The 70,756-nt window shown below is 45.9% G+C and overlaps 2 protein-coding genes across 5 annotated transcripts in view; one reads left to right on the forward strand and one right to left on the reverse strand.

The window, feature by feature from the left end:
* The first annotated feature begins 10,559 nt into the window (after nucleotides 1-10,559).
* Nucleotides 10,560-52,745, forward strand: PRDM11 (PR/SET domain 11). Of its 2 annotated transcripts, XM_066552603.1 has the most exons (8): nucleotides 10,560-10,664; nucleotides 28,129-28,247; nucleotides 28,626-28,729; nucleotides 29,612-29,874; nucleotides 30,678-30,745; nucleotides 44,979-45,166; nucleotides 48,255-48,905; nucleotides 49,739-52,745. In XM_066552603.1, the coding sequence occupies exons 2-8, from the start codon at nucleotides 28,132-28,134 to the stop codon at nucleotides 51,901-51,903; spliced, it is 3,555 nt and encodes a 1,184-aa protein (XP_066408700.1). In that variant the 5' UTR covers nucleotides 10,560-10,664; nucleotides 28,129-28,131; the 3' UTR covers nucleotides 51,904-52,745. The 2 variants fall into 2 exon arrangements, with proteins under 2 accessions (XP_066408700.1, XP_066408699.1); XM_066552602.1 differs by lacking the exons at nucleotides 44,979-45,166; nucleotides 48,255-48,905; nucleotides 49,739-52,745 and adding exons at nucleotides 35,988-36,403; nucleotides 38,007-41,102.
* Nucleotides 52,746-62,993: 10,248 nt separating this feature from the next.
* Nucleotides 62,994-70,756, reverse strand: part of SYT13 (synaptotagmin 13) — a 20,694-nt gene continuing 12,931 nt past the window's right edge. For 2 of the 3 annotated variants that reach the window (XM_066551532.1, XM_066551531.1), the window contains exons 5-6: nucleotides 69,646-69,775; nucleotides 62,994-68,919 (exon numbers count right to left, since the gene is read on the reverse strand). In XM_066551532.1, the coding sequence (XP_066407629.1) occupies nucleotides 68,615-68,919; nucleotides 69,646-69,775 (435 nt within the window). In that variant the 3' untranslated portion in view covers nucleotides 62,994-68,614. The remainder of the gene's footprint in view (nucleotides 68,920-69,645; nucleotides 69,776-70,756) is intronic. The other variant, XR_010783778.1, reaches the window with a different exon arrangement.

Consider the following 70,756-nt stretch of genomic DNA (forward strand, 5'->3'; position numbering starts at 1 on the left):
TGATCCTCTGGACTTAAAAAGAGAAGTGATTTTGGATTGCTTCAGTTATGTAGAAAAGGTTAATGCTGTATTAACAAGAGCTGTATGCCCATCTAGGCAGTTTAAGCTCTGAGACTGCCACCCAGAAGACTTTGAGGTTGTTTGAGAGATTGGCAGTGCTGGGTGCACAGGGGTTTCACAGCATTCAACATTACTGTGACATGTGGTATTGGTATTTCCACATCCCACAGCTTCCTGTCAGGGCTTTGCTTTCCCCACTCCTTCACTCCACATTGTTCTCTCTCTGATACAGGCTGTGCCAGTCCCAAAATACCTTCCCAACAATTCCATGTTGCTCTGGCTTGGTTTTGATACTCAGGGAGCTATCTTCCTTAAAAATTATCTTTGGTATGAAAAATACGGAAAATTCCACATTTAGAGGCACAGCTTTATTCAGAAATCAATTTACACTTACTGATTCATGAAAGGTAAAAGAAACAATGCTGTCCTTTTTGGGTGGAATACTACAATTTGCTTGCTTTACTTACAGATGAAGAAGGAGCTTAATGGAAAGACTTGTAACATTCCCTCTCTTAAGCTCCTGTTCTGCCTGCATAGTTTCCATGAAAGCTGAAGAAAGATCAGTTTCAGAAAACCTGAAGAAAATAGCTTTTTGAAAAAATATTGGTATTTTTAAATTATTTGGCAAACATTTAATGTGTTTCTAATGGAGCATAAAGTGAGTGGACTCATCTTCTAACACTTCATTACCTCCTTTATGCTTTGTTTATTGGTAGTGATGGCAACTGAGTGGCCTAGAGGGAATTGGCATTTAAATTTATGTAGCAGCCCAAAACAAAATTGGTTTTAATCTAGGTTGTGTATAAATGAATTGCTGATTTTCATAGAAACACGGAATCATAGAATGGCTTGGGTTGGAAGAGACCTTAAAGATCATTTAGCTCCAATCCCATGGCCATGGGTGGGACACTTTCCTCTAGACCAGGTTGCTTAGAGTTACATCTAACCTGCCTTTGAACACTTCCAGGGATGGGGCATCCACAGCTTGTCTGAGCAACCTGTTCCAGTGTCTCATCTACCTCACAATGAAGAATTTCTTCCTAAGAACTAATCTAAAGCTGCTCTCTTTTCAGTTTAAAGTCATCCCCCCCGTCCTCTGTCACTGCGGGTCCTTCTGAGCAGTCCATGTCCTTGCCCCCAGGCATGGACATGGGGCATCCGGAGGTGGCGATGGGGTGGGGAGCGTCTCTCCCGGCCGCTGTTCGCTCCCCGAGCCCGAGAGCGGGTCGCGGTGTCGCCGCACAGCGCGGGGCCGCCCGGCAGAGGGCGGGGAGCGGCAGGACATCCATCCCGCCCGGGAAAGGCAGGGCGGGCTGGGGAACAGGCACCGCCGCGCCACGGGCAAGCACCTGGGGAGCCGGGGCGGGCTGCGGCGGAGCCGGAGCCGGGGCCGCACCGGGGCTGCCCCGCCGGGAGAGCGGCCCGGGCGGAGCCGGCCCAAAGCGGCCGCACGGCCCGAGGAGAGTGATCCGATTCCTTCCCACCGGACAGCGGGAAAACCTGATCTGATGCCAATAGAGACTTCAAACCTGCTGGGTTTGCGGGGCGGCTTGGGCATTCTCTCAGTTCGCCTTTAAAGTCCCGCACCAACAGGTGAAGGTGCCCATAAAAGCCACCCAAGCAAAGGGAATACGCATACTGCACCAACTCATTCACAAAGGAAATTGAGGGGGAAAAAACATCCTCCAATCTACTTTTTCCTCCTACTGGAAGAGATCATGACACAAATGATATTCCGACAAGTCTGGAGGAAACTGTTAGTGAAAGTTTAAAATAAAAACATTCTTAGCGGGAAAATCCATGGAATCTACTCTATGTTTTAAGGTATTCCTTTGCCCCAAATGTTCTTACAACTGATAAAGATAGGAAAATCCATTCCAGTAAAATTTTTGTAAGTGTTGGATCTGTTTTATTCTTCAGACAGTCGAAAAGAAAAATCCAGAGCTTTTACGGTTTCCTTTTCAGCTTGTATGTATTTTATTGAAATTATTCCCTAAAACAATTTTGACACTTTGTATTAACCAAACGGCCTTTTCTTCGATAAGCTTAAGTCATTAATGATGTTACTAAAGCAAAATCGCATACAACCTTTGGGGGAAACTAAAGCTTCCACTGGGCAAACACATGATGTTTTACCTCTGCCTAAAAGATGAAGCTTTCATCATAAAAGGGAAAAGGCAAAGAAAATGAGAAACTAATCTTTTCTCATTAACAAACAAAAAAAAAGTAGTTTTAAAATCTCTTACCAATGCAAGTTGTACCCACAAAAACATTGATTTCAGCACAGTGGGGCTTTTTTGATGCTTTTCTTCACCTTGAACACTTTTGGTGTTCATGCTTTTCACAAAGTAATTTGTCTGCTTTGAAACTACCCTGCAACATAGTCATTGTTGTCACTTGTATTAGTCCTTTGTATTAATGGAAGATGTAGAGACTGTAAGATTACCCAAGTGCTAATCAAATGCAGAACATTAAAAAAAAAAAAAAAAAAAGTGGTTCTTGACTTAAAAACACCGTGATTAGGCAGGAGACCTGGCAGACTGCAGAGTCCAGGACCAACAACAAAACAAAAAAGGTAGCTAGCCACTAAACAGCCAGAATTAGCTTTACAATCATGACATTCAAAGCAATAATAGAAATGTGGCTGCCTTTTATTTACTTCTATCTTAGGTATCTTCAAATATTTTGTCCAGAAGCCCGGGCTTTCTGCAGCCTCTTAGCCAGAGGACAAGAAAGCACTATTTTTAAAATGAAAGTCGAGAAACCCATGTAATCAGAAACTTTAAAGAAAATACCAAATGTCATTAGAGTAGGCAACACTGTAGTTCCCTACCACAGTTTTTCTTCAGATTCTGTTTTTGATGGAAAATTTAAGGCTCTTTAAGGCTCTTCAATGCTATGGGTAAGTGCAGTATGTTGCCCTTTAAGTGAATGGTCTTTTTACAAAGCAATTTGATTATTTTCAATTATGCTATTATCAACAGCTGAGATTAAGAAAAAAAAATCAAAGATATACAATTATATCCAGTTTTCTTCTCCTAATAGACCAGAAAGTCTAGATAGTCATTTTACTTTTTGTTTATTATTAGCTCCCATTCATAATAATTTTTAGACTCTGATGCATCAGAACAACATTAAATGATTTGGACTGCAACAGAACAAGCAACAAGTTACATGGTATAAAAATATTTTTTTTTTCCCTTCAAGACTTCAAAACCACATGGAAGTATTTATTTGATGTAGATTAATTCAGTTACTTTAATTAAAATTTTGATTCAGAGTTAAATTTAATCTACATGTCTCTAATTTGGAAGAGAGAATCCTGAGATTTATAGATCATGTCCTCATGACGTAGAACTTGTAACATAATATGCCAGTGCAGCAGTGAATGGCGGAGGCTCTGCCTGCGAAAATCTGCTGGAACTACGTGCTTTGGAGCTCTCTGCTCTGGCTGAGCATTTGTGTTGACTTATTTTACAAAATAGCCTGCTAAGGTTATAACATCAGCTAGTGGGGAACTGTTGCACAGATTGTCTGTAGCATACCGTGTTAGTGTTTCTGGAAGAGCAACACTCCTGCCCTTCCAATAAAATGAAATAGTAACAAATGTTGTGTGCAGGAGGCATTCCATATGGCTGTCCTAAAGTTGAACTGGAAGAGCTGCCTGACAAGGGCCACACTCTCGTAATGCAGCAAGCATCATGAGAGCCTACCCTGGCCTTCCCAAGAGCAGCAGGGAGTAGCTCCCTGGTAAGAAGAGTGGGTAGAGAGTTGATGTAGTCAGAGTCAACTGCAAGACTTGGGCTGAAGTGACAACAACCTCTCTCAAATAATGTCCCCTACTCAGGAACTCTGCCTCCAGGTACTGCAATAGATAAACAACTGGCAATAAATGGACTTTCTAAGTATTTACATCTCACCTATGCAGTATTAAACCAGAAGGCTAAATATAAAACTACTGATGATAAAATTCACAGGTGACATCAAGACTAGCAAATGAGGGAAGAGAAGGTGTTATTCTATCTGATCTGAGAGTGCTTGATGTCAGAAACATGGGCCCATTCCCAGAAAGGGATTTTGCAGGCAGTGCCATGCGTGGCACTGCGAGCACAGGCCATTCCCAAGGAGTGATGGAACACCCTCCGGGTAATAGCAGCTCTGGAAAGGGTAAAAGGACAGTTTCATGGGGAACCTGTAGTGTCCTGACACAATCACATACTGTGGTGATCCTGAAAGCACAGCTGTAAAGATACTTGTGTATAAATACATATGGTTATTTTTGGTTAAGTGAATCCTATATTGCCAGGGGCAGTTCAGACAACTGTGTTGAAAAACTGAGTGGAGTTCACAGGAAAAGCAAGAAAATAATCTAGGAACTGATAAAAATATCTTTTGTTCAGAGATTTAAAGAGAAATTTCATTAACTAACTCAGAAGGAAATATTTTGAATTGACTAGAAAATGGCATAGATAATATCTTCCCAGGAAGAAAATATCAAGAATGTATCTAAGCAAAAAGAAAAGCATAAAAAGAACCAGTGGCTAGAAGGTGGATGCTACAGAGAATTCAAGCCCATGTTTATAATGTGGAGAGGACAAAGGGAAAGCTAAATTCTTTATCTCTTGATTTCTGAAGATCAGAACTCAGTGTCTTTCTTAAAGACAACTTTAGAGTTAAGTAAAAGTTATTTGGCTCAAGCCAGGGTAGCTGCTTGTGATATATAGAAGTGCACATTCCTATGGACTGCCAAAACATGTGACGGGTGCCTAGAAACAAACCACCGAGTTTTGAAGTGCTTGTGAGCAGAGACATTCCTCGCTTTCCAGTCTTTGGGCCAACTACAGAGAGACCATTTCATATGGAAAAGCAGTTCTGGTTATTCATTAAAAACATACCAGTGCAAATTCTCAGACCCTAGTGTTTGAAAAAGGCTTTGTATGTATCTCCTCGAGTCCAAACTATTTCAGAATCGGTCTTGGGCAAGTGGTTTAATTTCTGTTTCTGGCTATAGTTTGACTGCTCATTCCTGCTGCCATCCCTGCAGCCTGAGGCATGGGCACCAATCTGGGTAAAAGGCTATCCACATGCATGGACTAATACTACGATAACTAAGCATCTTTCTTCTTTTTTTTTTTTTTTTTTTTTTTTTTTTTTGTGGATTATTTTTAACCCAGTTCAGCTTTGTTCTTCAGCTCATGGCCTATGAACAGCCTTGTCGGCACAGCTGGGACTGGGCGGCCATGGCAGCACGCACTCACCACAGAACAGGAAATCCTAAAGACACCACTGCCTTGGAGGTCCAGATGCCAAGGCTGATTCCCTGGCTCACTGCTGCCAAGGGAAAGGCCTGGCTTTCCTCCTCTCCCCTGACAGCATGGTCCCACCACCACCTCCTTTTGCTGATGTTGGCAATTGCAGTGTTAGGTATGCAGCTAAGGGGGGAGCCCAAGGGACTGTGACTGCGGGAGTGGCTCTAGCTACCTGCAGCATCATGGCATCTCTACCATCAGACCATATTGCCTGTACAGCTCTACAGCATTCCCAGGAAGGGCTCCATACACTATTCTAAACCCCAGACAGGATCATCCCTCCCTCCCCACTGTCCCTAACAGTGCCTTTGCCTGCTTTCTTGTTAGTACCAGAGCTGCTGTGGCCACAGGATGGGCAGGCTCAGCCCTCCAGTCAGTGGCACAACTGCCAAGCCTGGAGAAGAGAGCAAAGGGTAGAAGGTTGCACCCAGAAGTTTCTTGCTTACCACTTGAACTCAGCATTATTCATCAGCCTCCTTGGAGAATTGTCAGGCTTAACCCAGTGAAACCCATAACTTCAAGGAGAGCACTGCATTGCTAAAGGATTCATATTCTTCTACCAATAACAGTGGAAGATCCATATAGTATGATGAGGGAAAACACCCAGCACTACTGGCTGAAGGTCATCACTTCTATTGTACAGCAGAAACAAAAACACAAGCTGCAGCTCTGAACAGTTACATGCCCTTCAAAGAGCTCTTCCCCCGCACCTCGTTCAGGGCCTGTCCCACCCTGCTACAGTAATTTGTAACTATGGGCTTCTGGCCGAGTTTCCTTCTCAGTCATGTAATTTCCTTTTCTTTTGTGGGCCATTCTCAGATTTTCAAAGGGAAAAGTTTGTGTTCTGCTTCACTATCCAATAACATAGGAATGTGGAAATGTCCCTGATTTTGGTGTGGCTTATTAACAGAATTTGTAATGCTAAAAGATGTTTATCAGCTAGCGACACGCTGACTGAGAGCATCAGCACTGTGGTCCTGTAAATTTGAATCTTTTCTGTGTGCGGGAGAAATGTGGCCTGGGTAATAGCAGTAGGATTTTTCTTTCTGCTGGCAACTGAGCAACCTTTCCTGGAGGAAGAGGAAGTTTGGCCCCAAGCAACAAGTTTCTCAGAGCTTGGGAAGCAGTTGCCTCTCGGTATTGATGTGGTTACATATGATGTTGACTATCTTAAATGAGAGAACACTCAGTAATGTCAAGGCTGCTGTGTGCTACAGCTTGCAGAAGAACCCAAACACTTTCTTACCTTTCCTTAGGCACCCTGTTGAAGACAGCCAGGCATCCCCCACTACCCTACCTCCAGCACAGGTCCTGATTTCCACCCTCTTTGCAGTGTTGTGCTTGAGACACTGTTTTTTTTTAGGTAAGCTCTTTCCACAAAATACATCCAGACTCTTCCGGTGCAGGGATCAGATTCTGACAGATGTACCTGCCAGCTCACAGCACCTGGAGCTCTGAAGACCATTTAACTGAAGCTTGATTCAGTTCTACCCACTTTTGCAAGCATTTTTTTTTATACCATTGGCTAAAAGTTCAGTGCCAGCAGAAGAAACTTTTTGTCTCTGCAGGAGAATATCCAGCATTTCATGGAGGAATGGATTTGACAGTATAATACTGGAAAGTCAACACCTAATTAGACATTCATTCTGTCAACACCTAATCAGACAGTCATTCTGAACTGATGTTGCCATTTGTAAAGTTTTATTCTGAGAGCCTGTCAGACAGAGGAGAATTGCTGTGGGTGGTGGAGTGGGGGCTGAATGTACTTATTAGAAAAAAATTAAATCCTACATCTTCTTAATAAGTGAGGAGGCAGCTTGTTGAAGAAGGGAAGCCTTTTCAAGCCCCAAAGGTAATATTTTTGCAGAGAGTACAAATTTGCACTCTCTTCCTTCCATAACTTGTTGCTATATAGAAAAGATACAAAATCTTCTTTATGGGGATTTTATCTCCTGATGGGATGGGTTGACCTTGGCTGGACACCAGGTGTCCACCAGAGCGGTCCTATCACTCCCCTCCTCAACCACAAAATGGAAAGAAAATACAAGAACTAAAAGCTCATGGGTTGAAATAAGACAAGCAAAGATGACTCACCAATTATCATCATGGGCAAAACTGACCCAACTTGATAAAATGAGCTTATTACAAATCACATCAGAGAAGGATAATGGGAAATAAAAACTAAATATTAAAACATCTTCCCCCACCCCTCCCTTCTGGGCTGAATTTTACTCCTGAGTTCTATAACTTCTCCCCTCCAGCAGTTATGGGGGACAGGGAATGGGGGCTGCAGTCAGTTCATCACATATTTTCTCTTCTGCTCCTCCTTCTTAGGGGGAGTACTCCCCACATTCTTCCCCTGATCCTGTGTGGGGTCCCTCCCACAGGCTCCAGTTCTTCACAAACTGCTCTTGTGCAGGTCTCCTGCAGGGTCTCAAGTCCTGCCAGCATACCTGCTCCAGTGTGGATTTTTCTCTCCACAGGTCCACAGGTCTTGCCAGGAGCCTGTTTCCAGCATGGGCTTCCCAAAGAGTCACAGCCTGTTTTGAGCATCCACCCACTCTGGTGTGGCGTCCTTCAGAGGGCAAAAGTAGATATCTGCTACACCATGGACCACCATGGGCTGAAGGGACACACCTTTGCCTCACCATGGTGCTCTCCACAGCCTGCCAGGGAATCTCTGCTCTGGCACCTGGAGCACCTCCTCCCCTCCTTCTTCAACTGACTATGGTGTCTGGAGAGCTGTTTTTCCTTCCCTTTTAAATGTGTTATCACAGTGGTGCTTCCACAGTCGCTGATGGGCTTGGCCTTGGCCAGCAGTGAGTTCAGCTTGGATCTGGCTGGAGTTGGCTCTGTCAGACATAGGGGACATTTCTGGCAGCCTCTCACAGAAGACACCCCTGTAGCCTCCCCACTACCCACACCTTGCCACACAAACCCAACACACCTGACTATTAAACATATAAAAGCGACTGCACACATTAAAACAAGGCAACTCCTTCTCAATAAATTAGCATGCCTGTGTTAACAGGAAGACATAATAGCTGTTATTTATATTGCATTTACATATTTAATTTTCTTTACAAATAAAAGATTTATGCCTCCCTTTGAGCCTCCCCTTCAGCCTTTCAGTACAATAGCTATAACTAAACTATTACTCCAAATTAGCCTGGCATTCAGCATGCATTTATATTAATCACATGATTTTTATTGGTTTTTTAGTTATTATTTTTCCTCTTGGTTCATTCATCAATCATATTTACAAACCCATTGTTGCACTTAATGCCAGTTGAGTGTTCTCACACATTTCAGCACACAGACAGAAACTGCAAACTAGGGCAGCTCTATTAGGATCTCTAATATTTCTGAGGAGTCTGAAGGTGCTGACAGCTTATGGTCTTTCCAAGGCAAGTGCAAGTGCCTCAAAGTCCATCTATCTGCAATTACTGGAAGGGGTAAAATGACACCGCACGCTTTTCCTCTGAGAACGAATCCTCTCCCCAGAGGTTAGAAATGGGGAACAAAAAGCAAATTACAGTGGGAGATCTGAGGACTGATACTCATTTGAACTTCAGAATAATCATCTGTGCCATACTGGCTGCTTTTTCAAAGAGCTTATTTTGAAGCCGAGTTGATTACCTTCCTTGTTGTTTTGCCAATTTAAATTAAGTGATACATCAAGACCTAACCCTGAAGTTCTGCCACCTCACAGCGCTCAGTGAGAGCAGTGGAAGCAGCTCCAAGATGGCAGAAGCAGGCCTCTATTTTGCTTGGGCTATAAACGTTTTTAGGTTTTGTCCTCACTCAATTTTTCTCTTCTTTACAGCAACTTTGTATAGTAGGCAGTTCAGAGTGGAGAGTATCAAGAGAGAATTTATTTCTCAGGACCGCAGAAAACAGTGTTTCTCAGGGCTACAGAAAATGGGAAGTAGTTCCTAGAATCCAATCGGGCACATTTTCACCACAACCCTGTTTGCATTCAAGTCCATTGTCAACTGAAGGAACTGGAAAATTATGGCTATTTATCCATTCCTCTCTTTACCCCCCGTTGTGCCTCTTTTGGCAAAGCAGCTGAAGAGTTTGCATTGTTTCAAATTTAATGCTTGCATATGGTTTTTATTTAGATTTTGTTTTATTGGTGAGACACGCTTCCTCTGTTTATTAAATTGTGCCTAGTTTTTGTCATCCGTGATGTTGCCCGCAATTTCTGCGCAGAGCTCGAGGGTAGGGTTTGTTGTTACTGTTGCTGTTGGGTGGGTTACTTTTTGGGGGGGTAATCTGAAATATGATCGAGCTCCGAGCGCCGGGGAAACAGCGCGTCGTCTCATTCACTTTTTCCCGCGGAAGAGCATGAGGCTCCTGCCGGGCGGGCAGGGGCGCGGGGTGCTGCCGGGGGAACGGACGCCCGCCCCGGGGCAACTCCGCCTCCGGCCCCGGCCGGCGGGGGAGCCCCGGGGCACGGCCGCGGGCGGGGGTCACGTCTGGCCGCCGTGCCCCGGAGGCGGGCGGCCCCGAGGACGCGGGCGGGCGGCCGAGTCTCGCTCCGCGGGGCGCCGCGGCGGCTGCCGGGCGGCGGCAGGTGGTGGCCGCGGCAGCGCCCGGGGGTAGCCCGGCGGCTCCGCCGGGACGGGCCCCCTCGGTCGGCGGCTCCCCCCTCACGGTGCCCGCGGGCCGTCCGGACGGGTTTTGTCCTCCACAGCCCCCCCGAGCCCCCGGCCGGCCGCGGGCGCTGATCGCCGGCGGCTCCGCGCGGAACTCGCAGGCTCCGGAGCAGGAGGTGGGAACCGCGGGCGGCTTGGGCTTGCTCGGCTTCTTCTGCGTTTGTTTTTTGGTGCTTTTCCCCCCCCCTAGCTGTATGCGGCTTTTGGGGTTTGTTTTTTGTTATTTTTTCCCCTCCTCTTTTCCCACCGCGGGTATTTGGAAAGAAAGCGGGAATGCCGCGGCCCCGGGAGGGCCCCGGGAGAGCCTCGGCGGGCCGGGCCGGGCCGGACCGGGCGGGCCGGCGGCGCCTCCCCCCGGTTCGGGGGGTCCCCGGGCTCGGCCCCCGAACGCCCCTCTCTTCCGTTCTCCATGTCATTTCCTGTGCTAATAAGATGGTGGTCACGGCCGGGAGGGAGGGAGCCGCCGCTGCCGCCTCCGCCGAGCCCGGCCCGGCCCCGGGACCCGTCCTCGCCTGGGACTAGCCAGCGGGGCCGGCGGGGTGGGAGGGCGCAGCCAGCCGGGCTCCCCCCGCCCCTCCCGGGCGGAGCGGGCCCCCCGACGCCGAGGCGGGCTCCCCGCGCCCGCAGTGCCGAGGTGAGTCAGCCTCGCTGGTAGCCAAGGTGGCCACGAAAATGGCTGCGGAGCGCGGGGGGAAAACCCGTCCCAGCCCGGGGGGGAGGTCCGGCCGAGGGGTGCCTGCAGCGGGTGGGGCGGTGGCGAAGACCCGCGGGCACAGGTATCGCCCCCCCCTTCCCCGCCCGCCCCGCTTTTCCCCCTCGGGGCGGGCTGCGCGGGGCCCGGCCCGGCCCAGCCCGTCCCCGCCGCTCCCGCCGCGCCGCTCCCGCCCGCGCCGCGGCTGCGCCCGCCCGGCCCCCCCGCCCCGCCCGCGGCCGCTAGCGGGGCCGCGACTGACGCGGCCGGCGGCCAATGGGCGGCGGAGGCGGGCGGGCGCGCGCCACATTGGAACGCGGGGGCGGGGCGCTCCCGGGCGGCGGCGGCCGCGGGGCACGGGCACGGGCACATCCCCGGGGACACGGGCACCCCGACTGCGGGACACGGACACAGCCCCGGGGACACGGGCACCCCGACTGCGGGACACGGACACAGCCCCGGGGACACGGGCACCCCGACTGCGGGGCACGGGCACAGCCCCGGGGACACGGGCACCCCGACTGCGGGACACGGGCACAGCCCCGGGGACACGGGCACCCCGACTGCAGGACACGGGCACAGCCCCGGGGACACGGCTACCCCCGCCGTGGGACACGGGCACGGCCCTTGCGGCATCGCTCGCGCCCCGTGCGCAGAGCTCGGGCAAAGCTGCCCTTACACCGCTCAGCCGGGACGCTCTCTTAACTCGCGCAGAAAAACTCCAGATGCACCTTCTTGAGCCTTCTTCCTTCTGTGGGTTTGGGGTTTTTTTTAAAGTTACAGAATTTCTCAAGTTTCTGCAAATGGTGCTATAGCGCTTATATTTCAGAGGGAAATGGAAGATGCCTCCAGAGTCCCCTTTTCAGATCCTTAAAAAAAAAAAACTGGCCTGTGGGCAAAACTGTTGGCTCACTGTTGCTTCCTCTTTTTCCTGTGATAAATGCCTCTCATTAGTGGGAGGAGAACTGGCAGAACCAGCTTAAAAAAACACCAGCCTAACTGTAAGATAGGATTGTTTTCCAGCACTGGAGGTGTGTGCAGCGGTTTGTTGAGCAGCAAAGGAGCCCCAGCCCGAAATATCCAGCAGCCCCCTGGATCCAGTCCTGCCAGCAAGGTTTAACTCCCTGTGAGACTGGCAGAGCACAAGGTCACTGCCTGGGTTGGGCTTCACAGCCCCTAAATTTCCGTTTGTCTAATGACCCAGATTATAAGCAGTGAAAGTGGAAAGGGAAACCAGTCTCTGGACGTTAATGAATTGTGTATAAACCGCTTTTGCTTTTCAAGTGCAAGCTGCAGTCAGAAACAAAGGTATTGAGATGATGGGTGTTTGCTTCTTGCAAGGGGTGCTTTTGGACCAAAGGTGCTCCTGCTCTAGAAGGAATGGTTTAGCACAGGGCTGAGTGGTGTGGAGCTCTTGAAATACATGCAGCCTGCAAAGAACTCAAATGTTGATGTGGCCAAGGACTGTGTTGGCAAAGGAGGGATTGGCTACTGGAACCACTCACCAGGGAGGATTTGAGGTAGCCATGGGAGAGGCCAAAGTTTGGCTCTTGGCTAAATGCTGAGTTGACTGATCTCACTGTGGCATGGAGCAGTAGGACCAGGACACGTTGTTTTTCTCTCCTGCCCAGGAGTCATGTCAAAGGCTGCTGCTCCTTCCCCAGCTGTTTGTGGAGCATGAAGGAGGTCCTGAGGCTCCTGACTCGGTGCTGGCTTTGGTGCGGACTTTCTGGTTTTGGGATACTGGCCTGTTGTTTCTCTGCCATCTCTGTGGACCATGCATGAAGCATGGTGCGTTCTGGTGCAGTTTGTGGGGGATTCTCAATGTCAGCCTTATTGCTCACTGATACACTGATAGCAATTACTTGCACTTTTTTAACAAGTAAAGGTTATTGTGAGGATAGTACCTGTTTTTAAATAATGGGGGCGAAAGCAAGGACTTCTTTAAAACCTGGTATTTTATGAACTGATACAAGGTCCATCTTACTGGGATGGGCTGGGGGTAGCTTGTTTCTCGTATTCCTTGCTGGAAAGTGATGGAACTGCTTGAAATCAGTAGGAGCGATGTAAAGGTTGTGAACACTGCATGAGGAGCCTGAAGCAGGAGGGCTCCTGCGTTGCAGCAGGCTGGCTTTGTGATCCGGGGGATACAGGCATTGTGGGGAGTGAAGTTGCCACTCTGAGTCAGGAAACAAAGTGTCTATATCAATGAGAAATACAACAAGCCCGGGCAAGAGAGGTGTTTGGTCCTTTTATGGAGAGTGCCATGTACACGTTATCTTTCTGTGGTTTTTTTTTTTTTTTTAATATTCTTTTTTCTTTTCGTTTCTCATGTTGGTTAATTCCCAAATGGAGTGTTGGGTTTTAAGGTTGTTTTTTTTTCACATGTCCATTTATGCAAGAGAAGTATATGCTTTTACCTAACTCTTTATTTTTAAAGTTGCTGTTAGCAGGGCCTGTCCCTTGGTGCTACTAAACTATTCCCAGAGCTCTTAAAATGCTGCCTAATATTTGTGACATTTTGGGATAGCATATTTAAAATCATTACTGCCAATCCAGTGGTGTTGGGTGTGAAGATTTGCATGGAGAAACTAAATGTAGTCCCAAAGAAAGAATGGTTTGCGTTTGTTTTTTTGTTTGATAACAAAATAGTAATGGTATAGTTTAACTTGGGGACTTTCAGAACAAAGAGATAAGGTACTAAAACTTGATCTGAGGACTGGACCAGTAAAAAGTAGTGAGTGTTGTTTCCAGTGGAGTGAGTGCAGGTGGGAACTTCTGATGCTTCCTCTGCACTGGGAATATGTGTCCCTGAGATCTGTGATTTTCCTAAGTAAAGCAAAAACAAGCAAATATCACTTTTATTCTTCAGTTTGCATTGCAGCTTTCTGGCATTTTAAGAAATCTGGAGTCAGCTGGATACGCATCAGGGTTTGCTTGATTGCATCAGTGCTGAGTTGTCTGATCTGTTCTCTCACCTGAGCACAGACCCTTCAGACCCCGGGGCTGGGAGCTGCTTGAGGCACAGGCATAGCCAGTGAAGGGCAGTCAGCATGTGCAGTATCAATCTGCCACTTGCTCAATTCTGCTGGCATTGAGCAAGTGGCAGATTTCCTGCTGGCCTGCAAGTGGGCTGCCCTGGTGTGGGATGCTGGCTTTACTGCTTCACATTTCACCCCTTGTCATGCTCGTGGCGTTTCTCATTGTAATCATGGCTGTACAGCGCTCCTGCCTGAGGCTCACTCGTAGCGGGTGAAGTTTCTAGGAGCAGAGCTCTTGTGCAGCTGCAGACAATTCTAGTGTCTCCTCTTGCACTGATGCCTCTGCAGTAGTGGAGTAAAGAAGGCTTTAATTTCACAGGGTTTTCTGTTCTCCCTGTGACCTCTTCTCTGCTACCAAAGGTGTTTTTAAATAAAGTCTCTAGAGAAATGTTCCTTCTAAAGCTACACAGTAAAATGTGGCTTTTCAGGAATTCCTGCTAGTTAAACTTGTCTGTGCAAGTGGATTCCAATAGCAAGTCCAACCACCCTAAGAAAAGCAGAGGACAAGGTGAGAGGTTCATGCAGTCCTGTATGGCATCTTAGGAAAGAAGATGAGGGAAAAGTGCTTTGGAAGGGGAAAACTTTTGCAGGTACAGGAGGCCAAAGAGCAGTGGAAAATAGAGCAATCCTGTGGTGTATTTGAAAAGTAGAGGTAACCAAGGTGGATGGAGAGGAAACCTGATGAGGAGAGCAGCACAAGTATCCCATGCTGGAGAAGTTTTTCTTTTTAATGCCCACCACATGAGGGACAATACTGATAGAAAATCGGGGAGAATTGAGAGTAAAAAAGCAGAGATTAAGGGGAACATTTTGACTTGGCAACTAGAATGACATTTTCCATTTGGTTTTTTAGATGTCTGGTCACTGTCCTCTGCACCTAGGCTTTGAAGTTCAGCTAGAATTGAAGGTGGTGGTACTGGCACAGGCATTTTTCCAACTTCCATCCCAAGCTCTTCACATAACTGCAAGAACATATGTTTTCGCAGAGACAGTCAAACAATTCCAAATATTGACACTTAAAGCTTTGCTGTTGTGTTTCTTGGTCATGGCTCCATTTGTGGGGGCAGGATAATTGTATCCCTCAGAGCTGTTGCTGAAAGGGCAATTCTCTCTGCAAGGCTGGGAGGCAGTACTCAGGCTCTGAACAGTTCCTCTGCAGTCAGAAGGTAAAAGCATTATAGATATAATTTATGATTTAAGCTGCAGAAACTGGCAGCCTCCAGCAGTCAATCAGTAATGTGTACTGCAGAACTGTTTCAATGCAGTCCCTCGCTCATGGACAGCCGTCAGTAAGGGGCCCATCAGAAGGGTCTGTCATAAGCCAAGTAGTCCAATTTGAGCATGCTCTGATAAATGGATTCCTTTCTCTAGCCCCTTTCTTCTCCCTTCCTCAGGCTTTGGCTTTTCAGCAAGGCTGGTTTTCCTTCACCTGTAGTGACTTGTCCAAGAGGAGCGGCTGCTGTTCTAAAGCCTGGGCATCAAGCCCTGCTGGGGCTGCCACTCCCAGCACTTGCCTTGCTGCCTGTGCTGCTGTCAGCTGGGGCTGGTTTCTGCCCATGGAAACCTGGCTATGGGTAGTGAGCGAGATGTATAAGGACAGAGTGGTAAAAGTTCATGGGAGGTGATGTGGGGGATTAACTCAAGGAGCAGCTCTAGGGTTGCTGTAATTAGCTTCCCTGAGAGCCAGCAGTGCTCCTGCCTTGCGCAGTGGGAGCTGAAGCACTGAGCATCCTGTGCTGGTCCCCCAGCCAGGTCATCTCTGTGGGCTACAGGCACTGGTTCCAGGCTCCTGACTATGGATCAGGGCATCTAGGACACACAACTCCAGTGGTCCTCCACTAACACCCTTTCAGAGTGTTTCAGAGTGTTGAAGGCTGCTAATTGGAGTTGGTATTGGTCAGGACCATCTGTCATTTGCAGGCTGATAATCAATATGAAATATTTTCTAGTGCTTTCCTCTTTTAGTACAATGAAACTTTATTTTAAAAATGTATCATATAAACTGCATCATAATATTCTGGGTGGAGTTAAATGTGTACCTTCAACTGCAGACTTGAAACTAAGTGTTCACAGCCATCTTCCTTGAAAGACATCTCAAGTTTGACCCAGTATGTTCCGCTTTACACCTTTCATTTGTATAAACCTTGATTTCCTCATGTCTATGTATATCAAGGGGATTTGCTGTTGTTTGGGTTTTTTAATTTGTTTTCTTCTGATGCTGCTGGGGTATTTCATGTGGTCTGCTCTTTCTTTGACTTGGAGACTCCTTGCTTGGAAATGCTAATGAGAATGCTAAATACACCACAGTTTGCAGAGTACAGTCCTCTTATCAATTCAGGGGAAATTAATGAAAACACTTGGAAACTGACTGAGGAAAAAATCCATACTGATGACACAGAAGCATGCTTTTATGAGCAATAAAATATATTCTATAGTTGTCATGTTTCACACCTAGGCTTGCCGATTATCTTTTCCAAGATCAAATTAGTTCAATCAGCTTTTGAAGACTAGAAGCTTTTAAATTACTATTTTTCTCTTCCCTTTGTGATTGTAAAGACAACATTATTATGAATGGTATGTTTGTAAGTTGCTTTTTTCCTAGAAAATTCTACCACACGTTACCAGTGGGGCCGGCCACTATGGGGGTGTAGGGGTGCCTGGCCCTCAGCGCAAAGTCCCAGCAGCTAATGCTGCATTGCTTTGTAAAGGTGGTAGCTCCAGAACAGCAGATCCACTTATTGCATCTCCTCGATGTGCTGAGACAGATGCTAATGTGTCCTCTCTAGCTGTAATGGAGTTAACTAGTGATTGGCTGGGTGGTTTTATTAACCAGCTCTCATTACTAGTCAGGTGTTGAGATGTTGCTTTTGAATTCTTGTAGGATAGTTGGTGAATGTTTGTAGTCCCTTAGTGACTTGCACACGTGAAGTCATTCTGACATGCTTCCTCTGCTTTTTGGACTGGAATTGAATGAGTTCTTGGACTCTTTCCGTGCTTCTGCTAATCAGTGTTTTAAAAATGTCTGTAGTGTAAAGGACAGGTATTTCTGTGCAATCCACTACCTTTATGTAGAAGACTGCACGTATAGACCAGAAGGCTTGGCCCCTGCTGAAATGTTTTTCTAGTTAGCTGTGTTAGGATATGCACGGTCTAAACACCCCTCTCTCTGTATGGAAGGGAATGTGCAGATCAAATTGTGGTGGTGGTGAATTCAGCACACGGATATCTGGTTTCTTGGCAGATCTGACGCTGGGAGTATCTGGGCTGCTGCCTGCCCCAAGGAAAAGGGGGTCGGTGTGACCCATGCTCAACCACGGCTCATCCAAGCCATGTAACATGAGTCCCTAACCTGTAGACAGATTTACCAGCTCTGAATAATGTCTGTTGTGCTGTGAGATCTTATCTTCCTAATGGCCTGCAAGAGGGTACAAATGAGGAGAAATAAATACTGCTCTTGCTTTTGCTTCCTCTGCATTTTGTGGAACAGTTGATGTGTTCTCATTTTGCCTGCTGTGTTTGTTAGTGCTCTTAAAGGACTGGGCTAGTTGGTCAGAATTTTGGGAACAAGTGAAAGTAAGATCTGCTCCTACCTTTTCATTTTCTCCCACATACTCTTTCCCTATTTGCTGAACAAGTAAAAAGAAAGGAGCTGCCTGTTGTGTCCTGAAGTCTAAAAAGAGTGAAACCACTGTAACAAGCACAGAAGAACTGTCCTGTAACATCCTTCCACAGAAGCAGGCACCAACTAGATAAATGGTGCCAAAGCAGGATTTTAGCTTCATTTTATATCTGTACTCATAGGTCCCAATGGAATGGGGATTCCCCTGCGCCTGAAACTGCCTGCCTAGAGGTATTGGTGCTCCAGAGGCTTTACAATTTTACCTTTGATTCCTGAAGCTTTTGAGTTGGGTGGTGAGAGGGGGCATTGTCCAATAACCAGCTGCCTTCTGGAAGTCCAGAGGTCTCTTGTAGGAGTGGAAGTTTCTCATCAGCCTTTGGGGTAAAGAGCTTTGGGTTGTGATTTGTAAGTAATAGTATGCTCAAGAAACTTTCTGTCATGTGACTGTATCAAGAGTGAAATCATGTTTTGTGATTCCTGACAGAATTTAGCAGCAGTCTTATAAAAAAATCACTGGTGTATTGTAAAGGCAGACCAGCACTTGGTTGTTGCTGCTGAGTGGGTTGTTGGTTTTGTGCAGGAAAAAGGAGCTCTGGCAAAATGCGCTGAATTTTCTGAGTTGCTGGGACAGTTAGATTTTAGTGGATAGCTTGTCCATGGCTCACAGACGTGTGTGCAAGCCTGTCCATCCATTTGGTCTTCTGACACCACTAAACATTCTACCAGTGGAAGAAAGAGACAGCATACTGCAGGTAATCTTTCTTTCTAAAAGAAAGGAAAAGGAAAAGCTGGAACTTCTGGGAAAGTGTTGAGTGAAAGGCCATCTTGTTAGAAGATGGATGTGCTTTCAGAGGGGCTAATTTCGACACTAAGGAAATATATGTAGAGCTGATTGCTGGCCAGGTGCCAGTGACTGAAGGGCACCAGAGGCTGAAATGCCAGGTAGCGCTGGCACTTCAGCCCATGACGGTTGGGTTGCATGAATTATCCCTCTGCCTTCCAGCTAATTTTATCCTGTTGATTTTTCATGAATCATTTCCCATCTCTGTGGGTTAGAAATTAAAGTGGAAGTTTGCTAGCCAGAATAGCCACATCTGCTATTTAGAAACTAATGTCTGGGGTTTGTTTCCTGCCCACCCCCACACCTTCCCTTTCCCTTTTTACCTCCATCATTGTTGAAATACATGAATCACTAGTGTTGCTCATCTACAACAATTTTTAGGCTGACCAGCCTGCGCAGGTGCAGGGGTCTTCTGGGTGCATGTGACCTCCCTGTGGGCAGTGGGGTGGCAGGCAGATGCTCAGTGCTATGTGGCAGGGTCCCAGGTGCACAGTGATGCTGGCAGGACCTCACCAGGGCATTTTGAATTTCCTACATGTGCTTTATAAAATATTAAAGACACTCCAGTGTCTTTTCCCTCTCCCAGCACAGCAGAAGAGCAGGAGTGTGACAGTGGCCCAGCCTGTTATGTGCCTACCAAACACTTCCTCTCTCCAGCTTTTTTGTCTGTCCATGAATGAGAGTAAAAGGTCGTTTGGGCAGTAAATTCACATCTCTGCTTCCCCTTGTTGAACTGTGTGCCCTTGAGTGACAGCTGGGCCAGCAGCAAGGGAAGGATAAGTTCATTATTCAGAAGTTGAGGGCTACAAGTATTCAGAAGTTGAGGGCTCCACATGGGAGTTGCATTGCATGGGGTCCTGTTGGTGAGCAGTTTTGCTGGCAGCTGTGCTAAGGAAAAAAGCACGTTCCCTTGAAGTACAGTGAGCACTAGATGAGTGAGAGGAGGTCTCTCTCTAGCTTGCTCATGTTCACTTCTAATGAGTCTTGGTGGATCGCAGCAAATACAGGAGACTGAATGAGTGATTGTGTTGGGACAGTTTTGAAAATTGCCAAGTGGATAGCCTAGGAAAATAAAAGCTGGGTAGCATGCACCAATCCTGGGAAAATATAAAGTTATTTATGCCTGAAAATTGGTGTCAGGGAAAGTGTTGTGTACTTCTTAAAAAGGTTTGATTTTGTTCTTGGAGAAGTTTACTGTTGGTTTAAAGATACGTCTCTATGTAATTTTATATGTATGTAATTTATATGTAATTTAAAAAAATCTATGTGATATATATAAAAAAATATATGTGACATATAAAAAAAATGTGATATATATAATTACATATAAAGGGCAGCTAATTCAGTGTGTGAGAACCCAATTAATATCCAATGCCAGAGAATATCAATGAAATATATGTGGCTTAGGAAGTGAAGGTAGTGACTGATAGAGAACCAGCATACAATAAATAAGCTGAAGTGGCAGTATAAACAGTAAGGGGGATGAAGGATACGCTAAGCTAAAGGACAGAACTAACACACTAATAAATCAACTGTTTGAGAATTTACTTTAAGATGAATGTAGAAAATACCTTCTCAACATCAAAAGATCATGGTTCTGGCATTGCCACCTTAGATGAGGGGAGCAAATAATCCAGCTATTTTAAGCTAGAGCTTGATCATTTTACAGAAGAGTCTCTGCAATATGATATGTGGAGGCTGTGTTTTCAAAGAAGTAGAGTTGATGACCCTTCTCTTCAGATAAGGGGAAGGGAGAAGCCAGTTCTGCCTGACACTTACTCAGTGATGCAGAAGACATGACTCATCACTGGCAAACTGGGTAGATGAAACATGTTTGGTGAATTGTAGCTGTTGATAGGGGCAGGACAGTGTAATGCAGTTTGTTTGGTAAATGAGATTATTGAAACCAAGTATTTTCACGCAGACGAGTGGAGATTTATGAACCTGGAAAGGCATGTCCTGAACGTGATCTGTGAAGGGAGGCTGTGTCCTGAGCAGTCCCATGTGAGAACATGAGGGTTAGAATGGGCAGGCGGCCCTGGGGAGCTTTCTGTGCCAGGTACTAGCAGGAAAAGACAGCCATGATTTCAGACACAAGCAGGGTGGTAATGAATCAGAGTAAGGAGGTAGTTTTACATCTGTAAACTTCATATTTACTTCAGAATCAGTATTACATCAGCGTGGCTTTCTAGTGCCAGCATCTTGAAGTAATACAGAGAAAATTGGAAGAGTTACACAGAGGAATGATACAAATTGTTGGAAAGCTAAGAAGATAGTGCATGGCTACATATCCAGGGCTCTGCTCTGTATGTGGTTTTATTCAGTCCTTATCACTATTGCTATCCAAACACCTTTCAGTAGTGCCTTAAGGAAGAAGGCTTACAGCTGCCACTTAGTTGTACTCTTATTCTGTCCTTAGGGAGAAAAATGGTAAAATAACATCTAGTTTTAGTACTGGGGCTTTGTGTCTGTTTGTTTTAACTTTATAAATGTAGGTATATATTTATGTTGAAGCCAGAGGCAAAGAAGTGCAACTGGTGGTTCTGACCAAAGATGGTGAGGTTTATTACAGCCATTAACCTGGGAAGCAATTCTTTCCAGTTGCTCAAAGCAGTGTCCCAGCATGCTGGGTATTTCACCCTTTCCCATCAGGTTCCAGGGCCCTTTGGAAGAACTCTTGCCTGGTGCCCAGAACTAAAAAGAATCACATATGACTTGTCTGTGATGGGGATTAACAACTGAGATAAACTCATGGAACGTTGGCTTCTCTTCCTCTTGCTAGTCTCACATGGAGATTTTGTCCTTTTTGAGGGCTAAAAGGAAAGGAGTGGGACTTAAGGGGTGTCAGTCAGATTGTCCTAATTCTCATTTCTATCCTAAAACTGTGATTCTGTGAGATCAATGCAGGGAGCTGAGTACAGGAAAAATGAGATGTTTCCATGTATTTTAAAAATGCAAGTCACTTATGTATTCTTTCAACTGCAGTGAGTACCTGCCTTGGTTCTGTGGCAGGTTGCACTGTTGCACTGTTTCAGAGGCTTTTAGGCTGCATGGGGGCTTTACATTGTCAGCATCCTGCTTGTTTGAGTCCTTACTCAATACTTAACACGGAGAAGTTGCATCAAGTAATACCTGCTTTGCATAGGCTGTGCTGATCCATGACAGTGCATGGACCAGCTCATGGATCCTTTTCTTACTCTCTCTGAGATAAACAAAGAGCAAATGCTCTGAGACCACAACACAGAATTTTGTGACAAATCTTGTAAAGTTATCAGTATGTTCCATCTTCACTAGAAGCCATCATAAAACAAACTTAAGATTGGTTCAGGGGTTATTTCAGAGGTTTTCTGTCTTCTTCCCCCTCTGAAATGTGTCTGTCATGAAGCAGATCATGGAGGGTTTTGATACCATCTTTTGGCCATGAATCATGTAAGAGCGACAGTGTGAACTCATCTCACATCCATTAGAGACTACAGGAGGAGTTCCAGGTTGGCAAACCAGAATTTCCCTCTTCCCAGCTTATCTGCAGTAAGGATGGCAGTGGGAATTTGGTGTTGTGGCACCCCATTCTGTTTGTCATGTCAGTTGCTGGTCTTGGGCAAGTTAAAACCAGTGGAAATTCTCAACCTTCCCTGCTGTATAGCAGGTTTAGGTTTTGTTGTTTTGAAGCTTACTCTCCAAGCTTCTTCAGAAAGCTGCAGAAAAACTGCTGGCGTTTCCAGGTATCTTTGTTGTAGTCCTGACCTTCTTCAAGTGTTTTCAGAATTTGAAACTCAAACAAAATATTTCATACTTCTGGTAAATTTATGGCTTCTGAGTGTAGTGGAGTAATTGATAATGAGTTAAACAAGTCCTGGTCACAGCCCATGGCTGCTCAAATCCTACATCATGGGTGACCTATAATTTTCACTAATTAAGTTTGAATTTGTGACTGCTTCAGCTTGTTGTCAGATGTGCAGGCTGCATTCAGCCTTGCTCTGTGGCCATCAGAGAAGAGCCCTGGCCTTGCAGCAGGCTGGCGGACAGGTCATGGGGTCTTGCCCTGCTGCCACCAACCTTTGCTGTGCCAGGACACTGCTCCCCTGCACCCCCGGGTGGAGGACAGCCTCACCCACAAAAATGTTGTAATTTTGTGGGGAAAGTGCTGTGGCAATCATCTAGGCAAAACCAATTTTCCCAGTGGAGCATTGGCTTGTATCTGTCTGTGGACAGTGGTCATCCTCTGAGCAAGCTGGTTCTCCCTCTTACTTTGTGGGATCTTTGATCTTTCAGAGTTTGTGCTGGCTGTAAGCATGAACTGCATGGCCAGCTGGTACTTCATAAAGTGACTTGAAGTGGTTGGCATGGCTGAGGACCTTGGTAAGGGCATTCACCTCCAGGAGAACAGTCAGCCGGGTCTTCCGTGGCTGTATGGGGGGCAGCTCAGAGCCTTGAATGCTGTGCTTTATTCCCTGTTCTCAGCTTGTCAGTAGCTGACTGTTCTGGATTACTATTTCTGGCAATAATATGCGACTGTAGAAAAAGCATACGAACTCGTGTCCATTTTTCACCATGGGCCTTTAAAATGTGGTACTAGCTATGCAAGATCTGCCTTAAAAGAAGAGGAGATGACCTCCAGAAGGTCAGCAGTGAGAAGTTGAGTGAAGGAGCTGTGTGCTGAGGAGGGGATGGATTCCTATATGGCTGTTTCACATGAAAGAATGTCCCAGTCTGGGAAACCTGCCAGTAAAATGTAAAATTAAAGCTCTGTTTTGGAGGCTGATCCATGCAGATAAGAGCCTGTGACTGTTAACTAATAACTACAAGAGTGGCAGTGATAAAGGCAGCATACTTGAGGACAGGAATTCACAGGTTTGTTCATGCTTAACCCCATTTGGAGGTTTTGTCCTGCATTGGAGATTAATAGCTCAGATGTTCTTGTGTTTTCTACTTCCCTGATTTTGTGCAATATGGCAGAGCCACTGGAGATCTTAATGTGTGTCATCCAGAAACATGCCTGCTTTGTAAAGAAAACAGGAGGGGTTATGTGGCACTGCCTGTGAACCCAGGGGTGATCCAGGGGTGCCTCTTGGGATTTGTAGCAGTCACACTGGTGTCCTGTATTTGCCAAGGACCACTGTGCACAACTGCCTTTGCTATCCAAAGCACTTGATGTTGTGTGTAGACAGCCCCTGGGTCATCACAGCATCTCTCTGAGCAGGGATTGATTGGCCTTACTGACATGCTGCTAGGATGTTGCTGTAGGCTGTGTGCCCACTGAACGTTGGGAAGGCTAAATGTCCTGGTAGGCACAGGGCCATGCACAGGTGAGGCCAAATACGCCCTGGGAATACCCTCAGCAGTAACCAAGGAGCCTGCTGTTCTTGCGCTTACATGGCGCTTCTCCACATCATCTGAAATCTTCAGAGGCTCTTCACATATAGGTGCTAGAACAAACACAGTTATAAAAAATGCCAAGAAAACCCCAAAACAATGGAGTGGAGGGAGTGAAAACTGCAGAATGTGAACTAGACTCTTACAGCTGTAGAAAGCTAAAGGGGGTGGAGAAATGACAATAAAGATAAACTAATGAGCAGTGAAATTGAGAAAAATTAAACACCACATTGAATACATCAGAAGCTAAGAGTCCTAAAAGCACGGTCATCTGCTGAGGTCTGGAACTGGAGAAATGTCATATTTTTTCTCCTGGAAGAAAAGCTAGAAGGTGTTACCAGTTACAGCAGCAGTGTAATGCTCTGTGTTGTAGCAGTGGCTTGGGAAATTAGCAAATAGCAGCTATTACAGCAGTATATTTTAAAGTTTGCTATTCTGGCTTACTTGCGTCCAGGGATTTTAAAAGGCTTGGCTGAGCAGTGCTTTCTGAGCCATAAATGCTAATTTTAAAATAATTAAAAAAAAATAAATGAAAGCATGTATAATGAGTTAGACTTTAAAAAAATGTTGTCTGTTACTCTTAAGCAAGTAGGCCAATGTTAAGTTTAACTGGGCAAATTAAACTAGGCTAACTGCAGTCTGATGTTCACTTCCAGTAAAATAACGTAACAGCTGATATGGATCAGATTGGTCATGAGTTAAGGGGCATTAATTGTAATAGTCAGTCTGTACAGGTTTTTTTTTAATAGTTCTTTTCTAACCTAATATGATTTTCTGGTGTTGGTATAATTTTAGTAAAGGTAAAACTGTTGGTAAGTCTGGCATGTTTAATGCACTGAAATTGTGCAACGAGTCACGGGAATAAATAGGTGGGATGATTCATTGTGTCACACACGCACTGGAGTGAGGCCAGAGGAGGGAGGGCCATGAAGATGATCGGAGGGCTGGAGCACCCCTCCTGTGAAGACAGGCTTAGAGACTTGGGATTGTTCAGCCTGGAGAAGAGAAGGCTCCAGGGAGACCTGATTGCTGCCTTTCAGTACTTGAAGGGAACTTTTAAGAAAGCTAGGGACAGACTGACTGGGCTTCTGGCAGTAGTACAAGGGGGAATGGAATGGCTTTAAACTGAAAGAGGGTAGATTTAGATTAGATATTAGAAAAAAGTTATTTACTGTCAGGGTGTTGTGGCACTGGAACACAGAGAAGCTGTGGCTGGCCCATCCCTGGAAATGTTCAAGGCCAAATTGGATGATACTTTGAGCAGCTTGGTCTAATGGAAGCTCTCTCTGCAGTGGTATTGGAACTAGATGATCTTTGAGGTCCCTTTCAACCCAAGCCATTCTGTGATTCAGTACATGAAAGGAAACCTGACTAAATAAAGGGTCATAGTGTGACAACAAAAGGAGCCCCATTCCTGGTAGTGTAGTAGTCTCAGCTGGGAATTTTTGGATTTTTGGTTCAACGCTAATCAAGAGGCAGAAATCAGTCTCTTCTCCCTATAAACAAGTGATAGGATGAGAGGAAATGCCTCCAGGTTGCGCCAGGGTAAGTTTAGATTGGAAATTACAAAAGAGTTATCAAGTGTTAAAACAAATTGCCCAGAGAAGTAGTTGAGTCCCCAACTCTGGGACTTATTTAAAAGACATGTAGCTATGGCACGTAGGGATATGGTTTAGTGGTGGACTTGGCAGTGCTAAGTTTATGGTTGGACTTTATGATTTTAAAGGTCGTTTTCAGCCTAAATGATTCTATGATTTAGTAGTGGACTTGGCAGAGCTAGATTTATGTTGGACATGATGATCTTAAAGGTCATTTGCAGCCTAAATGATTCTCTTGGTTCTAAGATTGTTGGTGTCCTGGGAAAAAAAAGCACAAAGTTAATTTGGATTGTGTTTGTGGGCAACATTAAATCTGAGCAAGTTACAAGTAGTGAAAAGAGGTGAGTTAGTGGTGAACTTGGGTTGTGCGTGTGTGCTGGGTGGGACAGCAAGGAGTTGTGTGAAGCAGTCACCTACTCTCAGAGCATGTGGGAGGGCTGGCAGGATGCATGGTGGCCTGGGAGCTCCTGCAGGAGCAAGGGCTCTTACAGCAGCATGGTGGTTCACTGAAAACAGAGCCCCAGCTGAAAACAGAACCCCAGCTGGGCACGGTGACCAGAAAGTAAATGCAGCACTTGGACATGAGCACGGCAATCCTGAGCAGGGGCAGGGAGGGCGTTATCTCAGTGCAAGGTGCTGCTCCTGCCAGTGTGCTGCACAGGAATGTTGCTGATAAGTAGGAGGGAGTCTAGGGAGGACCAGGAGAGGGGAAGGCTGCATAATGTGCTATACAGTAAAACACAGAGCTTCATGTGTGAAGTAAACACAGTGTTTTTTCTTCTTTTTTCCCCTTTATTTGGAGCTATGCAGTAGTTTAACCAGAGCTGAAGGAAGCACGGTGACCTTCCTTGGCAGGAGGTCAGACTGTATCATCATAGGGTTTCTCTCACTCTCTAAGACTCCATGGGGCAAGAGTGGGAAAGGAAAAGTCATTTTATCTTCAGAAACAAATATATGCATCTCTTCCTACTGAATGATTGGGGGATATGGGTGTTTTTAACTTCAGGTGTCCTGTCTGCCAGGCTTCCAACACAGGTGGTTGTTCTGACTGAGAGCATCTGCCCCACAGGCAGCATCCACCTTTCCTGTGACAGTGCCGGCCCCACAGCTAAGCAGCTCTGAGGCAGCACCTATCTCTTCTTGTCTTTAACGTTTTCCCACTCCCCAAGCTTTCTTCCTCTTCAGCTGCTTTACTGCAGACTTTGCAGAAAAGACTTTTTCTTCTCTGAGAAGGCCAGGTAGGCCCTGATTGCAGCACTGGCTGGTGAATAGGTACAGGACTGCAGAGCTTTCCTCTTGCTCCAGAGAGCGCAGACAAGGGACTCAGCCTGCCAAAATAATGAGCCCTTCTTTGGCGTTACTATCGCTTTCCTTCTGAATGGCTGTGGCAATTCTGAAAGAAAATCTGTCTTGTTTTGGACATCCTGTAAAGACTTAAAAGTGCATGTGTTTGCCTGTGTCTAGTTGTACTTATGCTGGGGCTTTGCTTTCAGACCACTGTATGAGTATTAAGTAACGCTCCTCCTTGATAAAGGCTTGATAAATGTCTTTCAGGCTGCACATTGGCATGTGAGAAGTTTGATTGGAAAAATAAATCATTTGTCCCCTGGCACAAAGCAGAGCCAGAGAGGTTGGGAATGGCATTCCTTCTTGTGGTAAATAGGGCAGAAATGCAGACCAGACTTCTGTGGTGTTCAGGCTCATACAAGCATGTGTGGAATAAGAAAAATTCCTGTCTCCAGGGGTTTGTGAACATGAATTTAGAAATGCCCTGAACCAAGCCATGATGGGGATGTGCTCTTCCACCAGATTGCCTGACAGAAGTGTTCTGCTGTGGAGGCCCCTCTGTCAGCACTGCAAGTATGCAGCATAACAGAGCATGTCATTGGGCAGTGGACGTGGAAGGGGCCATCACAGGGGATATTTGGGGAGCAGCTGTGAAATCTGTCCAATCTGGAGTGGTACCTGAGAGCAGACTGTTTGTATGCCTTAGAGGAAGTCTTAAGATGAATGCAAATGAAGAGATGAGCAGCACACTAATTTATTCCTTTTCTCAAGCTGAAATGCTCTTATGCTTAGTGGCCCTTCCAAAAATCTAAATTAAATCCATTCCAAATTATTATCACTTGGCATATGTATATTTTCTCTTCATCACCACACCACAATGGGAGGGGGAGGGAAGTGTTATTGTTTTGGAGCTTGCTGTCCTTAAACATCATTAAGTGATTGATGATTCTGTGAAGTGTCTCCTGGCTCTTGTGTTGAGCAGAGGGAGGCATTTTTACTATGGCAGCTTTGCATGTCAGAAGGGTGGTGGTGGCAGCTCAGCTCTGGCTGCTGTAAAGGAACATCACAAGCATGATTTGTGGAGTCCTAAAGGGTGCTGTAGGCACTTACCTGTTGCTCTGTTCCTCAGAGGTGTCCAGAGCACATAGAAAGCTCTGTCTGCAGGTGTGTAGTACACTGTATTCTGTTCCCAGATGGAGACTGGCATATGTAAGGTCCGTAGGCAGATCCTGTTCAATGCCCCAATCTGCATTCCTCTTTCTTGTCCTTCTGCCCCCAAAGACTTGCTCTGAGGTAGTGGTGCTCCATGTTCCCATAACGTATCACACCCATCACTCATAAATTCCATGTGCATTGGAAATCCCATGTGTGTTTTTCATGGGCTCTGTGAAGCATACTTCAGATTCTCCATGGCTCACGCTCTTCACCTGACCTGCAGGTGAACTGCTCTTCCCTCCCCAGTGCAGGAAGAGGTTTCCACGTGCACGTGTGGGTGCTCTGGTGTGTGATGGCAACTCTTGGTGCCAGGAGGGAGCCTGATCTACTGGCTGCATCCTGGCCTGGGGCAGAAGGCTGTGGTTCCTGGGGGAGCAAGGTTGTCATTTCTCAGCTGCTCATATTTCTATTCCCTTCCTTCATTCTTTTTCAGAACATGAGTGAGAACTTGAAGGACTGTTTGATCCAGACCCAGGCTTCCTTAGGGGAGATGGTGACGATAAAAACAGAGGCCTGCTCTCCACACCGGGACCAGGAGTATGGACAGCCTTGGTATGTGGCCTAGCTTTGGTCTGATGTGCTCTAACCCCTTCTCTCCACCTTCCTCCCAGCTTAAAGGTGTTTTTGAGGAATATACTTGTGCTGCTTGAAGTTATTAAAGCTCTTCCTTATGAGGTCTGCCTTTGGGTGTTTGACAGGGATGGTTGCCTACTCATGTGCACCTGCTGTAGCTGAAGCCATTTCCTGCTGTGGGCTTTAGCCTTAAGGATCTGATACAGCAGCTTTTGGCAGGATGGGTGGCAAGTTTAGTTATTTCTCTGCTACAGTGGTGGGACTGAAGGAGTTGGTCAGGCCCCATTGCTTCAGCTTCTCTCTGTTTGCAGTCCCAGCATCTTGCTAGGTTAACATCATCTGTCGTTCCCTCCTCAGCTCTGGAAGGCCTGACCCACAGTCCATGGAGATGGAACCCAAGAAACTGAAAGGGAAACGGGATGTAATCATGACCAAGAGCTTTCAGCAAGTGGATTTCTGGTGTAAGTGTCTTATGAGTGAGAGAAAAGAACCACTGCTGCTTGTGTAGACTTTGGTCTTCCCTGTCAGTTAGGGGTAGGAAGCAGGGGGAGAAAAAAAGCCAAGGACAAATTTGCATTCCTATCTGAAAAGACTGGCATGGTTGGTAGGGAAATTGTTGCACAGAAGCAGCTTGTCCCTGAAGGGGCTAGGCAGAAGTAGGGAGGTAGGAGGAAACATGAAAGCTGGAAACATTAAAATGGACATTGGAAAACTCTGAGAGTCTGGAAAACACAATGACTTGAATTCAGAAACTGCAAAGGGAGCATTGGGCAGATGACAACTGTTTCCCTCCTATTTTGGAAAGAAAACTGGTGCCATTTATGTTGGCGCACCTACAGATTATCAACTGGCAGACCTGCGTCTATGTCTGGAGACAGGACAGGTGCCTGGAATGCTGTCTCTCTCCCAAGCACAGAATGAAGGCTACATGATGAGGGCATTTGTTTTCAGGGATGCTTGTTTTAGCTGCCCTCTGGTGTGTGGGGAATCAAACCTTTTGGCTGGAGGACTTGCTGCTAAGCAGGGATGTGCAGGGAGCCCTCAGCATCTGTCTCTGCAGGTGGTGATGGGCCTTTCCACGTGTGTTCAGCCATCAGTGGCAAATGCATGCAGGGCACCAGGGCTCAGGCAGGTGCAGGTGTTGGTAGGGGAGGTGTGGGTTGGGGCAGAGCCCATGTTGAGAGGTGTGGCAGAACAAGGGAGCAGGCGGTGAAACATCTGTGTGTGTGTAGGCTGCAGTCTGGGGAGGGGACTCAGCTGGGCCAGGGAGAGGACAGGGAGCTGTCCTGAATGCTGTGCATCGTGTCTGCCATACCTAACCCCTGTTTCCTTCACATCTGCAGTCTGTGAGTCCTGCCAGGAGTACTTTGTGGATGAGTGTCCAAACCACGGCCCCCCGGTGTTTGTGTCTGACACGCCAGTGCCCGTTGGCATTCCGGACCGGGCAGCGCTGACCATCCCGCCTGGAATGGAGGTGGTTAAAGAACCCAGTGGGGAGAACGACGTGCGCTGTATGAACGAGGTGATCCCCAAAGGTCACATCTTTGGGCCCTATGAGGGGCAGATCTCTAGCCAGGACAGGTCTGCAGGATTCTTCTCGTGGCTGGTGAGTGACAAGTTTCCCCAACTAAGTGACCCCTCAGCCATGCAGTTCAGAGCTGGGGGAGTCACGGGCTTGTGGAGCCAAACCTTAGCCATCTTCTCCCTTCTCTGAAGGTCTTTCGCTGGCCACATGGGCACTACATCAGCATCAGCCTGCCATAAATATTAGTAGCTTAAGGGTATAGATAGATGATCTAGAGATTGCAGAGTTCTCTCATGAGCCCCTAGCACTCCCTCCCAGCCTGCCTGAGCAGAGGAGGTGTCCAAGAAGCCAGAAAAAAGATCCAGTCCATCAGGAACTGATCTACATGCAGATTCGAGCACCAAAACTCTTTTCCCCTCATACTACACGACTTGATTAGCATATGAGATAGAGAGATCACTGGATCAACTCATGTTAATTATGAGACTTGCAATGTAGGACTTACTTGAGTTATTAATGGGAAAAAATTGAGACCTGCTGATGTGAAATGCTCCTCACAATTTTCTGTCTGTAAAATAAATGTGTGTCTCAGCCCTGTCCCAAAAGGGAAGTTAGTATTTTTTATCCCAGGATTGTTAATGTTTTTGTCAGCTGCATCCATAGTTACAGATATTTGTACATAGAAAAATGGCTCTCAGTCAGTTCAGAGTAGCCTCCATGCATTTCAGGTCAGCAGCCTGTAGTACTGGGATAGTGGAGATTCACAGTATAGAGTTTCACACCATGACTCAAGGCTAGAACTGAAGCAGTGATTTGAGATTCATAGACCTTCTCCTGCCTGGACAAGCTGGTTGATGTGCTGCATCCATTCTCTTGTTCCACAGATCGTTGATAAGAACAACCGCTACAAATCCATTGATGGGACAGATGAAACCAAAGCAAACTGGATGAGGTGAGTCCAGTTCTCTTCTGTGTTCCCTTTTGGGACTCTGTCCTCCAGAGAGAGGCCATCAAATACTTCTTACTGTTTTGTGTGTTGGAATGCCAAACCAAAATGTCACCATCATTTTGCAAATGGTATGCTTGTACTCTTTCAGTATTTATTGTAATTAGTATCTTTGACATCAGATTCAAAGAAGGGGTCTAAAAAAAGACAAGAATGTGTATATGGAGGATTGCTATTTTCTGGAATGAGAATAAATGTTAAAGATGATCCTATTTATCCACTCTTACAAGCACTGACAGGTCTCACTCCATTTTTTTTACTAATTTTTTTCTGTTATGTTCAAGTATTTGCAAAATGCTTTGCATTGCCCCTGAGGTAACATTTGATTCTGTTTGGGTTTTTTTTCTTTTTGCCCCTACTCATTTGACAGATACTAAAAGAGGTGTTTTTTTATGCTTTCTTTCTGGGCTTCATTTGAAGCAGCTGTCGGTGCTGGCTGTGGGTTGGCAGTGCCAGCTGTCCTGTGCGAGGAGAAGGGCGAGCCGGGCGACTGGAGCTAGAGCTGAGGTGTGCGCTTGCACTCCCTCTGCTGGCGCTGCACCTCGGCAGAGCAGCCAGCAGCTGCAGCAGGGAGGGACAGTGTGTGGCCATGGGACAGCGTTTCTGGGGTTGGCAGAAATCTGCAAAACGTCGGTCACTGAGACCTCGTACGTGTGGCGAGTCACCAGAACGGGGCATTGCTGCACGGTGAGGCCCGTCAGACCAGTGCTGCTTCTGTGGGGAGCTTTGGAAGTGGTTATTATCAGGAAGGCATTTCCTGCAAGAGTAAGGCAGCGTGGGATTACCTGGTTTGTTGGCCTGGGTGTCTAGGATTTCAGTTGTCCCTCATTATGGGAATAAAAAGCATGAAGTACAGGTAAATGCAAGATTGACCTATCTGGTCCTATCTGGTTGCACCACTTTTGGCCATTTCAGTCTTCACGTGGACAGCAGCTGTTCTGACATTTATGTTCATAAAGTTCAGAAAAGGATTTCATTTTTCTGTAAGGATTCCAGCTGTTACAGTTGTTCACTGCTGGATGAGATAAAATACTAGACCAGGGTTGAGGCTGCAGTCATCACTTCAAAAAGAAGCAGTAATACATTGAAGAGGTATAAGTATGCAGACATATATCTTGAAGTAAAGTATGCAAAGTTCAAAAATCTGCATAGATTTGGATCTTTGTGATCTGCATGAGAGTGAAGCTGGGGAAAAACAGTCTTGGAAAGCAAAAATTCTATGATGAGCTCTTCTTCCTACTGCCATGAACATAAGTTTCATGTCTGGATTTAAATAGGCATTACTCGTGATGCTAACACCAAAGAGCAGATTATTCTTGCCTAAACTTGTATTTGCTATGGTTCAGTCTCAGTATGAGTGTGGTCTGGGCCATTGTGTACAGCCTTGAAAGACATGGAGGTTATGGCTTTGTGGAAAGGGGATGTTTGTGACCCCTCATGGGAAGGGTGTATCAAAGGGTCTCTGCAGGCTATACCAGTCTTACTGACCTTCTGATTTTACTCTTGAAAAGTGCTTATAACCAGTAGTATTATATGGAGTCTGACAGTTCAAGTGGCAATGGGAGTCCTCAAAAAGCCTTGATTTTGTTTGTTAGCACCTTTTAGACTAAGGTGTGCTCAATATTCTGTGCTAGAACATCACCTGACACTGAGATCACACACAGAAACCACACTTGACTTCCAGGACGCTGTAGACAGCGCTCTTTTTGTTTTTCAGATGGTGCTCTTTGCTATCACTCACAGATGGAGTGCTTTGCAAAGCAGATCTATTCACCTGCTGGGTAGGTGGGTATGGCATTGGGAGGGCAGCTTGGGCTGACTCCTCTCTCTTCTTGTAGATCTGGCTATTGTTTCTGTTGTTTATATACCACACTTGAGTCCATTTTCATGTTACCTGAGGACAATATATACACTGCAGCACTTGCTGGTTTAATTTCAAGTGCCTGTTTACCCAAGGCAGTGGATGACAGGGAGGAAGGAGTAACAAGTGCAGCAGATGGCATGGCAATGGTAACATCCTCTTGCCCTTTCCCTCATCAGTTAGGAGTTAGTCAAGACACACTCCTGATGCTGGGAGCGTGTTCTCCTAAGCTGGCTGCTGGCACATGGCTAATGCACCCTTCATCTCTATCCAGAGTAAAGCCCTGCTGTTTGCAATACTACAGGAACCTCCAACATATGCAAACATCTTCCTCTTTTTTTTTTTTTTTTTTTTTTTTTCTGGTGGCTGTTTACTGTGGATTGCAGCAAGCAAAATAAATGCTGTCTTGGACACAAACCGTAAATTGCTGCTGATGGCAGTTCTTGGGGATTCTGAAGGGTTGCAGAGGACCATCCATTTTCCTGGTAGCTTCTGAGGAAATTCTCTTACTCAGTTGCTGGTGTCCTCTAAAAATAATGGATCTGATAAAAAACCAGAAGTAATTCAGAAAGTCCAGGAAAGTCCATCTTTCTGTGTATGTATCACTTGGCCCAGAACCAGATGTAGGATAGAAACTGAATCTTCCTGTATCTCCTTGTAATGGAGGCATCTCTGATTTGATTTTCATATAATAATATAGCTTGGAAGGGAGCTCTGGTCAAGTGTTCCAGTAGCCTGCCCAAAGCAAGACCGACTTTGACTAGTAGATCTATTTAGTACAGAGCTGCTGTTTCAACTTTACAGGACCTTTTAAACATAAGCATTTAAACGACAGGCAGGGTTACTGTGACTGCCCTTGTGTTCAGGGTGAGTAAAAGCCACCAGCCTATGAACATCATTTTGTTGAACATCATAAACTGATTTCTGCTACCTTGCAGCAAGTGGAGCAAATGTTCTTATCTATTACAGAGTCAAATTTATGCAGAGCGAAGGAATCCTAAATTACTGCAGGGCTGTGATCCTCACAAAGCCCTGGGAAAAATTACGTGCTTGTTTCTTAGAGGCCAAGAAAAGTGGAGTTGATTGATATATTTGTGGGGTAATCTTAAAGTGCCTACTGTTCAGTGTGTCTTGCACTTTCAGATTAACCTGGGCTGAGGTGTGAATTCACAACCTCACAGCTGGGGCTGCTCTGGAGCTTGCTGAAACCCTCATGGCATCACCAGAGAGGTACTTGTAGATATCAGTGACTGCGTCTAGGGACATACGGCATGCTAGAGGAGAAAAGGATCCCTCTGACAGTAACACTGTCTGCATTTTTATTAGGAGGAGGTTGATGTGCCTCTTAGGAACCTAAGGTTAATTGAATTTGTGATTAAAACTGGCCAGAGCTCATGACTCGATGTGTGGCAAGTTTGCTATTGGAATATGTAAGTAAGACTGTTTTGACCCAAGTTGTGCCAGAGCATATGAGTGGAAACACTAAAATCTGAATATCCAGGCCTACTGTAAGCTGTGCTAAGTGCACTTGGTGGGATATCCTGTCTGGGGAAAACAAACAGGGCTCTAATTCCCCATTGGGGCAGCTTTGCTGGTGGCAGCAGCTGTGAGTTTGGCAGAAAAGAGGGGGCACCAGGTTTTGTGACCCTCTGTCTCCAGAGAGTGCTGTTCTGTTCTGCAAGCTCACCCCTACCCAGAGCACTTTGCAGAATACTGTTACACTTTTTCACCAGAGCAGCTTGTCAGTGGAGGTTTGTTGCCACCTCATGGAGGCACTGATGATACTGTGCAGTCATGCTTACCTGATGAGGGCATACACCAAGCCCAGTTTTGCTGAATGCCATAAAAGTCAAACTGCAAATATCCCCTTGGTCAATATTACATGTAGCCTTTTTCCTTCTTCTTGTGTTCAGCTGGGAGAACTCATTTTTCCTTTTAAGTTTGGCGAGATTTCTGTTGGGGTTTTTTGAGATTCAGGATAACAAGTGCTTTGCTGGCTCTCCATCATTTCATTCCCATCTTCTCTAAATACTCTTTCTTTCTCTCTATAAACGAAACTTCACCAAGAGAGTATCTCAAGCATTCATTTATGTTTGTTCCTGTGAAATGCCTCTGTGCACTTACGTCCCAGCTCTCTCCCTGATGTTGCCTGGATTTGAGCAGCTTCTCCCACTGGTTTTCCAGCTTTAACCAAACTGACACTTGCCCTGATCGCAGGCTGCAGTGTCAGTGAGATTGATTAAACAACAATTACAGGAATTAAAGACTAGGAAGGAACTAGAATGCCATGGGTCAGCACCTTTCTGTAGGTTCAGACAGTCTGTTTTCTCTTTCCTTATTGAATAGATCTACTGCCTTCTTTTTTTTTTTTTTTCCCAATAACAAAACATAGTTAGGACTAATGTTTTGTTTATTTTGTAGTTTTCTTTGACTGTGGCTGGAGAAATTAACATAAATCTCCTTTGGACAAAACTGCTTGTTCTCAGGATAGCTGCCTCTTTTTCTCAGTGGGCTGAGGCTACAAGTTGTTCATCTGAAGCACCAGAAACTGGACGCAGGCTCGTGTTGGTGGCAGTGACAGAAAGCCTAGCCAGGAAAATTGAGTGGGTGGCCTCATTCCTTTTGAGAACAATGGGAAATGGCAGCCATTTCTGGGTGAAACAAGAGCTTCCTGTGAAGCAGACAAATGCTGGATATAGAGTACCCCAGTGCTGAAAAAAGAGATTTTTCCTTAGGGAAAGCAAGTTGCAGAAATTGCCCACCAGTCTAGTCAAAAGTCCTACATACCGCAAAAAAAATCCAATTTGATGTAGCCTTTTCATGATATCCTGCAAGTTGTAACAGAGAAGGTGATGTAAAAATTTCTATTGCATGTTATGCCAGAACAATAAGATATGTTTCAGGCCTCTAAATTTTCTCTTAAGTTTCAAGCAGTGTCACATTAGAAGCTAATTCACCGCTCTAATTGCAAGTTCTCACGTTTTTTTTCTGTGCACAAAATGTGGCAAGTGATGTGAGGCTGAACTGAAAATCTTATGCATAAGTCAGAGCATCAGATGATGTGTAAAATTTGATTTTAACTTTAAAGCTGAGAAGGCTCCTTCACACTAGTGTTGCTTGGTATTTTTTTTTCTTAAGCTTGAAAATTGCCTTCTAAAAACAAAACAGCTTCCTTTTCCTGGTGAGAGGTTGTTGTGGGTTGGGGGAGCTGGATCCCACCAAGCTCCTCTGCCCCAGTACTGCACTGGCCAAGTGGTTGGATGCAGGGGGTTGCTTTGCGCTGATTTCCTTTTACCCAATTATGCTTTGCGGGATGTTCAACCCAAGGAACATGGCTGAACGAAAGAGGAAGCCCAAGTTTTCCAAGGAAGAACTGGACATTCTGGTCACTGAGGTGACCCGAAATGAAGCCATGCTGTTTGGGAGGGAGACAATGCGTCTATCCCATGCTGACAGGGACAAGATCTGGGAAGGTATAGCCAGGCAGATCACATCAGTCAGCCAGGTCCCCAGGTCTGTAAAAGACATTAAACACAGATGGGACGACATGAAGAGAAGGACCAAGGACAAACTGGCACTCATGCAGAGGTCCCTCTCCAGCCCCAGCAGTGTGGGGCAGCCCTCAGCCATCGTCCTGACCGCCCATGGGAGAGCCATCCAGTCGGCGCTGCATTCCTCCCACCAGAGGCACGGCCGCCGCAGGAGAGCGGATCTGGATGTGGTTGACAGCCTGACAACGAGCTGTAAGTATCACTGCCTTAACACCTCTTTGTCTCATGCTTGCATATCTCAGTTTGACACCAGAAGAGCACTGTATGTTGTGTGAGATGGCTGGGTTGTCTGTCCTTCTTCTGTGGTTGTTTTCTGCTCTGGTGGTTGTGGAGCATTGAGATGGATTGTTTCTAAGTTAAGGTCATCTTTATGTGTTTGTCTAATCTTTTCCGTACTGTCATCTGAGAGTACATAATAGATTATAAGTATGAATTAATCCTACAAGTGAGGGAGAATCTGTAGTTGAAGTATGACTGCCTCCAGTCTGTGGAAAAAGTGCTTGTAAAGGATTAGCATATCTTCACCTTGATAAAACAGCAATGCTACCAAACTGAAAGGCATCTGCCTGTTGCCTGTGGATCACTTCCAGGAGAGTTTTGGGGGTCTCAGTGATCACTGGTGTTCATTGCTGAGATTGGGCCACTAATGATTTCTCTGTAGTGGTCTGAAGGATCAGCATGAACACTGTGAAAAAGGTAGACAATAATGACTCCTTCTTCACTGGTTCTAAAGAAACTGCTGGCCCTGCTTTTGAAGTTAATCTTACACCACAATTCTCAGACACCTTCCAGTGCTAAACCACAAGCTGCTTTGTGCAGGTCCTTTCCATAATTTTGCACACAGTTTGCTTTTGTGGCGGTGCGGCTTCTTCTTTGTGAGCTTTTAGGGATACAAAGGAGAGAAAGAGATGATAGCTTCTTGGGAAGTGAGTCCACTGATACCTCATGGGTGGCACTGTCCTACCACACTAGGTCTAATCCTATATCTGAAATTGTTAGTGGGAAAGCAAGAACAAAATCTTCCAGAACTGACAAGGTGGGACTTGGTCATTCTTTGCATCTGTCTTGGAAGCCAGTTGCACTATTTCAGGGGTAAAAAGAATACAGGTTATACAAGGAAATAGTGGGCAGTTTCACCAGGTGAAACCTTGTCTCTTCTTACTCTTCACATGCCTGTACCTGTGAACTGGCACGTCACTAGATATTTATCAGACTGGTTATAGTTTTCCTGTGGCATTTTGCTTTAGTTTTGATTTTGCATCAAGTGTATTTGCCTGATTAACATAAAAAGTCTTTTGCTGCTTTGTCTGATTGCCTCGTTGTCTTAGCAATGCCAAGCCACGTAGTGGCTTTGCAGAACACACTTTGAGTGAAGCAAATACAACATCTACAGTCTTCTTAGTGCAGAGGATGTAAGAAGTGATGGGGGAGCAGGATTTTTACATGCGAAGTCTGTGTCCCTCCAAAATATTCGTGCTACCTACCTATGGGTTTGGGGAAGAGAAGTCATTGCTACTGTCTGAAATGGATTCATATTCTAGTAGTGAACAGTGCTCTGTACAGAATACCACAATAGCTTGGGTTCACCCACTCTCAGGTTTCTCACGGCTAAGCTTGTCACACAGATGCTAACATTGCATGTTGAGTTATGCATCAGAAGCTACAGGCTTGTCTGAACTGGCAGGCTGGGGGGAGGGGAAGACCCTTTTTCCATGTTCTTTGAGATACCCTGAAACAGAAGCCAGTGTTGAGAGGGATTTCACATTAATAATTCATGCTTCCTCTTCTGTTTAAGCTGATGAAGATGAAGAGATGCCAGGCACTTCTCAGGAACACCACTCCTCTTCGCTGACAAGGGCTGGTGCAGGTGTCAGTCCGTTCTCCAGGCCCTCCTTCCTTCGCTCCTCTTCCTCATCAGAGCCCTTGGAAGCTGCCAGCCAAAGGCAGGACCTGCACTGTCCATCCCCACGCGCCACCTCGGCCTGCAGACCCCCGCACCCCCGCACAAGGAGCCCGCCCCTCGCCAGCTTCGACCGCCAGCTTCTCCATTCCCATGCACAGCAAACAGACCTGTTCAGGCAGTTCTGCCAGGAGCTGGTCGCCATTCACAGGGACATGGCACATAGCATGCATGCTGTCAGCCAGAGTGTGGCTGACCTCACCAGCCTGGTCGGCCAGATGTGTCAGACACTGACAGAAATACGTGATGGGGTCCGGGCTTTCCAGAGGATACGAGATCCTAATGCCATGCCAGGGTCCTGTCTGCAAGCAGCTTGCTCTAAACAGCCCCCCAGTGCAGAGTCTAACCAAAACTCTCTAAAACTCGCTCCTGCACAGGCCAGCAGGTCACGAAAAAGAAAACATCATTTTTAGTCTGTTTCACATAAAGTAAAGAAGGATGTCCCTTCCTGAGCTGCTGCATGTTCACATGGCTTCCCATGTGTATCAGTATTCTGTGGAGAGGGTCAACAGCTGACCCAACCCATCCATCCCCCCTGCTGGCTAACAGAGCAGTATGAATATGGCAGCTAATTGCAGGACTGGCCCTCTGCAATGGCAAAGAGGAATCTCAGATACTGTAGAGCTTGGAATGTAGGACATCTTTGGGTTCATAGAGATTAAGAGTTTTCACTGTCTTCCCCATGCTTTAAATGCTGTATAAACTAAGAGATGCAATAGAAATCATTATCTGGATATCTTCCCATGCCTGTGAAATATTTTTTACTGAAACAGCATGCTACAGAGATCCCTTTGTAATCAACTCACAAATTTATCCTACTACTGCATTTTCATTATCTTCCTCAATATTAGTATATGCAGTATGTGCAGAAATACAGACTTACGGCGATTAAAAACTCTTATTGATCATTGCTTTTATCTTTCATTCAGCAATAGTGGCCTGTCTCGGGGCTGACTGTGACTTATACACAGCTTTGGGAAGAGGAGTGTAAAAGCAGAGCTTGTGCAGGGAAAGGAAGAAGGCGTGATTCTGAGGACAGATCTGAGCACCATGGGGTTTTATACTGCTGAAAAGGGTTGCAAAGACGTAGGCCTTTGCAAGGATCCTGCAGTGCCACATGCACTTGTGTTAAAGAGTTCAACTTTTGTTTGCTCCAGTCTGAAACCCCTACCTTTCACAATTGCAGTTAAGATACAATTATTTCATCATATGACAACATTTAAATATAATTGTATCATATTATTGTCTTGAATGTTGTCAAATCTTCAGTTTTGAAAGACCTCACCTCTTCAAAATGTGGGAGACTGAACAGAAACCAGAAAAGACGTAAGGCCTGCTACTTACATCAAGCCAGTTTGGTTTTGTTTTACTGTAATTCTGTCAGCTTCAGTACAGTTACTTTGCACTTAGTTTTATTTAGGGTGGGATCTGTACTGTGTTTTCCAGTCATGAAGAGTTTACAGTCTAAATTCACAGCTACATAGGTTAAAATCTTAAACATGTTGATTTTATACTGCTTTTTTCCCCCATATACATGCAAGAAAGAACTGTGTTACAACATTTGAATTGCTCTAGAGCTGTGTGAGGTTCCCATATAAAACACTGATTCTGGAACTAGGCTTTAATAGTGTCACTTCAGGTAGTGATCATGTATGTGGTAGCTCTTTTATAATATGTCTGTTTTCTCCTTAATTTTCACCTCTGCATCTAGCATGCTGCCCCCATGTCTGGAAAAACCCAGACCATTATCCTGATAAGCTTCAGCAGGGAAAAGGGTCAAGGTGTTAAACACACAGCACACCGTGCTCTCCAGGCTCTTCTACTGTATTTGGAGGTTGGTTGCAGAACACTATTCCAGTTAACATGAGTGTGCATCATCATCATGCCATGGCTGAGCTACAGACTTGGCAGAAAAGTTACAGAAACTTCTGTGGAATTGAACATAGGCAGCGCGGTGTAGCAGAAGGATGCCTTGTTTTGTGTGGTCTTCAAGGGCCATCTTTAGCCTGTCTGGCCTCCTTTCAAAGTATAGTGCACTAGCGTCTTTCCTGAAAAGTCCATTGTATATCTGCTGTGTCAGGCATTCATTACATGCTTTTCCTTTTTTTTTTTTTCTTTTAAGATGTTCCGTAATTCTACTTCAAGTAATTTATTTTTAGTGGTGCAATAAAAGATTGCTCAAGGAAGTAGTGGTCTGGCAAGGAAAAAAGCCTCATTCCTGAGGAATGACCCAACTGGTTTCCTGCAAAGGACATTCCCTTTAGTGCTGGTGCCAAACCAGGGCAGAACTTGCTCACCTTCCACTGAGGATGTCCTTTTACTTCTTTTGAAACATTCGTATTTTGCAAAAGTCACAGCCTCTCTTCAGATGAAGGGCAGGTTGGGAAATCTGACAGAAGTGGATCTAATTTATGAATCAGAGAGAGCTGAAAGGGTGATATGTTTTAAAGGCTTTCTGAGTCAATATAGTGCTGCTGCTATATATTAATATTAGTATTTTATATTTTTATAATATTTGTTCTCTACTGATGCTCTCCCATGGGTATAGCGGTAAGATTAGCTCCTTTGATGTTGTCGAGGGGGATCCCTTCTGGGAACCCTCAGGTCTGCAAAGGAGGAGACTTCTGCAGGTGCTGAGCACTGGAGGGAGTTAACATTATTGCTGCCATCAGTTTGACCACACAGATGTATTTACAGAGAGCATCCTGGTGCCCTTAATGCAAATCCCCAAAGGCTGGGTACTGGTCAGGAGAAAGGACTTTTTACTATAAACTGCCTGATGTCTCCCCTAGTTTCCTCTGTGGACTATTACAGATTGGCCAGATCTGGGGACATGTCTCCTGCCCTGTGTAGACCCCTCGGTGGAGTGGCTTTTCTGTACTGGCTCGCAAAGGATACTTCTTCCTGCACCTATCATGTTTACTGGCTGTTGAAGTAAGTGTCTTTGTCAAAGCAAACTACTGTGCTCAACCCTCGTATCTCCATGTCTTGTACATGCTGAAAAAAATCTCTCTTTAAAAGTATTTTTATTAAGAATGCAATAAATATATAACACTTTTAACACAGCTGCTGTTGAGTCGTTTGTTTCTCTCTACAATTTTTGCCTGAGCTGGTAACTAGCTTGTCACAGGTGTGGCTCTCCTGGAGACACTTGGCATCAGAGCACAGAGGCAGGGTTTACAGGTATGGCATCCCATGGCATCAGCCTGGGCTGGTGGCTGCTGTCTTGCATGGGATCTCCTGCCCTCACTCTGTGTCCAGAGTCAGTTTGGGAAAGGCCAGTGGCTATGGAGTGGCAGCAGGAAGCCATGAGGCAAGTTCAGGGCTATAGTGGAGAGGAAAAGGGGAGAAGCCTGAGCCTTCCTCCAGCTGCAGAGGTCTCCTCCATCCTCACCATCTCTTTGGATCCTCACCGGAGGCTCTGTTCCCTCCTGGGGAGGAATGATCCCAGCTGCAGAAAAATAATGACATTTTTTCTGGGCATGCTCACTTCCCATCCCAAAACTTGGGAATTTGGTGTCCTGAGTGGGCTGGGCCTTAGTAAAAATGAAACAATGATTTTTATTTGCTGCTATCTAGAGAGCCTGTGGGAAAGGTGGTCCTGCAGAGCAAGGAGCTGTGCCTCTGACAGCTGTGGGGGTGATGCCAGCCCCAATAGCTGCAGATGGGTCAGAAGTGGTCTCAGTTGGTGCTATGTTTGGTCCTGAGTAGCCTGGTCAGGAACTGTGGTATTCTGGAGGCTGGCCTGTCCCAAGGACTAGCCAGGACATGAAATAATGGATTTGTGACTGGTGGCAATGCCTCTCTGCAGGACCACGTGCAGCTGAGGATGTCTGGGTTTGCTGAAGGAGCAGTATGACTGCTCCTCCTCTCAGGATCACAGGATCCTCCCTTGGGAAACCTGCTCTGCAAGCAGGGCCTTGCCCATCAGTATGCAGTGCTTGGGTCAGCCTAACCATGCCTGTCCTGGGTGTCCAAACCAAGGTAGCCTCCTTGCTTCAATCCAAATGGAATATTTGGCATTGGGAAGGGGACTGGACACTATGCAGCCTTTGCAGGAAGGGCTGGGTTTTTCAGGATGTGAGCACTTTGGCCTTGGGATGTATGTCAGTGAAGGCTGATCATGCAGTCTCTCCTCAGCAAGTGGTTTGTGCCCCTGGGTCACCAAGCTGGCTGCACTTTTGTGGAATGATTTTCTCCATGCTTGGAAAGTATCTGCCTCTCAGCTGTGGTGTGCGGTGGCACTAAGTGTCTCAGACCAACAGCTGGAATGTAGGGTTTATGCAGTCCTTTGTAACCTGTGTCTTTTGTGCCTCTGGAGAAACTGGAGCCTGGGGCTGGGCAGCACTGATTCAAAACTGTGTCTTCTGTGTGGATGATCTCATCCCATTTACCTTACCTCAGGGAAGTATCGCAGATGGAAAGCTTCCTCACTAGGAATGTAAACCACTTGCTAGCTGGGTGCAGCTGAGAAGAAACATGTTTGTGACTGGATTATCCCAGAACTCTGTTGGGGGCTTCTGATGAGAGTGGCTGTGCTAGTGGCTGCAGGAGGCTGGATGAGCAGCCAGGCAGCATTTGCTGCAGTGTTGCAGCAGTGCTGCAGCTCGTGCCCTCCTGCCTGCACTCTCCTCCCAGCCCCTTGCTGCTCCAGCAGGTGGCCAGAGCCACAGGATGCAGGCAACAGAACTGAAGGATACTTGGGCAGAAACATGGAGGGCTGTAGAAGCAGAAGGAGAACAGTGAACAGAAAAAGCTCCTGCTTAACAAAATACTTCATAATAAAAGTGAGCCCTGGTGGGAATAGTTAACTTCCCATTCAAAGTATTTTCTACATCTCACTGTCAAATATATTTTACTGAAAATGCACAAGACCATCCTGCCATTGCTGCATGAATTCCTTGGTGCCACTGGCTGTGGACATAAAGGTCATGTATGTTATATTAAGAATCTCTGAGTGACTTTAGGTTAGTAAATCTTCACAGGGGCAGCCTGATCTGTTGTGGATGGTGGGATGCAAAGCAGGGTCTCTCCTTAGCTGGTGCTAGGAAGCATCCTGACATTTTGCTTGGACTGGAGAGAGCGTCCTCTAGGATCTCCTGTGCTGCAAGGCATCAGCACATTGGTCTGTCTCAAGGGTTGTGGTTCTCATGGCTGGCTGAAGGCACGCGTACACCTTTTGAGTAGTGATAGCTAACACACAAAAGCAATAGCCTGACAGCTGTGTGCTGTTGCAGGACCTCCTTCCCACCCCACTGGTCCAGGTCTCTCTTCCTTCTCAAATACACAAACTAGTACTTCAAAAGTTCCTTTGTTTTGTGATCAGAAGTAAATAAAGGTTAAGAAAAGCCAGTGTTGGCACTACCAGTCTGCTGTTTAAATAATTACAGAAGATGGCAGAGAATCCTAGGTAGCAGACATTAGGAAAAATACAACTGCTTGCAGGCACATGCACAGTTGCTTAACATTAAAACCAGAGCCTCAGGCAGTCTGAGACACTCCCCCTGCAGACTTGTTTTCTGCGTTTTGTGGGAAGTTTCACCAAGTTTGTGACCTTATATGTGTGGGTTAGTGAGATCACGTGCAAGTGGACTTGTGTCTTTATCTATGCATTCACATGGCTAGAGAAGGTAGAATATTCAGAACATTTGACAGATTTCTTAAGCCAAAGAAATACCTGTATATACATTAGGGAACTCAGGCAAGGACTAATTGCAGCAGATGTCAGAGGAGCCATATGCTCCCCTGCAGCCTCCTTGCCTTTGCTGAGGTTGCTGCAGCAGGGTGTGCTGAGCAAAAGAGGCAAATGGCATAAGAGAAAAATAAGTTTTAGCTATGAGCTGTTCATGTCTGATTTGGGGTCTACACATGCTGTGATGAGGCCTCTTTCCTGGGTAGCTGTTGTGAGCTCATGCTGGTGGCAACTGGAACCAGTATTACCAAGCCTTTTTCATGTCCTGTAGCAGGAATATGAGGAGTGTGAGAGCAAGTAATATGACCTTAGTGATAAATTGTTGTCTTAGCAAATTGCACAGAGGGGCAGTTGCTTGGAGTAGGAATAAATACATTTTTGCTGAGCTGAGATGAAGCTGTTTTAAATCAGGAAAATAAATCCCATGCCCTGAAAGTGATCTTTTTGTCAGCACTGCCAGGAGATCCCCACAATGTGGTGTTGGGGTTTCCACTGGCAGAGCTGAATTGGTTTTTTATGTCGCACCCTGCTGAACTCTGAAGTGCGAAACCTTCCAATACTGTATGTCCTTGGACAACCAGCACATACTCCCATGCCCATTAGGTATCCATGTTTCTGTCCTTAGAATCTTAATTCTGCTTGCCTGAAAGGACAGAAGCAAGCAAATCTGTTACCAACTAAAAAAGGAAGGCAGTGTTTTTGGGAAGCAGGCAGGCAGAGGAATCCTTCTGTATTCCAGGTATTCCTGAGAACAAGGGAGGGAGCCCTGGGACGTGAAGTGATGGTAGGAGTCCAGAAGTCCTTGTTTCCATCACTAGTCAAAGATATTTCTGACTGGTAGAGTCTGTCACCCTTGCTGGCAGACATCCCTGCAGACTGGATGTGCATTTGTGTCATCCCTTCCCCAGCAAAAACCAGCCCCACTGGTTTAGTGTTCCCTGGGTGTCCATGCTCGTTTGCACACCATTGCTTATAACTCCATGCTTTCCAGCCTGGCTGTGTTGATGTCTCTCTCCAAAGGTCATTCTGGCTTCTTCCTGGTTGTCATTCTGATGCAAGGGGGGGCACAGGAGAGAAGTTTGTGCTTCACACCTGCCTTGTCCCCTTGCCCTCAGATACGTCATCATCTCCCGGGAGGAGAGGGAGCAGAACCTGATGGCCTTTCAGCACAGCGAGAGGATTTACTTCCGTGCCTGCCGTGACATCCACCCTGGGGAGAAGCTGCGGGTCTGGTACAGTGAGGATTACATGAAGCGGTTGCACAGTATGTCCCAGGAAACCATGAACAGAAATTGCACAAGTGGTGAGTCCTTTCCCTTTCCATCCTCTCTCCTGATCCCCTCAGGCTGCCCCACAGCTGGGCCAAGTGTGGTGGGTGAAGTAGGTTTTCCAGAGGCTGTGTGAGGAGAGCTGCATTTCTAGAAGCAGAACGCCTCCGGGTGAGAGCCCCCAGCTCTGCCTGGCACAGATGGATGGGTGTACAAGTAGAGTAAGATACCCACAGTCATGGAGATCATGAAAGAAAGATTTGTGCTGTGATGTGTCACGTCATGTGTTGTGTTGTGCCATGCTGTGTGTGTGTGTGCTGGAAGGGCCTGATGCAATGCCCAGGGATCACAGAGCACTTGTCACAAGACTTTTTGGCCCGAAGATTGCCAAGCTGATGATCCTACAAGACAGAGTTAGGTTTTTCCTCTGAACATGCTGCTCTCTCTGGCTCCTGTGAGCAGCCTGTTTGAGGGAGCTCTGGCTGGTTTTGTGTCCATATGAATGAGATTTCCTTGGTGTGTCCATTTTCCTCATTTAATTTATCTCCTCTTTCTTCAGAAAGATAATTTGGGATCAGCGCGACATCAGCTCCTTAGTCTCACAACCTTAGAATGTGTGTACAACGTACAGGAGGCTTTGTACTTGTCAGACTGATTCTTCCTTGGATAAAAATTGTTATCTTGTCTAAAGAGTAGCAATGTTGAAACAAACCCAGCAGTCCTTTGGGCCCACGTATTGTGAGCAATATAGGAAGCTTTAGAGGAAAGCAAAAATTCTTAATGCATCTGTTCATCTGTACAATGCTGATACCTGAAGTTAATTAGGAACATTTCTTTCCTAGCTAGATGCAGAATGGCAGGGCCTCAGAGGGGCAGCCACACTAAATATAATTTGTAATTATGATTCCTGAGTATATTATTACACAGCTGCTGTTGCTGCCTTGACTTGGTAAAAGGTGTCTCCTCTTCAGTCATGGGGTGGACAAGTTGTCCTGAAAAAGCTGATTATCTCTATCACCTTAGGGTTGTTATGCACTTGCAGTGTTACATCGTGGTGGCTGTACTTGGGCAATTCCCACTTCTGAATTAACATTGGTATGAATTTGCTTTTTATGTAATGAACACCAGTGAGTGATTAGGTACAGGCTGCAGTGATTTTGCTGCAGTAACATGCACATATTAGTTATCCAGATGGCTTAGTGCTTTCTGAAAGTACAGCAAGAGACAGTCTGTGCCCTTGGAGCAGCTGCTCTACAGGGGCACCAAGGCTACGAGCTATTGCCCTGCCATGCAGACATGCCTTTAGTCCTGGATTGTCGTGGTGTCATGGTTTGTGGGAGCTGAAATGGTAGCTCACAGCCTGCTCTGTGCTACGAGTGTGGTGAAGATCTGAATCAGGACTCTCCAGAATCTGCCACAGCCTCATGCACCTTCAGGTAGAAACTCATGTGGCTACGGAGACCGTTCCAGAAACCCCCTGACATCTTGGTGAGCTCATCCTGCTGCAAGCTGGGCTCAGCCTGCATTCACAGAAGGGGCACAGAGATGTTAAAACGGAGCATCACCTGAGCCATTGCTAGACTTGCAAGAGACATCGAAGCCTCCATTGGGAGGGCACTGGGAAGTGGTCAGAAAGCAGCACAAAAATCTGCTGAGTCACTTTCTATTTAAAAGATTTCAAATCCCTGCAGATGAGTCTGTCAAAGGAAGTGGCACACTTTACGAACTCACAGAAAAATAACATGGTTCCTGGGTTTTGCTTCTGCTGATGGTTTCTGAGCCACCTCATCATTGGAGTTGAGACCAGTAATGTGAGGGATCATCTTGTGATTTCTAACTTTTCCATAGGGCTGAAGCACTTGGCTGGTTGGGGAAAAAAATCACCAAGAAAGAAGAACCAGTTCTCTAAATCACTAGCTCTCATAGTAGTTGCTATGGTCCATAACAGGGGAAATACTAAGAGAGAGAGTGAAAGTTTGTCCATAGGAATTCTCATCAATGTGTTGAAAATGAGATCTGTTGTTATGGATTCCCTAAAGAACTGTCTGGGTTTCCCAGCCAGCATCCAAACCCAGTGCAAAATCCCATCCATTCAGGCCAGCCCTTTTTACAGTGCCTTACTCTAACTGTTTCGAGTCTTGCATCTTTTCTGCATTCTTAGCATTGCTCTCCTTAGAGAGGGAATGGTAGCTTTTGCTCCATAACTCTTATGAAAGCATGAATACACTTTAAGCAAACAAAACCAAAAATCAGCATAAAGCAGCGTCTTGTTTGGGAAGCCATCAATGCTTGAAGTTATTTACAAGATAGAAGAGTGATGGAAATTGAGCCAAACCTATCGTCTTTTGAATTTCCAGGTAAGGAAATCTGGCTATTCCCTTTATTTTAAGCAATTAATAATTTATATGAGGTTACTTTTAATATTTTTTTTTCAATTACTGAATGGTCATGCTCTCAGACTCCACCAGGACAAGCTAGATGTCCCATCCTTGGAGGGCATTCACCCGTTGTAGCTCAGTTGACAATGTGTACCTTAGGTTTTAAGTGTGCAAGTTGTTTTTACTCCTTTACCTTTGCATTTCTGGAGCAGCCTCCAAACTGAACAAGAGTAAAGGGGCTTGCAAACTTTGTGCCATGGCGTGCACAGACACTGGGGTTGTCATGAAATGGTGTAAATCTCTCACTGCACTGCTGTACGCTTGATACCTTTTACCAAGTCAAAACAGGCACAGGACTTCCAGCCAGCCAAAATAGCACTTAGGCTCTGGGTATAGTTTCCACCATGATCAGTCATTCACTTCATAGTCCTCTTCCAACGCAGGTTGGTTGTACCTTTAGGTTAAACAAGCTGCCTGTAGTTTCTCTTCTCTTTGAAGTGTGTGGGTTCTACTCTGCTGTGGTTACCCAGGACTGTCTCTGTTTTTGCAGACATGCCCATTAGCGGGGCTTCTCCTCTTGCAAGCCTTGGTTTCCACTGAGTTGTGTCAGTTCCCTGGCTTGTAACATAATACGCAGACCTGCAGGGATTCAGTCTGCCTTTTTGTTCATTTTTGTTTGAGTTTTAGATTGAGGGATGTTGCTCCATTCCCAGTGATAATCCCCACCCCTCATTTTCCATTCTAGGAGACAAAATGTTACAGAATGAAAACTCAGAAAAGAATGTAGAAAACCAAGAGGATGCAAGGGGAGCACTCCAGTTCACTACCTTAAAGCAGGGGAAGAGCCCCTACAAGCGCAGCTGTGACGAGGGGGAATCCCACCCCCAAACAAAGAAAAAAAAAATTGACCTCATCTTCAAAGATGTCCTGGAGGCTTCTTTGGAATCTGCCAAGTTTGAAGACAACCAGTTAACAACAAGTACACCACTTCCCCTCAGAAGAGCATCTAAATACCAGGCTGAAGACATCTTTGAGCAGTGTGGCAGTGCCATGCAGCACGGCTCCCTGAGCCTCAGCAGAAACCAGAGGGAGAGCGAATGGAGGGTCCCTCACAGTTCCTCTTTCATCTCAGCCAAGGAGATGAGCATCCTTGAAGACGAGGAAGAAGAGCCCCTGTCACTTAAAGCAGACAGCCCAACTGAGCTGTCACTGGCCTCTGCACAAGGCAACTCCCATGAAATCCCCACCACATCCTTCTGCCCCAACTGCATCCGGCTGAAGAAGAAAATCCGGGAGCTGCAGGCTGAGTTAGACATGCTGAGATCTGGGAAGTTACCTGAGGCACCCGTGTTACCGCCCCAGGTACCCGAGCTCCAAGAGTTCTCAGACCCCACAGGTAAGCCTTGCCGAGTTAGAGCATTCTCCAAACCCTGCCTAAGGAGAGTAGTGAGATGCCTGTATGCTGTGTACCCATCTAAAGCATTTTGCTCTGAGTATTCAGGTGAACCTGTAGTTCCATGGAAGGCTCTTTGTCAGGTTTTGTGACTGGGTGCGCCAGGAGCTGATGCTGTGGGTACAGTGGAAAACTGTTTGGGAAAGACTCTGTATGACAATTTGCTCTATTTGTTGCCATTGTAATTGATAATGCACTGCCAATAAAAAAGACATTCCATTGCAGTTTGTTTGCTGTATTTTTGATGCATTCTCTTTCAGCGGAAGACCTTCCACAATGCCTCACATGCTACCAAGAAAGTATGAATGACTCTGTGGTATTGCTGAAATGTGCTCTCTTTGTGAATGAAATTATGTCCTGCTGTGTCCCTTGTTGGAAATCTCTCTTTGTTTCCTCCACTGCCTTAACACAACCATGTGTGCCTTTTTGAAGATACATTTCATTTTCTCCAGGAACATGCTGTCAAGTGGCCAGGAGCCTTCAGTAAAAAGAAATATTTTGGTCACACAGTGTGTTGTTCAAGTGGCCAGGATGTAGTGTCCTTTTTTGCTGTTCATTGTGGCATGTTGGAGACAAAGTTCTTATGCAGAGATATTGATTTCTTTTCCTTTCAAAGTCATTATTAAAATTCTATCTATAATGTATTGTGGGCAGGAGAAGAGAGGTTGTGGCCAGCTCTTTGGGCAGTGCTCTTACTGTCACCAGTAGGATGCTTCTCTAGCTCAGCAACTTTGTAAATACCATCTTTTTTTCCTTTTTTTCCTTTTTTGTTACAGCTTCAGAAAGCATCATCTCAGTTCCCACCATCATGGAGGATGATGACCAAGAGGTGGATTCTGCTGATGAATCAGTTTCCAATGATATGATTGCTGCTACAGATGAGCCTTCTAAAATGTCTTCTGCGACGGGACGGAGGATACGGCGGTTCAAGCAAGAGTGGCTTAAAAAGTTTTGGTTTCTGCGGTACTCCCCGACACTGAATGAGATGTGGTGCCATGTCTGTAGGCAGTACACAGTGCAATCTTCTCGGACTTCAGCCTTCATCATTGGCTCTAAGCAGTTCAAGATACACACGATAAAGCTTCACAGCCAGAGCAACCTCCACAAGAAGTGCCTGCAGCTTTACAAGCTCAGGATGCACCCAGAGAAGACAGAAGAGATGTGCCGAAATATGACCCTGCTCTTCAACACAGCCTACCACCTGGCCCTGGAGGGGAGGCCCTACTACGACTTTCGGCCTCTGGCAGAGCTACTGAGAAAGTGTGAACTCAAGGTGGTGGATCAGTACATGAATGAGGGAGACTGCCAGATCTTAATTCACCATATCGCCCGCGCTCTCCGAGAGGACCTTGTTGAGCGCATCCGGCAGTCTCCCTTCCTCAGCATCATTCTGGATGGGCAGAGCGACGACTTGCTGGCAGATACAGTTGCAGTCTATGTGCAGTACACCAGCAGTGATGGGCCTCCAGCAACTGAATTCCTGTCTCTTCAGGAACTTGGCTTTTCTACAACAGACAGTTACCTTCAAGCATTAGATCGGGCTTTTTCCAGCCTGGGAATACGATTGCAGGATGAGAAGCCAACTATTGGCTTGGGAGTTGATGGTGCTAACATTACCGCCAGCCTGAGAGCCAACTTGTTCATGACAATCAGAAAGACCTTGCCCTGGCTTCTCTGTCTTCCCTTTATGGTGCATAGGCCCCACTTGGAAATTTTGGATGCCATTAGTGGGAAGGAACTACCATGTCTGGAGGAGCTCGAAAACAATTTGAAGCAACTGCTCAGTTTCTATCGTTATTCTCCCCGACTCATGTGCGAGTTAAGGGTCACTGCTGCCACTCTGTGTGAGGAGACCGAGTTCCTGGGGGACATTCGAGCAGTGAAGTGGATCATTGGGGAGCAGAACGTGCTCAACGCTCTCATCAAGGATTACCTTGAGGTTGTGGCCCATCTCAAAGATGTCAGTGGCCAAACCCAAAGGGCAGATGCTTCTGCCATTGCCTTGGCCCTCCTGCAGTTCCTGATGGACTACCAGTCGATTAAACTCATCTACTTCCTGCTGGATGTGATCGCTGTGCTTTCACGCCTTGCCTACGTCTTCCAAGGGGAGTACCTTCTTGTGTCACAGGTGGATGATAAAATAGAGGAGGCCATCCAGGAGATCAGCCGGCTAGCAGACTCCCCTGGGGAGTACTTGCAGGAGTTTGAGGAAAACTTCCGTGAAAGCTTTAATGGCATTGCTGTGAAAAATCTACGGGTGGCTGAAGCCAAATTCCAGTCGATCAGAGAAAAGATCTGCCAGAAGACCCAGGTGATCCTAGCCCAAAGGTTCGATTCCCGCAGCCGGACATTTGTGAAGGCCTGTCAGGTATTTGACCTTGCAGCTTGGCCCAGAAGCACTGATGAGCTCATGAGCTATGGGAAGGAGGATATGGTACAAATATTTGAACACCTGGAGACAGTCCCATCATTTTCCAGAGAGGTTTGCCGAGAAGGGATGGACACCCGAGGGAGTCTGCTGATGGAGTGGCGAGAACTCAAGGTGGATTATTATACCAAAAATGGTTTTAAAGACTTGCTCAGTCACATTTGTAAATACAAACAGAGATTTCCCCTCCTAAATAAAATAGTTCAGATCCTCAAAGTCCTTCCCACCTCTTCGGCCTGCTGTGAGAAGGGGCGCACCGCCCTGCAGAGAGTGCGCAAGAACAACCGTTCCCGGCTGACGCTGGAGCAGCTCAGTGACCTGTTGACGATTGCTGTTAACGGGCCGCCCATTGCCAACTTCGATTGCAAAAGGGCTCTCGATAGCTGGTTCGAGGAGAAGTCAGGCAACAGTTACGCGCTCTCGGCCGAAATGCTGAGCAGGATGTCATCTCTTGACCAGAAGCCGATGTTGCAGAGCATGGACCACGGCTCTGAGTTTTACCCTGATATTTAGGAAGGAATGCCTCAGATCAGATAATTTTTTTAATCTATACTCTAAACTTTGATATATTATATAAAATATATATATTATCTATATTAAGGAAAAACCCACACTGAAAATTTAAGACGATGTGCGTCTGATAGAAGCTAAGCAGAATTTTAAAGATTGAGACAATGTTTAGACATTTACTGGTGTCTCCAACCATGGCAGCTGCAATGTAGGTGGCAACATTTCATTCTTTTGAAGCATGTGCTGGGGCCATACTCTACATGTTCAAACCTAACAACCTATAAGCTAGACAACGGGTCTTTGTCACCCTCATCCTCCCAGCGGTTTCCTTTGTATGTGTGTTGTCAGTTTGCTGGGTTGGTTTTTGTTTTGTTTTGTTTCATTTTGGGGTTGATTGTTTATTTGTTTTATTTGTTTGTTTGTTTGTTTGTTTGTTTGTTTTCCCCTCAGTTTCAATCTCTGCCTCTCTTTCCATTGTTCTGCCCAGTTATTGAGCCATTTGAGCCTTTTGTTGGCAACCATCAGATTTCTAATTTCTGACAGAGCAACCCGTGTGTTTTGTTACTCCCAGCTCCATCCAGTTCTCTTCAGTTGAGTGGAAGCTTTCTTCACTCAAAAAATTACTGACAGGAGAGGAGGGCTGGGGGCATTATTTTGAGTTTTTATTCTGATTTACAAACAAATGCCTCCCCTAAACTGTGATGCCTCTTTCTCAGTTCTCCCTACCTTTGGGCTGTAGAGTAATACTTGGCTTTCAGCTCCTTTTATGATAACCATAGTACCAGTCTATCATACATATGTTATAACATGATGTCATGTGCAGACTATAAAATAGCAAAATAGAGAAGGCAGGGGGAAATTTTTGCATTTATATTTTTATATTGTATGAGATAAATATATATATATATATACAACTATTCATTCAAAACCAGGGCTGCTGTGGAAGCTAGACAGCCAATGAGTCGAGAGCCACCTCTGGGCGGAGATTCAAAGGCTTAAAAATTATATTCTAATTTACATTATTTATACCATGTCTTTATAATCCTAGATTGTTGTGGGGCTTTTGTTTTGTTTTGTTTTGTTTTGTTTGGAATGACTTAAAGAAAAACCTGCTGCATTTTGGTGGCAGGAGCTATCAATGCAAGATTATCTTGGATTATAATCATGTGTGATGTCCTACAAAGGTTCACTTACTCTCTTGTGACCAAGGTAACATGTTCCACAGCACAGCAGACTGATGACAGCAGGAAGAAGGCATGCTCTGCTTCTTCCTGCAAAATATTTCTTCCTTTCTTGAAGGAATGCAGAGTCCAGCTGAAATGTGAATTGGGGGACTTGCACCTTCCATCACAAAGAGATTGTTTTGTGGGCTTGGGGCTCTCCTTTGTTTTATTCTTTTAAAGTAAACAAGCTCCATCCACACAATATCACTTCAGGTTAGAAAAGAGAAGAAAAAAAAAAAAACCACAAAAAAACCCCAACCAACCAAAAATAAACCACACAAACTAAAAAGGTGCAAAAACTCCACAGATGCTAGTGCCTTGCCCTGCTGATGTGGCATGGACAGCACCAACCTGACCAGACCATCGTGGGAGTGAGACGTGTTATCCAAAAGGTGTCCAAGCCAACATGTTCTCACTTCCCAGAGGGATGAGCTTTGTGCCAAGCTGTGTTGTTTGGAAACATGATGGTGGTATCAGCAACACTGAACCTTTCCTTTCTCCTGTTACCCCCCTGCCCTTGGTCTTGGTGCTAAGATATCTCTAGAACCGTTGCTGCTAGTTAATAGCTTTTCATTTATATAAATATATATATATATATATATATATAATATTATTTTATTTTTTAAACTTTTTTGTTTGTTTTCAATGGAGATGTAGCATGTTTGGAACTGATCTCTCTTTGAGTCACTTTCACTGCCAGGGTTCACGCACTGTCTTCCCCAGGAAAACACACACTTCTACCTAGGTCTCACTCACCTCCTGCTAACCCCTTTGCCTTCAGCAAAACTTCACAGCCAGCACTGGCAGAGGTGTGCAGCCAAGCCACTATGGACTGGTTCAACTTTCAGACCACACAGGAACAGCTAGGCTGGTGTTGGTCAGGGTTTTGGAAGTGTTTGCCTCTGTCCTTGTGGGACTGAGGAGGGATTGAGCCCACCCAAAACACGAGTGGTGGCCTGTCCTTGTGTCCTGACACTGCCCCTTTGCTGTAAAACAGGGCCTTTCAGTCAGATGGTCCAAGTGGAGCAGAGTGGACCCTGTGAATGTAGCAGTGAGGGCTGGTCAGCACCCTCTGTAGCACTTACCCCTTGCCTTACCTCTGACAGCACATGCAGCCTGAGGCTGGCTCGGGCAGGAGAGGGCAGCTGTGCCAGGGCCACCCAGCTGCTGCCAAACTGCCACCAGGGGTGCAGGCACTGGGTGCTCTTCCTTGTGGTCCTCATGGAAATGGCACAAGCTAGGTCAGGGCATCCCACAGTTGCAACACAGGGGCACTGATCAGACACACCTAGGAAGCATGAAAAATGGCTTCGTTTTCATGTTTTCATGTATTTTCTTAGGAATTTTATGATCAAGTTGATTCATTCATCCAGAGCAGTGAAAATTAAACTGGAAACCCCCTGCTAGCTGTACAGCCTTGGATGGTTGTTTGCCTGACCATAAAGTAGGGATCTCTCCACAAAAGGGGCTCATAGCTCTCCAGTCATGGTTTGAATTGTCTCTGCTCAGGGTGCTGCCGCGAAGCTCTGGAGCTGCTGCCTGCCCGGGAGGTGGCAGGCTCCCTTCCTTTTTAAACTTGAGGAGATGTAAAAAGATAAAGAAGATAGAAAAACTGCTGTTCCTTTAGTTTCTGACTGGAGATGGGCAAGGTGAGCATGGGTCACAGAATCCATAGAACTCCATAGCTCTTTGTGGGTAGAGAGGAAAAATCACCTGCCTTTCTGTTTGCAGCAGCAAAAGCTCCTTGGCATAGAGGCCCATCAAAGTGCCTGGCCCACATGGAGGGAAGGAACATTTGGGGACAGTCTCCAGACACCTTTGGGGAGAGGAATGCTCCTCCAGGACTTGTGTTGAGCAGCCCAAGAGGCCTGTTTACAACTCTTGATCCAAGCCTCCTAACTTTTGTCTACCAGGGAGGAAATGGCAAGGTGAGAGTTGCCAGTGGCCTGGTCAGAAATTATTCTTCCAATTTGTCACTCCTTCCCTTTGGTTCACTTGCAAATCCTGCTTTCATCTGTGACACCTTTCACTGGCAGCTTTTATTTCTAATGGTGCAGTGAAATGTGCAGCATGTGGTGATATTCTCTGGCAGCCAGCTGACACAGGCAGAGCACTTGTTCCTTTAGCAAATAACTGCTTGCAAACAGTGATTCCCTGCCACTGGATGTTGTGATTACCCATGATAGGAAAGGTCAGAGACCCTTTACCTTGGTAATGAGGATAGACAAGAGCTTGGTAGAGCAGCTGGCCCAACCCAGCCCAGCCCAGCCCAGCCCATCCCAGCTCCTCCAACACAATTCCCTGTTACCTACACATCAGAAAATAAACCTGGCCTTTGTCCTAGGGTAATGCAGGTGCTTTGCAAGCTTTCTCTCCAGGTCAACCTGCCTGTCTCAGATCTGTAGCTCTTACTTTCATGGATAGTCTGTGGATGGAAACATGACTACCAGCATAGACAAGATAGGGAGGAGGGCAGAATATCAATGCAAAGCACCCCTGGCTTCCCAGGGCTCCCAAGCCTTTTCCAGGTGCAACTCTGTGCCTGTAAGTGTGGGCCCAGCCTGGTGGCAGTGAGGCCAGGAGGCAGCAGCAGGCATGGGGAACGCTTAGCAGGGTGCTGAGGGAGGCCTCTGTGGCTCCAAGTTTGCCATGCCTCGAGTTTAATCAAGGCCTTTCCTGCTGTGCTGAGAGAGCGAGAGGAGCTGTTTTGAATGTGTTGCTCACAGTGTCTTGAACTGGTTAGGCTACAAAGACAGAGGATTCAGTTTTTCTTGAATGAGCTCTTTTTTGTCTCCTTTCCCTGCATCTTAGCTATGGCATCTGACTGTGAATAATGCACACTTCTCCAAACCCTCGGGTTTGTATTTCTAGCCTGTGGGATTTTTGGTTGCCAATTTCCCTTCCCCACTTTTTGCTCAGGCTCCTTGCCTCTTTTACCCTGCTGTGAAGCAGAAATCTGTGAAGCACATTTAGATATGTCCTTCTGCAGGACTCACCTTGTGTCCACAGGGATCCAGGCCCTCCAGCCATGAGACCGACCTCAGCAGGGATAATCCTCACAGGAAACCAAAGCTCTTCCCATGCCAGCAAAAGCACACGGAAGTTACGGGGGCTGTGAGGGGACACAGTGGGCAGGGTCCTCGTGTGGTGTCTGCCTTGGGTCTTGAGCCAACTGCACCCATGTCCCCCGTACTTGTGACGCTCTTGCTGGTATGATTGTTCAGACATGATTCAGGCTCGGTCCATCTCTTTCTCACAGCACAAACTCAACCAGGTGGCCCATGGGGTCTTTGGAGTTCCCCTCCTTTCTTATCTCATGAGGATTGCTGTTTGTTTGACCAGTGCCTAGATAGCTGGCTTGCAAATAAGCAGCAACAGCCTCTGCTTTTGCAGATTCCCCTTTCACCCCTGTTAAAAGAGGTCTTAAAAGCAGAGAAATGGTACGTTAATCCCCCAGCCATTGTATCCAATGCAGTAATGCCTATGCAATTCCCGTCTCCCTTGGAGACACTATGATGTGTGTGCATGTAAGCTTGTGTATGTATACAGTACATATGCATATGGTCTATATATTGTATATACGCACATCCCAGTACATATACACACAGTACAAAAGATTAAAATCACATGCTTATATATCTATAAATGAAATCCTATATATTTATATATTTCTATGTTTTCAATAGATATAAAAATATAATATAGAGATAGACTCAACCACCCTTGTGTAAGGCTGGCCCTGTGTTCTAGCACAAGGCATGTAACACTGAAGACTTTGGACTTTGGGATGGTTTTAGCCATACACTGAGGCCTACATTTACTTGTATAGCACTCTATGGAGAGGGGCTTGGCTGTGTTTAGGGCAAGGGGTTTCCTTGCTGGCATGTTAACCGAGTGATAAATAAGGTTTGTTTAATAATGGAATGTCTTGGTAGGGAAAAATGCTTGAGTGTCCTTCTCCCAATAAAGCCTCTTGCTGGGAGCCTGTGTGTTCACAGTTGGACAGACACATACCCACCCTCACATGCACTTTGATCTCTCTGCATGGATGCAGTTGGCAACTGTGGACACTGATGCTGTGGAAATGTGGCTTTTTGCAGTTCCACCTGGCATTCCTCAGCAGTTGCCGGCACTCTGCCAGGGAGACCCTGCACTGGCCAGCGCTCGCGTGGCCCCAGCGAGAGCATGGGTGCACTTGCAGGCGTCAGCCAGCGACACAGCCATGGCGCTGGGATAAAGGCAGCAGCAGGAGAGCCAAGGCGGTTTTGAGCGGAGGAAGGGTTACAGCCACGCAGGTGGAACTGGCAGGGATAGTGTATGGAGCTGGAACAGTGCAAACGAGAAGGAATCGTGAAGTCGGAGCGATAGGGATGAGAGTGCGCAATCCCAGTTGGGAAGGCACACTCAGCTCTGTTGGGTCAGGCTGGCCACTGTTCTGCTGCTGGAGCCATTCTGCTCCCTCAGGTCTCACAGCCGCTCCTCAGCCCGTGAGCAGCCTGCCTGGCCAGGGGTCCAAGGAGACTTTCTGCAGGAAAGGGAATGATGTGATTGTATGGAAGACGTGGTCAGTGTCGCACGTGTGCCTTTGGGCCCCAGGACACAGAGTTCGGACCTTACCAGGCTGAAGCACCAAAGGGTGCAACCCTCTTACCCTGCCCCTGCAAAGAGACACCTGCTTTCCCATGACCAGCATTTCTGTGCTGGGGTCGGGGTGGATCAGCCCTCCCTGAGTATCTGCTGATGCCTGTGGGATGGGCAGCTCTCTCATCTCTCCATCCCTCCTGTCACTCAGCCACTCATAGGACACTGGCCCTGCTGCATCCTGAAGCCTTTGGCTGACACCTGAGAGGACCTGACAGGTGCCTCTGGCTGGTCCAGCAGCAGGTGGTCAGTCAGTGAGCTGCTTCCCCACAAGGTTGGAGGGAAAGCATGGATGTTTGCCTTTGCAGCTCCACACCAAGCCTGGCAACCACTGCACTCCTTGCTGTTTGTTTTATTTGTTGGCTTTGGTCGGGAGGAGGGTGAATTGTAATTGCAACATCCGAATGGATCATTACACTGGTTTTGCATGAGCAGACGCTGTGCAAGCTGTCCCCAGGCCCTGTCACACACCTCAGTGCCCTTTCCCAGGCCTCTCTCCTCCACACAACTGGTAATCCACCTCAGCCGCCCCTGCCCAGCGGCGGCTCCCCGCTCTGCCGCAGCCCCTCAGCGGCAGGGAGCTCTCAGCACCTGTTCCTTCACAAACCTCAGAGACCGTTTTCTCGCTCCAGCCCCCTCCTTCCGAAGCCACTGACACCCGCGCCAGCCCAGCCCGCGGCCTCACCTCCCAGCCGCCCTGCTGGTGGTGCTGCTGCCCGGTGAGGGGCTCCCATGCACTGCACCTCATGTCGAATAAGCTCACTGGGCTACGCAGGAACCACGTCTCATGGTTCATATGCTGTAATGTCCCAAATGCTACAGGAGGGCTACGGAGTTTTCTGCCAGTCATGGCATCCTCATAGACTCACCCGACAGTTAGCAAAAATGCATTTCTACTTCCAGAAAATGAGGTTTTGTCTCAAACCTCTCCGTATCCACATCCAAGCACAGCCCTGCTGAACTGTTTCAAGCGATCTCTCACCCACCCACTCACCCACCACACACACATATGAAATGAGAGAAAAATATCTAGACATCTATTACTATATATGTATTAATATGTTAATATCACTCTTTTGGAGATATTAAAATGTTATTACTTTACAGACTATGCTTTATAGTACCTGTGTGAAAGGACCTAGGACACTGGATACGAATAGAGCTATGTTGATATATCATGGTATGTACACAAGAACTTTCCTTTTGTCATATTATCCTTGTAATGTAAAATGATTGTTAATAAAAAAAAAATTTAAATTTATCAAATTGGGTTTCCAATTCTTTGAGTTGTTCTTGGTGTTAATGTCATTTTGCCAGATGAAGGGCATCTAAGCTGATGCACTCCTGTTTCCCTCAGCCCAGGACTATAAAGAGCAGATTCAGTGCTGATTAATCCAGAAGGGTCAGTTGCAGCCCCCTGAGGTGCTGCTGGTAGTTCTCCCTCCTGAGTGACTGGCTCCTGACATGCTGAGTGCCACTGCGGCCCTTTGAAGTCCTCACCTTGGTGAGCAGGTCCAGCATGTCCTGTGATGGAGCTGCCTTGTTTCCCCATGGGCTGGGTTATCCCAGTGCTGTGCCAGGGCTGCAGCAGGCAGATCAGGAGCTGGCGCCTCCCAGCAGCTCAGGGCTGCTCTGGGTCAGCACTGGCAGCTACATCAGCACATGCTATTTTTGGGTAGGGATGCAGAGTGGGTGCCCTTGAAGCTTCGCACACCCTTTCTAGTCAGGTACAGTGGCATTACCTTTAGCTTTGCTGTGGTGGGCTGGGCTTGTCATGTGGATTGACAAAGCTGTATGTATGTGCCTGGTTTGGTTTGAAGGATGGAGAGACTTTTCTTGGGCTCTAAATGCTCTAAATCCAGGGGAAGCTGGGTTTTTTCTATCCTTAAAAGAGAGGGCTGACTTTGAATTTTTTTGACACTGGGCTCCCAGTTGATTAACTAAAAGTGCAACTTTTAAAACAGTTCAATGTATTAAGAGTATTTTTGTATATGTAAGATCTTATATCTGCTAAACCATTGTGGGCAAGAGAGCCAATATCTGAAATGAGCACATGGGTCCATGGATTAGTCCTGGGCTGTGGGTTGTGTTTGCTGTCCAAACAGCTGAAAACATTGCCTCCATGGGCTGAGTCTGGCTGCTGCTGTGGATACACCTCACAGCAAAGGCACCACAGGGACTATGGTTCAGGTTTGCATGTCAGTACAAGCAGGGACAACCTTGCAAAGGTTTAGTCCATCCCTGGGTGACAGCTATAGCTAGAGAGAAACATAGGCGGAAAACAAAGCCCTTCCAGCACGAACAGTTGCTGGCTCAGCTGTAAATGTGTCCATGTGTCAGTGGAGGGAAGCAGAAAACAAGGAGCAAGCTGTGCAGCTGAGGGTGTAGATGCTGGGTGTGGCACTGCATACTGTGAGTGTTGATACTGATAGTATTGCTGGGCTTCAGTATGTAGGGATGGAAGTATCAACAGGACTGGCTCTTTAATGCTGTCTGAAGGAATCCTGGCTTTCCAATTAGCCCAGGGAGAGTGTGCATGTAGACCCATCAATCCCCACAAGTGAAGGGCTGTGCAGAAATTTTGGGTTCAGAGTGAATGCCTCCAAATTTTAATGGAGAGTAGCCCCTGGGGCTGGAAGTGAGTGGCAGTTTGTCATCTGAGAAGCGAAAATAGCCCCAGATTAGTCATCCAATAGGTCTAATAGGAAAGGTTGTTTTAGTGACTTCCTCAGAGTCCACTTCATTGAGCAGACCACATATTACACACAGTGAAATTACACACAGTGTAATTACACACAGTTTGTAATTTTCCAGTAGCTTTCACTGTAGTGATTGGAAATTGCTTATTTTTGAGCAGTAAGCAAGCCCAGCAAAATCCTGATGGTTGTTGGGGCTTAGCTTCAGTTGGGTTTCCTGGGCACCTGTCAGTCAGCAGTGAAAACCTCATCTCTGGGGCTTTTGCTTTTGCTAGTCAATTGACAGCATGAAGGCAGGACAATACTTCACTTTCAGCAGCTCAACCATGTGTAAAGAATCAGAACTGCTTGTGAAATGCATTGCTGCATTGTAATTCATTTCCTACAGGCAATTTTGTGCTGTGGACTCTAGTTAGTCACCCTTGGCAGTGATCAGCCTCTTTGCTGGTAACTTAAAACCAAGGACTTAAAAGCAAGATCCCTTCAAGCAAAGTGCACTATCTGAGCTTTTATCAGGAATGGAAGTTTGCACAAAATTCATCTGATCTAGGCCTAAAGGTGCCCTTCACTTGTAGGACCAGTGATTCTCATGTCAATATGAGTGAAAAGGAAATTGAAAAATTCCTCAGCGATGGTTGTCATAGCATTAAAGCCCGCCACGCACTTCCCCAGCTCTGTAGGTGTCCTGGATATGCTCCATGGAGTTGACTGTTGTTAGCAGCTGGTGCTAGAAACTTCATTTAGCAAAAAAACTGGACATGTTTCTTCCTAGAAGCAGAAGGCGTGGAGCCTATGATGCCAAGAGCAGGTTTGCAGCACTTCCCGGGGTCCATCTTCCCTATCTTACTTTCCTGATGCAGAAGGAAAAGCGCAGGCAGCCGAGCACATGGGTGGGTTTAAACAGGTGGCCCCCAAGATGTTTAAATCAGAGGGCAGATATCTGGGCAGTGCCAGGTCCAGCTCTGCAGTGGCACAGGGGACCAGAGGCTGTTTCTGGCAGAGCTGTCGCCATACGCCACACAAATGGAGCCACAGCTCATTTACAAAGGGCTCTAAAAATATCTGCTGGATAATCAAAGGCTCCCACAGCACAGCATATGTGCTAGCTAGACTTTTTGATTCTCTGAAGTCCTCTATTTGAAGTTGTTTTGATCAAGGAGAAGAAGAAGTGTGCTGTCTGCATGGCTGCCAGGCACCCTGTTTCTGGGGACACTGGTGGTACCTCTGGAGGTACACAGTGGGGGGAGTGCCTCGCAGAGGTGCAGGGCTGGGATGGGGAGCCATGTGCAGCAGAGTGTCAGGAGTGGCAGAGCTGCACTCCAGGCCACCACTGCACTTTGTTGGTGTCCAGGAGAGCTGTCTGGAGAACTGGGTAGTGTGTTCAATTTAGGTGTGACCTGTTTTCTCAGGGGCATCTTGGAGCCCTGTCCTCACTGGGTTCATTCCACATTCAGTGATCACTAAGGTTTCAGGGAAGGGAAGAGCTGGCTGCAGACCTTCAGGGCTAGCACTGGCAATACTGTGATATAGCTGCTGGATTAGGTGCTACTCTCTCTTGGCAGACACAGGATTACAGGACAATCCCAGTTTAATTTTTAAATACTGTAGGGGGAAAAAAAGCTTCTAATAAATCTGAAGTGACAATGAACAGCAGGGTTAAGAGAAGAATGGTTCTGTGGCAGTTATTGCTGCTTTTCAATATGCTGAGCTGGGAATTACTGAGTAACCTTGTGCAAATCCTCCAGGTGGGAAGGATTGTCCCTGGCAGATGCACCACCCGTGTTCAGCTCACTGTGCAGCAAAAATACAGCTTTTTCCTTCGTCTCCACAGAAAATTCTTCAGTGCCATCTGCCTCGCTGTGCAGATAACAGGCACCCCTCTTCGCAAAGCTAGCAACAGCCTGGGGCTCTGCAGACTGGCTTTGTTTTCTCTCCTTGTGCTTTAACGCTGACTGTGATGGGTGAGAGTGCCCCCAAACTGTCAGTGAGGTAAATACTTCCTGCTCCTGCTCCAAAAATCTCTTTTCTTTTACTTTTATGTGCAGGTTTTGATCTGTGTGTCTTGTTAGGAACCAGCTAATTCTGGTGATGGTATTAGGTCAGCCAAGCATGTTTTCCTCCTAATGAATGCATGGTTTACAGAGTATCATCAACACCAACTTGAAAGTACTGAGACTGGCAAAAAACAAAATAATAATTAAAAAAACCCCTCTAAATTCACTTCTTAGTTTTGTTTCAGAGATGGAGCCAGTATCTGGGAAGAAACTGGTTCCCAGATCCCATTCTCTAATCTCCTTGTAGCTCCTTTAGAGCTTTGTTTAGCTGCCACCTTGCTGAAAAGGCCAATAGATTTCTTGTGCTTGCCCAGGACAGGACTCTATTGCTGACTCCTCCTCTTCTCTTCGTACACCCATCCTTTGATGACACCCTTCAGAGCATCTTCTGTTGACTCATGCTGGCACTCTGTGCCTCTGACATGAGCTGCAAGCAGAGGGGACTTACTGTAGAGTAAAAAATGCAGACACAGCACTGGTACAGCTTGGAATTATTTACTTGCAGTGTTTTACATGTTGTGCTGTAATATTAGACACAAAGGCTGAGCATCATGCTCTGATTTTGTGCATTAGATTGTGAGAACAATATAAAGTCTTGACAAACAATATCTGGCCGTGTACAATAAACACACTGGGACACCAAAGGACCAAGTAAGCAGAAAAGCCCCCTCATGCTGGAAGGCTACAAATCACTATTTCACTTTGCTACTTTTCTTGTGCATATTGAAAACAGAAGAAATAATATGATGTGTTGAGTGTTACTATTTACTCATCATGCTTATCTTTCAACAAATTAACCAAATACATTTTAATACCTAGTTAAATTCTGAAACACATAAAAATGTTGTCAAAGCTCTGTCCCTTAATTCGATCAGACTTCAAACTGACCTTCATAAGAGTTCAAGAAGCATGGTCCAAGCCACTTTAGCTTCCAGTTCTTATTAAATCTCATTGTAGTCAACTCATCTTAGACATTAGGAAAATTTGGGCAAACCTTGGGCTGTAATTCTAGGGCCCAAATGACAACCTACTTCATTTTGGGGGGAAAAAAAGATTGGTTTTGAATGCTACTGCCAGATAATACTGAAGACAGATGCTAGCAAAATACAAGATACAGCCGTTCAACGTATTGAAAGCACATCTCTACCTGGGAGAATAATTGAGCCTGAAAATTTTCCCAGTCCTGCTGAAAGGAATTTTCCATTACTTTCTGATGTATTACCTCCTTGCAAAGCAAACATGTTTCTTATTAGCATGCAAGGATATTTGGGACAACAACTGAGGGGAAAACCTTGCACTGAAAAAATATTACCCTTACAGGGCATCAGCTGTAACCACTCCCCTTAAAACTGGGGAAGGGTGCTGAGGGTAGTAATGAGTCTAAAACATCCCAGATATTTTAGTTATTATTGATGATTTGTGCTTATTAATCCTTCTATTGTAGGACAAATTGCTTAAAATCAAACTAGATCATTTTTGGGGAGGAAGATCTAGCTCTGAAGGCAGGTTGAAGCAAAGCAACAGATGGCTACAATCTATATTTTAACAAAGGAACTCAAAGTAGTCACAAGTCATTTCCTCTGGCCTCTTAGCCCTCTCCTCTGAGCAGAGGCCACCTCAGGAGGCCACCTTTCCCAGGCAAAGCTGGGTAATATACTGGGAGCTGCATTTCTCAGGCTTTTTTACAGTAATCTGGTTGTCTGTGCTTTGTCACTGGATGAGGGACTGTGAATCCCCGTCCTTAAACTCGCAATTCTGACCTTTAGTGAGAAGGATCATTCATTCTGACCAGGTAGACTGCCTCGCACCATGGTTTTTTGTTTGGGTTTTTTTTTTTCTCTCCTTCCCTATTCCCTACAGTCTCTTGGCTTCCAGCTTCTTCATGTTAATGCTTCTAATAGGCAAAACAATCAGTCCAGCCACTAACTAGCCACTGGAGACTCTTGTGGCTGCTTTTGGTCACACATATGTCTTAGGAACATTAATTGCCATAACTGTTTTTTTTTTGCTTCTTCTCTTATGACACAATTTATAAGCAGCATCCTTTAATTTAATACACAGTGGTGCTTGCTGATGCTCCTGCATTTTCAGCTTCAGGAGCTGAAAACAGAGGGTCTGTTTGGCTCTGTCCTTATCGCACTTCAGCGATACTTTGACAGCTCAAGTTGCTGAAGCTGCTTGATACAATGGCATTTCCAAATACTTCGGATTTATCTTCATGACTTTGTCAGCTACCACAACCATTCCCAGCCATTTGTCCGCTGGGACAGTTCAGCACCTCGGCCCTTGGGGTGCTGAGGCTCAGGGACAGCCAGGTACTGCTGCTCAGGCTGTTCGGAGGGATGAGGACAGGGCCCGGGCAGACGCTGGAATGCGATGGGTGACACACAGCCCCTGTTAGGAGAGTTCAAAAGGCCGGGCTGGGCGCCCCTGCCCCTCGGGTACCACACGTACACAGCATTCCTCATCCCGTTACGTGCCCGCTGTCAGCCCCCGGCGAGCGGCCGCCTCTTCCCAGCGACTCCTGGCAGCCTTTGTTCGGGCTGTGCTGATGGCTAGGAACATTCTTTGCAGGCTAAAATGCCAGACAATAAGAATGATCCATCCGGGGCAGATGTATGCATTTTCACTCCTTCTCTCTTTCCCATTAAATCCCACTGCAGCAAAGGAGGAAACAATGCCGTTCATTAACACTGATGGCACCACTTGGCTCCTAAGACAGATTCGTGGTTAAGTAGTGTGTATACACAGTATTTGTCTGCTGTAAAAGAGGACATTGTTTTACCACAGCTAGTCAGATTCTGAGGAGCTATTCTTTTAAATGCCATAGGACTGATTGATATCTATTACAGGGTGTGCCAGAATCACCAGGGCACAGGCAGATAATGCTGTTTACAATCAGTCATCAAGATGTTATAAAAGGCTCAGTGAAACAAGCAGAATGCAGAACTAGAGGAGTTGGCAGCAAGGCAAATATTTGGCCCTTTAGGCTTTCCATTGCCAGCCAAATAGCATCATTATGTGAAGTTATCCTTCTTACCATTAGCCCTCAAAAAATCACAGTGCTGCCTGGAACCTATATGTGAATTAGGCCAACATTCCAATAATTTCTGCACTTATATGGAAATGATTACTCCATACCTATAGGTACATCTACAGGCAAATCAGGATCATAGTAAGCATTAAGAATTCACTATCAACTAGACCCCTGTGTCCAGTTTACTCACAGTATCCTACAGCTTTTTGTTAGTAAACAAAACCCTATACAAGAAAAGCAAAACAAGAAACCAATTTTCTTTTCATTTGCATGCCCTCTAGCCAACAGATTAATATCAGAGATTAAAATATTGGGTGCAAGATTCATGGGCATACTTAGCTTTTCAGTCTGTTTGGTTGCTCAAAGAAGATTTTATTGCTCTCTTCAAAATGATCCTGTAACTCCTGGCTACACCACTCACAAAAGAAATAGTAGTGTAAAGACAACAGTTTTCAGTGTGCATCAACCTTGTCAGTTTCTTCACAGAATCATGGCATTGCTGAGGATATAAAGGGCCTTTGGAGATCGTATAGTCCAAACTCACCCCTGCTCAAAGTGGGATAAACTAGAGCAGGTTGTTCACGCTGTATCTCATCAAATTTTCACTGTCTCCGAGCATGGGGACCCCCAACAACCTCTTCTTGTTCCAGTATTTGATTATACTCACAGTAAAAAAGTGGGTTTATTCTTGCTATTTTTCATGTGTTCAAATGGAATTACCTACATTGCAACTTGTCACCTTGACTCTTGTGCTGTCACTGGACACCAGTGAAAAGAATCTCTCTCCATCTTCTTTTGTCGTCTCCAAGGTCAGGTATCTGTACACATTGATCTAAACAGTTCCAGCTCTCTCAGACTCTTCTCTTATAGAATATGCTCCAGTCTCTTAAACATCTTCATGGCCATTTGCTGCACTCTTCCCAGAATGTCTGTATCTTTCTTGCCCTGGGGAGTCCAGCAACAGACACAGCATTCCAGAAGAGCCCTCAGTGGTGCTCACCCTCCTTTGACCTGCTGGCATTGCTTAATCCAGCACAAGGCGCTGTTGTCCTTCTCTGCTGCAAGACCACAATGCTGGCTCATGTTCAAGTCAGTGTCCACCAGGACACCCAGGTCCTTTTCTGGAAAGCTCCTTTACAGATTGTCAGCCTTCACCCCCGCACTGCAAGGTTGTTCTTCCTCAGGTGCCACTTCTCCTTGTTGAATTTCAGGAGGTTCCTGTTAGCCCAGCATTTCTCCAGCATTTCTCTCAGCATCCCTCTGAATGTCAGCACAACTGCCTTGTGTATCAATCACTACTCCAAGTTTTGCATCACGTACAAACCTGCCAAGGCCATGCTCTGCACCATTGTCTAGGTCATTTATGAAGGTGGTAAACTCTGTCAGTCTCTCGACCAGCCCCAGTCACCACTAATTACTGACTTCCAGCTGAACTTCATTTCCCAGTTCATAACCCACTGTGCCTGGTCTTCAGCCAGTTTTCAGACACTGGTTCTGTTGTTTTCTCTTTGCCAACAGGATGGTAGCCTTCCCTTGACAAGCTGCTAGACTTGTTAGACTGCACCATCAGAATAGGATGGATACTACTTAAAGTAGTATCTACTTAAAGGTTAGCTTAATATTTTACTACTTAAAGGTTAGCTTAATATTTTGATTTAAACAAGGAGCAATCTGACCCTGCAAATATGAAGCTCTCTGAGATTTTCAGGGCTACGAATTATATGGTTCTGTTTCCAGATTTTTGGATGCCTTGTCCCCATGGAAATCCCTTAAAGTTGTGTCTACTACTTGAAAAAAAGTAGTAAGACAAGCAGTGTGCTTATAGGGTCATGACATTATCACTGCCAATGCCAGACTTTCAGTCCATCTAGAAACACAAAAAAAAGGACAGTCATAAGTAACATTTAAGCCACATCAAATCTTGAAAGTGCACACAAAAAACAAGCCCTGGAGAGTCTGTCTGGTTGGTGATTTCCTTCTGTCTGGAAGTGATGAAATACATGGCAGTTAATAAGGGTTGTCCTTGAGTAATGCTGGTATGAGGATTTGAGTGCAATAGTTAACTGTCAAACCAAAACCATCTATCAGCTGCTAAGGTATGTAATGATCCCACTTCTTTTGCCTAATTTTAGATGTTGCCTGGAATATAAATAGCATATTTGAAATTTGGGATAAACCCAAACAGAAAATGTGGCAGTAAACATTTGGTCCAAGTTTTAGGAGGTAACATCAACAGTAGCTTTTTGTCCATATTTAGGATCTTCCTGGATGACATCATAGAAAGATAAATGCTGCAGGTATTCTGATAAAGGATCCTGAAACATTCATATTTTCAGCAGTTTTCATGAATCTTAAATACAAGGTATTAAACTCTCCAGGAAACAAAAGTAAAGGAAGGTATTTGACTTCTTGCTCGGCAGTGTTTGCTTCAAAGGCTACACAGGATGAGGGTGTTGACTGTCTCCCCCTTTCTTCTTCTTCTGTTCTCTCCCTTCATTCTGTGTATTTTTCTAGGTATCCATTTACTGCACTTTGGCTTCACTGTCTTTTTCATACTCATTCTTTGTGCCTGCCATGACAGTCAGTTCTCTGATCTTCATTTCTCAGGCTTGTGGAGCATTATGAAAAGCAGTGATTAATAAAACAGTTGTGTGTGATTATGGAGCCAACACTCATCAAGGGACTTGGGTGACAGCACTAGATGCCAATGAAGGGCTTACATTTCCATGATAACTTTGCTCTTCTTTCCTTCCCTCTGCTCCTCTACAGAAACAGCGACGTCTCAGAAGAGACAGTGGTCAGGTAAATAAAATGAATTCAAATCATCCAGGCAGCCAACCCGTTGTTTGAGACAACCACTTGATTAGGTGAGAGACTGCCCTTTACATACATTTTCCAGACAGTTTCCTGGGCTAGAATGGTCAGGAAGATCAGAGAAGGGTGGTGTAGTAAGAGTGCTGTGCTGAGCAATTTCATGGAGGTGAAGGTGGAAGATGAAATCCAGCTTATTCCCCCAGGCTCTGAGGCCTGGTGGGAATCTTGTTGTCAGTAATCATGATGAGTCTACATGTGGAGCTGGTGCCACATGGCTATCTGTTTCCTGGGGTTCCTCAGCATTTCTTCCCAGTGGCTTCTCTCTGTGCCTGTGACGTGTAAGCCCAGACTGCACTTGCCAAGCACATGGCTCTGGCCAGCTCCATCCTGGCTCAGCATTTCCAGCTCCACGCTGGAAGCACGCAAGAGCTCATGAGGCACCTCAAACATGATCATCTCGTTCCACACAGGGTTGATCTTGTGTTTTGCACGTTTGGTCTGCTTCTTCTTCAACTTCAGTGACTGATGCCTCAGTGTCACCTTGACAGAAACGTCTGTATAAGGAGGGGAGAGAGACATCGTGTTAATGGGCATGCAACAAATAGACTAATTAGACTAGAAGAGGCTGAGTTGGCAGGGACCCATCAGGATCATGGAGTTCAACTCCTGGCTCTCCACAGAACACTCCAAAAACTATGCCATGTGCCCAAAAGTGTTGTCCAAATGCTTTTTGAACTCAATCAGGATGGTGCTGTGACCAACCTAAGTCTCCCTTGACTTAGGGAGACTTCATGCTGTGTCCTCAGGTCCTGTCCCTGTCCATGAAAGACGAGATCAGTGCCTGCCCTTTCACTTCCCCTTGTGAGGATGTTGAAGACCATGAAGAGGGGCTTCCCTCCCTCTTCTCCAGACTGAACAGAGCAAGTGATCTCAGCCACTCTTCATAAGGCTTCCACTCCAGGCCCTTCACCATCCTTATGGCCCTCCTTTGGACACTCTCTAATATCTTAACATTTTTTTTTATATTGTGATGCCTGAATCTGCACCCAAAAATCAAAAAAATGCAAGAGAATTTATAGTGGTGACATCAAACTGAGACAGCACAGTTGAAATATTGGCCAGAGGGCATTTGGTTTTCACTTTTTAGAAATTATTCAGATCTCTTTGGCTTTCTAAGCCAGACTTTTTTTTTTCCTGCCAGACTTCACCCTTCCCACTTTCTTTCTAGATTTACATAATAGCAGAACCAACAGTATCTGTTTCCTTGCTATAACACTCACCACTTCCGAGGAGATCTTTCAGCTGCTTGGAATGGAGGTTTTTAGCCTTAATAATCACCACCAGCAGGCGATTAGCTGCTGGCAAGTAGCTAATAGAGAGCAGAACTTCCCCATGGCCCGTGGATGGCTCCTGGAAATGGAGATACAGAAAGGGTTAATTTTTATATAATCTTGGCCAGAACATTAGGAAAGCAACTGATGGGTGGAAGGTCATGGACCAACCAAGTTTTCTCTCTGTACAGGAGATCTTTCCAGTCACCCTGGATAAGAATAAACCTGGCAAAGATGCCTGAGGCTCATAAGGCTCCCCTAATGTGAGTTACTGAATCCTTATGGCACCGGAAAGTAACTGCTTCCTGACATCAACTTTTAGTGCAATATTTAATCAGAAGAAGATCTGGGGCTTGTATACAGTGCAAATAGTCAGGAATTTTGACTATTTTGAGAGACCACCTAACTGCCCTGTATTTATGTCTGACCTGGAGCTGGACTACACCTTCCCTGACACCCTATTTGGTATGAGAAAAAACCTAGCCCAGCTGAAATCCTCCACAAGCTGGGCACAGTACAAATCATGAACAGGACAGAACTGCTAGGAACGTGCCTTGAGCTGTTTTATTTTTCAGCATCAGTCTCATTACATGGTTATGACAATGGAAAGATCCCATCAGCTCACATCCCAGGCAGCAGACCAAGAACTTAATGCTACAACTTACTTTAAAAGTTTTTTGACCAATCACACAAAGCAAAAGCACTTTGACAGTATTTCTACCCAACCACTATAAGCACACGTACCTTCAGTTAAAACAATGCTTGCTTATTTCAAATACAATACTGGCTTGTAAGCCTTAAAACACAATGCACAGAGCTCCATTATTAAGCTTAAAACTTCCTAATATCTTGCTAGATAAACTTTTCTGTAGCTTAGGGAGTTATTCTAGACAAGCATTAATACAAAGCCCATTGTTCTATTTGTCCTTACTTTTCTATGTTTTACATAATTTTTCTGCTGACCTATCTCATGGCTACTGCTTAGCTCTAATCACAGTTCTACTGTCTCTGAGGCCTGCCTTTTGCAGCTTTCCCAAAACCCTCTGATTTTATGAATTCC

The sequence above is a fragment of the Molothrus aeneus genome, chromosome 6 (genome assembly GCF_037042795.1).
Source record: "Molothrus aeneus isolate 106 chromosome 6, BPBGC_Maene_1.0, whole genome shotgun sequence".
Taxonomy (NCBI): domain Eukaryota; kingdom Metazoa; phylum Chordata; class Aves; order Passeriformes; family Icteridae; genus Molothrus; species Molothrus aeneus.

What these genes read in the sequence shown, in the direction of transcription:
- PRDM11 (XM_066552603.1), top strand. Translation starts at nt 28,132, where the DNA reads ATGAGTGAGAACTTGAAGGACTGTTTGATCCAGACCCAGGCTTCCTTA. An exon ending in TCAGCAAGTGGATTTCTGGT is followed by an intron (nt 28,730 to 29,611) that starts GTAAGTGTCTTA and finishes TCACATCTGCAG; the next exon opens with TCTGTGAGTCCTGCCAGGAG. An exon ending in GAACAGAAATTGCACAAGTG is followed by an intron (nt 45,167 to 48,254) that starts GTGAGTCCTTTC and finishes TTTCCATTCTAG; the next exon opens with GAGACAAAATGTTACAGAAT.